At 45.9% G+C, this 72,089-nt stretch overlaps 2 protein-coding genes across 2 annotated transcripts; both read left to right on the plus strand.

Moving 5' to 3' along the window:
• Positions 1 to 24,451: 24,451 nt before the first annotated feature.
• Positions 24,452 to 35,331, plus strand: LOC130493455 (zinc finger protein 420-like; the record flags this gene model as incomplete). Its single annotated transcript, XM_056867207.1, has 5 exons — positions 24,452 to 24,466; positions 24,958 to 25,066; positions 25,843 to 25,935; positions 33,911 to 34,282; positions 34,691 to 35,331. Coding segments are annotated over exons 1-5 (1,230 nt in total), but the record flags the coding sequence as incomplete, so codon positions are not given.
• A 17,882-nt stretch (positions 35,332 to 53,213) lies between these two features.
• LOC130493456 (zinc finger protein 501-like) lies at positions 53,214 to 55,271 on the plus strand. Its single transcript, XM_056867208.1, has 2 exons — positions 53,214 to 53,748; positions 54,592 to 55,271. The coding sequence occupies exons 1-2, from the start codon at positions 53,214 to 53,216 to the stop codon at positions 55,269 to 55,271; spliced, it is 1,215 nt and encodes a 404-aa protein (XP_056723186.1).
• Positions 55,272 to 72,089: the final 16,818 nt, after the last annotated feature.

The following is a 72,089-nucleotide window of genomic DNA, read 5'->3' on the forward strand; positions in this document are numbered from 1 at the left end:
GTAAGTTATTTTGCAAATAGAGCTGTTTGAACTGTGTGCTTATGTGATATGAAACATTTGAAGTTATGTTGCTTACAATGAATTGTACTTTACACTGCTCTATACCTCAAGAAGATCTGCTTATCTGCTAAAAACGTACAATGTAACTGTAACTGACTTGTAACTAACTTGATATTATGTTTGTAACTGAAGTACTTTGTGTCCTGATCCTACATTCTGTTTATGTTCTGAAGCATTTACAATAAAAAAGGATTTTTTCTTAGAAAAGTTCAAAGCTTACGTATTTCTTAGTGAGATACAAGACCTAGAAACCTATTTGCCTACACAGCACTGACCGCTACACAGGCATCCCCTGCTCATCTTCCCTACCTGGACCAGAGGTGAAGCAACCACTTCCTCACCTCCGCAAAGACAACGGCTTAGTAGCATCACTCCATTCCCTGCAAGAGACACAACGGAGGAAGGAAGAATGTTAGCCTAGACTTCCTATTTCATTTACTTGTTTGAATCCTTCTTCCCACATACCCATTTCCAGGGTGTTTGTGTTATTTTTTCCTTTTTGTGATGTCGAGTCACAGCTGACTTATGGCAACCCCATAAAGCAGGGGTGGGGAACCATTTTCCTGCCAAGGGCCATTTGCACATTTATAACATCATTCGGGGGCCATACCAGGTGTAGATCTCCCGGTGGGGGAGGAGAGGCTAGGGTTGCCAGGTCTCTGGCCACCACCTGGAGGTTTGGTAAACACAAGTTAGCGTGCTGTACAATGATTAAGCAAACATAAAACAGCAACCACTGCAAGAACTGCAAACAATACTTATTTATACTTTATAAAGCACCAAGAGATACCACAGTATCTATAACGGACATGGACAATGTCCAAAAGTCAAAATAAGACCACAAATAAAGAACAATAAAGTCCTATTATAATAGTGGCTGAGAGGATTCCTTCTTTCCAAGAGTTAAGGTGGTGAAGTGATTCACATTGCCAACAGAATTCCGGTTCTTTTTCTGTTTCGGCTCAAGGTAACAGCCTTCCTCAGGGGGCCACTATATAAATGAATAAAAATTATGCAGTGCCACGGCATAAATAACAAGAATCTTACAATAAATTTAAAGAAAACAACTTGTAAAAGTACTTACACGCTAGCTGTAAATTACAATGCTTTCGCGTTGGCAAAGTAGCCATGATACCGCCCACATTATATAGAGACCACTCACGTGAGTCTGAGGTGCGGCTCAACTCTAACAATTTAAAGAGACAGTGTGCTAAACAGCGTTATTCACACAATCATCACAATAATCAATAACAATGAAATCTTATAAACAGCATGTTAAGTCTAGCGCAGTATTTAAACCTTTTGGATGTAAAGTATCAAAAAAGTGTATATATTTAGATTCTTGGCGTTTCAAGACAAGATCTAAATCAACTCTGTCATGGTTTTGTGCGTTCACAAAGCGCCATAACACAAAAAAAGACAGGTCCTCGTCAGAGTGATTTTTCTCCTGAAAATGCGCTGTGAGTGGCACCTCAGCTACTCGGTTCCTCAATCTGGACCTATGCTCGCTGATGCGATATTTTATAGGTCTCAGTTTTCCCGATGTACCAATATTGACATGAACAGATTACACAATAAATCAAATTGCGTGAATCACAGTTATTAAAGCTGCATATAGTAAAAGCTTTCCCTGTAGTGGGATGAGTAATCTCCTTTACAGTCAGCATAAATCTACAACTCAAACAAGATCCACATTTATAATTACCGTTGGGTAAATTAGATTGGTTGCTTTTGTGCTTTTCAGTAGTAACCAGCATATCCCTTAAAGATCTCGTACGTTTATATGCCACCCGAGGTGGCAGAGTGCATCCTGGTAAATGCTGTACCAGGTGCTATCTGTGTATTATTTGTCGAATCAGCGGTGACATTGAAGTGTATTGTAATACACAAGTTACACGTTTCTCCTTTTGAGTTGCAGATTCTACGAGTAGCTCTGCTCTAGGCTTCTGTTGAGCCTTATACTTTGCGCGTTCAATTACCCTGAGTGGATAACCTCGCTGTTTTAGATCTTGTGTGAACTGCCTGCTGGACTGGATGTAGTCTGAAACCTCAGAAGAGTTTCTTTTCAGTCTTTTTTTTTATTTTTTATTTTCCATAATAACAAAAAAGAAATAAAAAAAACAAAGAAACAAAAAAAATACAAAATACATAAAAAAGAAGAAAAAATAATAATAATACATACAGTTATAGGGCATAATTACTAGTACATTATTATTCATATAAGTATATATATTGCGCCCAAATTCAAACAACCCCCGCCACCGTGCCCATCACCATGAACTTCCGATGGAGTGTCGTGTCAATAGAAAAAATCACTTTATTTTATCTTAATTGAAATCATAATATACTATAATTCGTTAACTATATTTTTAAATTCTGTTTTTGCCAATTTATCCCAATATGCAGCGGCCTTTAACCATGTATTCTTAAATTCGTCCATGTCTTTAGCTTGTAAAGACAGTGTAAGTTTGGCCATCCGCATATACATCCATAGTTTTTCTCTCCACTCTTTAATTGAAGGTTTATTTGTTTGCTTCCATTTTTTAGCAATAACAATCCTTGCTGCTGCGAAACTATATTGGCATACGACTCTGTCAGCTTTATTCAAGTCTTTTTGTGGTATACCCAACAAGCAAAAAGCGGGATCTCTCTTAATTTTTACTTTAATCAGATTGTTAGTCTCATTAACAACTAGTTGCCAAAATCTCCTAATTTTTCCACAAAACCACCATATGTGCATAAATGTACCTATCTCTGTGCTACATTTCCAACAGAGGGCTTGATCATGTTTCCTCATTTTACTTAGTAAAACCGGAGTTATGTGCCATCTATAAAACATTTTATATAGGTTTTCCCTTATTTCATTCGAAATAGTAAACCTAAACTCATTTTTCCACAAGTTTTCCCAAATTTCCAAGTCAATATTATAACCCAAATCTCTCATCCACTTCAACATAACCGGTTTTATCCTTTCCTGTTCTAAATTCAGTTCTATGAGTATTTTATAAATCCTTCCAATCAACCCTTTATTACCCTTTAAAAGTATTACCTCAAAATTAGATTTAGTACAATTAAATCCCAATCTGTTATCTTTAAGAAAAACATCTTTTAATTTATAATACATAAACCAATCTTTTATTTGAAGTTGTTCACGTGTCTTCAGTGTCCATAGCCCATCTCTGAAATCTAACATTTCTCTATAATTTCCACAATCCAAATTTAAATGTGCACCTCTTCGCATAAATGCCTCTATGGGATTTAGCCATCCGGGAGTTTTAGCTTCTAGAACAACTTTATATTTATTCCATATTTGTAATAAGTTTTTCCGGATAATGTGTAAGTTAAATTCTTTATTCACTTTTTGTTTCTCATACCATAGATAAGCATGCCACCCAAAGCGAAGGTTATATCCTTCTAATTCTAATAGCTTTGGATTCTCTAATAGGATCCAATCTTTAATCCAGGTGAAACATGCAGTTTGATAATACAGTTTTAGATCAGGTAATCCCAATCCTCCCGTTTCCTTTGATTCGATTAAATTATTATATGCAATCCTATGTCTTTCTTTACCCCAAAGAAATGCCATAATATCTTTTTTCCAATTTTCAAATGTCTGTGTACCTGTCACTATTGGTAAGTTTTGAAACAAAAAAAGCATTTTAGGTAATACCATCATTTTAATTACAGCTATTCTTCCCCAAAGTGATAAGGGTACTTTTCCCCAACATAGCAAATCTTTTTTTATTTGTTTCCAATGAGTTACATAATTGTCCTGAAATAAATTAAGATTATTATTCGATATCACTATACCCAAATATTTAATTTTATTATCAATACTGAGTCCCGTCTTTTTGCTTAATATTTGTTGCTGCGAAAGAGTCATATTTTTAACCAATATTTTGGTTTTAGCTTTATTAATTTTGAAACCTGAAAGCTTTCCATAAACCTCCAAAATTTTATTCCATCTATCAAACTGTTCAATCGGATCTGTCAAAAAACATACTAAATCATCAGCATAAGCCTTAAGTTTGTATTGATTTCTCCCAATTCGTAAACCTACTACATCATTAGATTTTCTAAAATTATTCAATAAAATCTCTAACACTAAAATAAAAAGTAAAGGGGAAAGAGGACAACCCTGCCTCGTTCCCCTTTGAATTTCAATCTTTGGTGATAATTGACCATTTACAATCAAACTAGCTGTTTGATATGTATATATACCTTTTATAGCAGTTTTAAAACTTTCACCAAAATCCATAAACTCCAAAACCTTAATCATAAACTGCCAATTAACATTATCAAAAGCTTTTTCAGCGTCCAAAAATATTAGAGCTATTGGTGTTGTATCTTGTTCAGCATATTCTAAGAGATCTATTACCACCCTGACATTCTGACTAATCAGCCTACCTGGTAAAAATCCAGCTTGGTCTTCGTGTATTAATTGATTCAATACTCTTTTTAATCTATTAGCTAAAATTGCTACATATAATTTATAATCAATATTTAATAGTGAAATTGGTCTATAATTTTTGACTTCTAATGGATCAGAGTTAGGCTTTGGTATCAGTGCTATATTTGCTTGAGTCCATGTCTGGGGAATAATACCTTTTTTCAAACCTAGATTCATCACTTCCAAAAGATAGGGACTCAACTGTTCTTTAAAAGTTTTATAATAATATGCTGTAAAACCATCTGGTCCCGGAGATTTGTTCAGTTTACTTTTATTAATTGCTTGTTCCAATTCATCCTTAGATATTGGGGAATCTAACCATTCTTTGTGATCCTGTGTTATTTTTCCCAAGTCACATTTAGTAAGATAAACTTCCATCTCCACCTCTGAAACTAAATTCTTTTTGTATAAATCTATATAATATTTGACAAATGTATCAACTATATCTCCTTTAACTCTTGTTATCTTACCATTCCTTCTAATTTGGGTTATTGGTACTTTTTTTTTTCTTTTTGTTTGAGTTGCCAAGCTAACATTTTACCCGGTTTGTTGGCATGTTCAAAAAATCTTTGCTTATTATACATCACTCTTCTTTCTATCTCTTCAGCAATTAAAAATTCATACTGGTGTTGCCAATTTCTAATCTTATTCAATTGCTCTTGTTTAGCTTCTTTATCTTGCAATCTACCCAAATCTCGTTCCGCTTGTTTTATTTCCTCTAGTATACCTTTTTTCTTTTTTTCCCTTTCCCTATGATATCTGGTATTCTGTTGAATCAAAATTCCCCTAATTACTGCTTTACCAGCATCCCAAACTATTTCTTTACTGGTACCTTTATCTATGTTTTCCTTAAAGTAATTACATATGTCCACCTTCAGTTTATCAACTATTTTGTTATTTTTTAAAAGAAAATCGTTAATTCTCCAGGGCTTATAACCTCCATTTCCCATTTCGATTTTAACTAGAACCGCATTATGGTCTGATAACACCCTTGGCAGAATCTCTGAATTTTCTGATTTCTCTACCAGGCCCTTTGACATCCATATCATATCTATCCTGGAATATGTAAGATGTCTCTGTGAAAAAAAAGTATATCCCTTTTTATTACCATGCATCAACCTCCAGACATCAAACATATCCCACTGATCTACAAGAGTGTCAAAAATTTCTGGCAGTTTTCCTTCATTGTTTGCTTTTTTCTTTTTCCCAGATCTATCAATCTTAGGTACCTTAACACCATTATAATCTCCCATCCATATCATTTTTTCAGTAGCAGATTCAGCTAATAATGTAGTTAGTTTTTCATAAAATAACTTCTGGTTTATGTTAGGTGCATATATTCCCACAAGTAGCACCTTTTGAAAATTAAATAATAATTCCAACATCAAAACCCTTCCCTCCGTGTCTTGGTAGATAAGTTTTGGTTGCAATGAAGCAGGGATATACATAGCAATACCATTAGTTTTCTTACTATCATTACATGCTGTAAATAGAGTACCCAATCTTGTTTGTTCTAGTCTAAATACATCACTTGGGAGTATATGCGTTTCCTGTAAACAAATAATACTTGCATTAATTTTCCGTAAATGATGAAATACTTTCCTCCTCTTATTGGGAGAATTCAATCCATTCACATTCCAAGATAAAACCTGTAACATATCAAATTTCAGTTAGAGTCCATATTCCCACAGTCAATTTTTGCATACATACCACCAACCACTACCACCCCCTACCCCCCATTCTTATTCATTCTTCTGTATCATCGTTTGGAGAGTCCTCTGTTGGAATTGTTGGTGTGTCTCCACCTCCAGAAGCTTCAGATGCCTTTTCTTCTTCTGTAGATTCTCTGGTTGGATGTTGTTTAGCTGCTTTGGAAGGTTTGGCTAGTTCAGTGTCATATCTTCTTAAGAACTGGTCTGCCTTATCCACATCAGTGAACTTAAACCTCTTCGCCTTGAAAGTAAAGGATAGACCCTGTGGGAACTCCCATCGAAATTGTATTCCACTGAGCCTTAAGCGTTGAGCAATCTCCATAAAATCCTTCCTTTTTCTCAGCAACCTTGCAGGTACTTCTTTCATCAATCTCAGAGACTCATCTCCAACCTTCAGTGGTGTCTTGTAATGAGTGTTAAGTATTAAGTCTCTGTGACTTCTGGAGAACAGTTGGAGCAGGCAATCTCTGGGTACTTTGTTCCTTGTCACATATGCCGAATTTATTCTGTAAGTTGTCACTATCATCCCTGCAATGACTTCTTCAGGTTCTTGTAGAAAATCCGCCAAGAGGACTGTTAAGTAGCCACGTAGGTCCCGATCCTCAATTTTCTCTCTCAAACCGCGTATACGTAGGGAGGATTCCTTTATCTTAAGTTCCATCATTGCCATCTGGTCATTTTGTATCTCTTGTCTGTCATCTGCAGATGTTATCGACATTTCCAAGGTATCCACCTTCTTCTTGATTTCTTTAATCTCCTGTGAATTTTTTTTGAGCTTGGTTTCAACCTTATCTTGTCTGACAGATAGGGCAGAGATTGAGTCCTGAAGAGCAGCTATTGCAGCAGAGTTCTGGGCTGTGACAACTGTATTTTGGGATAATTCCTGCTTCATTTCTGTAACATCCTGGTGAGTCTTAGTTAGCAGTTCAAACACAGAGTTCAGAGTCACTTCAGGTTTTGATTCAGGTTTAGTTTTTAAAGGCATCTTGGCTGTTATAGATGTAGATGCTATTGGAGAAGTTGTCAGTTTGGTTGTCTGAGTTATTTGGGTTACAGAAGAACGTCTGATAGGGGGCTGTACCACCAACTTTGTGTCCTTAAGAATGTCCTTAGTATGCTTCTCAGCCATTAATGCACTAGAAGAAAATCTGGTATTTGTAATCCAAGGAGGGGGGGGGCAAAAAGTCTCTTTTTAGATCATTTTAAACTTTATTCAGATGGAGAAAAAAAAAACAGTTTGGAGAAAAAATCACTATGACATCTATACTGCTCTAAGCCATGTCACTTGATTATTCTCCACTTCTTGCTTTTAATTTCTCAGATCTTGTTTGGGAAAGTGTTTTTCTTTCCAAAGTGCGTCAGCCAACTGGCAAAAAACCAAAAGAAGAAATCACAGAGCGTAACTGAATTATAGATAGTTCAGAAATGTCTCTTGTAAAAAGGAATAATGCCACACACCCCAAATTAATACTTGTGAAGAGTATAAAATTTATTTAAAGTCCAAAGTTGGAGAAAGGAAAAAAAAATCGGGTCCCACCTCGCTCTCTCCTGCCGTCTCTTTAAGATGGCGCCGGCTCTTCGCTGAAGACCGCCAGAGCAACCGCCGCCGATTTCTCGGCGGCTATCGCTCAGATGGCGGCTCCAGCACCGGCACCCGACTCTGCACCCCCTCTTTCACCGAGGGGTGCCGCTTGCCGGATGTTTCGGGGGCTGATTTAAAGCCCCGCGGCAGCGAGCAGCAGGAGCGCGGCTTCGCGCTTGCGGCAGGGGGGTCGCCCGACCCGGAAGTCTCTTTTCAGTCTTAAAAACTGACTGAAAGGCAGGTTCTCTTTCAAAAGAGTCCACAAAAGGCCCCCTGAAACCCCATTGGCTCCTGAGCACATGCTCTGCCACCGGGAGCCACGGGCCTCTTCCCCCTCCCCTCTTGCTGCTCAACAGCCAACAGACAGCAAGAGGGGCTTTCAGTGTGCCCCGGCGTTCCTGCATGCTGCGGTTATAGGGGGAAGAGGAGGAGGCTAGAGGAGGTCCAAAGGGCGCCGCAGCAACCCTGCAAGCCGTGGCCCCAGGAACACCCTCAGGGAGGGCCACCCTATGCCACGCCTCCACGGCGGGGCCCCGGAGCTCCCGAGGGCCACAAATGTCCTCGGGGGCCGCATACGGCCCCCGGGCCTGAGGTTCCCCATCCCTGCCATAAAGTTTTCATGGCACGAGACGTTCAGAGATGGTTTGCCATTGCCTGCCTCTGCGTCATGCCCCTGGTGTTCCCTGGAGGTTCCCCATCCAAATACCAATCAGGGCCGACCCTGCTTAGTTTCTGAGATCTGACAAGACCAGGCTAAGCCAGGGCTATCCAGGAGGCTTATCACACCTAGTCCAGGAAACGTGTGGAAAACACCTTAAAAAAATTGTCCTGGATGTGAGTTCCAATTTCCCCCCGCACTCCTGCCCGTTCTAATGTCTCTGAAACATCTGCTTTCAGAGCGCACCTCCAATAAAATAGCGTGCACACAAGAGAGAGGGGGGCGTGGAGGGACCAACATGTAATCGTGATGTTGCTTGGGTTCCCCTCTACCTCCCCCCCTCGGCATTTTGGATCATCGTTGTAATGGGACAATAGGACAATGGCCTCATGTTTCCCCCCCGACGCCTCTAGTTCTCGCACGCACACAAACCACACACAGAACTCTCTAATCAGATTGCATTGTAACCGACTAGTGAAACTAATGGGGAGGGGGGGGAAGGTGCCCTAGAAGTTGGGTGGTTGGGAAAACAGAGGGGTCTTGCAATCAATCGGGACCCAGAAGCAGAATAGGGAAAGTCCTTCTGCCTAGAGATTGGGGTGGCGGCCTAGAAGTTATCATAGTTTAAATAAAGGGGGGGGGCTTGCAAGCGTTTATTTCTCCAATTACTTTTATTTCTCCAATTACCAGAGGCTGCCAGGAATGCTTGCTGTGGTGGTGTGGAGGTTAAGAAAGGGTTGTTTTCCTCCAAAAATATGAAATTCCCGTTGAGGCTAGGTAGAGAGCAGACAATTTCCCAATGTGATGGGGGGAGCGAGTGCTGCACAAATACAAATGGTTGATCTAATGTTCCAGAGGTCCCATGTTCCTTTGTAAGACCACAAGCACTTCGGAGGGGGGGTGGAATTAAGTAACAATAATGATTGGTGGATGCAAATGGGAGGGGAGGGGGAAGGTGGGATGGGAGGAGAAAGGCTTTTCATTGGGTGTTGCAAAAAGAGGGGAGGAGAAACGAATAGCGTATGTAACTGAACGCACCCCTTGGATTGCCGGTTTTGAAACGACATAATGAAATACATCATGGTATAGGCGTTTTGGGAAAAAACAGATGTCTGGCGCTTCCAAAGCATTTCCAAGCTGAAATGGGAGTTCTGAGGTGTGATCTAACCTGGATAACACGTTTTTTTAAACGTAGTAGATACTGAGTGCGTTAGGCCCCCAGGTCAGGGCATGTATTATGTACACCCAAGAAAATGATGTTTCAGTAAATTTTGGGAGAGGCAGAAGAGAAGCTCCAGAGACCCATGAGCCTAGGGCTGCTCTTAAATGCTGCTGACACTTTTCAGACTTTTGTGAGGCTTGAAGTTTGCCCTGTGAATGCTGCAGCTCAAAGACATGGCAGCAATCCTGCTGGATCAGACCAAAGGCCCAGAACCACCATTCTCCTGATGAGTCTGGGCTGGTGGGAGAAAAAGAGGGGACAGAAATGATGTTGCACGACACGTCTCGGTCATCTCTGTCCAACAACCCAAATGTGACTTTAGCACATATGAAAACTCTAGGGTAAAATCAATGGGTCCCATGAGCCTAGGGCTGCTCTTAAATGCTGTTGACAATTTCTTAGACTTTTGTGAGACTTGAAGTTTGCTGTGTGAATGCTGCAGCTCAAAGACATGGCAGCAATCCTTCTGGATCAGACCAAAGGCCCAGAAACACCATTCTCCTGATGAGTCTGGGCTGGTGGGAGAAAAAGAGGGGAGGGAAATTACATTTCTGTCCAACAACCCAACAACCCAGACATAGCACATATGAAAACTCTAGGGTAAAATCAATGGGTCCCAGAGCATCTGTGTCCAGGGTTTCAGCTGAATGCAACATCAATGTGACATAAATCTGTCTTGGCCCTCCATGAACCTGTCTACTCCTCCAAGTGAGTGACCATCATTATATCCTGTGGCACCGAGTCCCAAAAGCTCACATTGTGTTGTGTGCAGACCTATGTGTTGTGTGCAGACCCATCCCCTTTTTCTACCCAGCAACTTCACCATGTGCCCCAATCCCATCCAGCTGCAAAGCACCCTTACCATGTGAGAGGGCATCTTGGAAACCCTCCTGAGACTCAGCCCGCTGCCCTTCCTCCGACAGAGCTCCTTCTGCCTCAGAAAACTTCACTTCCATCTTCAGGGATGGTCCCCACATCTGAAAGAACATCAAGGGAGACAGGTAAAGTAAGATTCTTCACCCCTGCATCAACTAACAGAGCTGCTTCAAGCACAGGGGCCAGAAACAGCATTGGTTGGTTTCCCAGCCGAGTGAATTCTCTAGAGGTATCACAATATCTGGCAGAGAAGCCCTATGATATAAAGTCAGTGCTAGAAGGGAGAGAAGGAAGTCCCCTCACCTGCTCTGCCTGCCTCTTCTCCTCTGCCTGACTCAGGAGGAAACCTTCGGCCAGGGCCACCGCCTGGGAACTGGTCTCTGGCCCGCATCCTCTGACCCAGCACTGCATTTCCTGGGGCAGGATGGTCAGGAACTGCTCCAGGATCACCAGGTCCAGGATCTCCTTCTTGGAGTGCCTCTCCGGCTTCAGCCAGTGGCTGCAAAGTCCATGAAGCTGGCTGCAAACCGCTCGGGGCCCATCGGCCTCACAGTAAAGGAACTGCCGAAAACGTTGGCTCTGGACATCTGCTGACGTCATTTCCTGAGCCAGGTTCTCTGGCACAGCTCTTTCCCAGAATTCAACACCACTCTCCACTTGGACGGGATGGGGACCTTCCCGTGATCTCTTGCCAATTCCAGGTCCTTCTGTGTCCTGCAGTTCCATCTCCTTCTCTTTCTCTTGCGTCGCCTCTGACTGTGGAAAGAGGCCCTTACTCTTGTGGCTATGAAGAGGGAGAGAAAAAGATATCAAAAAGGCAGGAAGAGGACTTCCGGTGGTGCTGCTGGGGCGAGTGCCACGTTTCCCCAGGCTGTCCTGGGGGAAATCCAAGTTTGCGTTAATTTTGGGATGCTATAAGCACCCCAACCCGACCCTTGCAAGTGGGTCAGATAGCAGGGACTCCCTGCAGCCCGCAAATGCAGTTTGACCTCCCAAATACTCCGAGGGAGCTTCTATAAGTCCCCCGGAGTTTTGGACGCCGGTCCTGCGAGGGCACCAAGGGAAAGAAATCGCCAAAACGCAACTTCGGCACAAGGCTCTCCCCTCCGCCACCTTATAACCAACATAAGGACGATTTTAAGATAAGAACCTCACCTCTAGACGCTCAAGTGAGTACAAAAGAATCCTTCGTTTTTTACTGACGTTACCGAATAACTGGGGGGTAGATGAGAAGATTTCCAGTACCCTTGCTCCTCCCTTAATTGAATCGGATAAGTTTGACTCAGAAAATCCATCAGGATTAGAGGCAGGAGCCCTATCAAGTCGATCAGCTTAAATCAAAACAAACAGTTAGAAGGACGTGTATAAGATGGACTAAAATCTCTACCAATGAGAAGTACCCTTGAGGAAAGGGGAGGGTGAAACTCCTTTCCGGTGGGAAAAAAAAGAAAAAAAGGGGGTCCTCCTGCCACGTTTGCAGCAAGGGATTTCCTAAACCGGAAGACCCTCTATATCACCCTCTCTATCATCGGGCATACAACAACAGGAAGCAAGCCGCAGGACCGGATACACGTCGCACTCGAGCAACACAGAAATAGATCCTGAAGGAAACAACCATCGAGAAGAGACGGTAGAAGGTCCACGGCGAAGTTAACTTCCGGAATACTTCCTGATTGACCCGACCTAGAGCGGCCGACAAAACTTGTTGGTATTTTAAAACTTTAATACGCTGTTTTAAAGTGAAATAGGGGTCTTTTCAATGCGGAAAAATTATTAAGCTGATCATTGAAACACTCTCTATCAACATCCAATTAGAGGGCCCTGCCAGAGGCTATGTATTTTACCAGCCTTATTCCAATGTAAATGTCTACATCTCGACCCCGTTCTGGCTCATTACATAGCCCTGCTTACACAAAATTGAAAGAAGCAGTACAAACCTCAACCATGGAAAAGAAATTGCAAGACATGTTAGCCAAGCAAACAGAGGCAACAACTAAACAGTTTGAACAGATGTCTACACAGATGACACAGATGACTGCAATGATGACAAATCTTGGCCAAGCATCTCAAGCTATTAACCAAAAATTAGATGTGGTTACAGAAGACCTTAAAGATGTTAAGACTCAAATGAACACTATGAAGACAGACATGCAAGCAATGGACTCATCAGTTAAGAAAGTGATGGAAGAACATAAGGATAAAAGAAAAAATTAGCAAGCCAAGAAAAGCAAATTGAAACAATACAAACTAACCAGACAGCTGTTAAAGATCAGATAGCAATGATGGAGATGAGAGTAAGAGAAACCAACCTTCGTCTGCGCAACTTTCCAGATATGATGGGAGATAACAAAGAAGCTGTAGTCCCTAATCTGTCGTACTTATTTCAAATAGAGGAACAAGAACTGAACCAAGCCATCAACAGAGTTTATAGAATACCATTACCTGCTAGAATGAAAAGATCTAAACCAAGAGATCTCATGATTGTTTTTTATGACACTAGGATTAAGGACAGGATCATGAAGATCCACTATGACAACCCAGTTTCAGCAGGTGATATTCCTCTAATATTATTAAAGGACATTCCAAGACACCTACTTTCACAGAGGAATAATTACAAAGAATTTGTGTCTGTTCTGAAAGCTAATGGTATCAAATATCGTTGGATTATGCCACAAGGCTTGGCTTTTACCTACAAAGAAATGAAAATGACAATCTTATCTCCATCAGATGTGGGAAAATTTTTGAGGAAATACAGGACAGATCTCAAAGGACTAACCTTGGAACAAAAGGAACAGGAAGAAGAAGAGGAAGAAGAACCACAGGGAGCAGAAGGAGGCACTGCGTTATAGACTGAATATTTTGCTTCAATAATTACTACACCATGGCAAAAGTAATTTCTTGGAATGTAAATGGTCTAAATGAAAAAACTAAACGGGCTAGAATTTTCAAATATTTACAGAAATACAAATACTCCCTAATTTGTTTACAAGAGACCCATATAGCAACAAAACACAAAAAATACCTAGATAGACAAATGCTTGGACAAGCATTTGTTGCATTGGCTAAAACAAAAACAAAGGGAGTAGTGATATATGCTCATTCTAACCTAAGCCCTGAATTATTGTATAAAGACAATGAAGGGAGACTTGTAATTATCAAAACTAAAATATTGGGGCAAAAGACGACCGTAGTAGGAATATATGCACCTAATGAAGGAAAAGCTAAATTCTATGGACAATTACATGAACTGATTTCTCAATATGCAAATGACCAGATTCTTTTGATGGGAGACTTCAATGGTGTTATCCGCCCAACTTTAGATAAAAAATCAAACGCAAAAGACGAAAATGAAGGATGTTTGCCTAAAACTTTCTTCACCATGGCTTCAGAATTGGAATTACAAGACATCTGGAGAACAATGAATATAATGGCTAAAGAATATACTTTTTATTCAGCGAGACATAACTCACACTCCAGAATAGATATGATATGGGCTAGTAAATCTATTTTTACGCAACTACGTAAAATCCAAATTATACCAAGAACTTTTACTGACCACAACCCGGTCACATTTGAATGGAACAATAAACAAGCATTTAGATGGCGATTAAATGATAAACTTTTAAAGGATAACAAGATTCAAAAAGAACTGCAGGATTTAATTAAAGATTTCTTTGAAATTAATCTTAATGGGGAAACTTCGTTGAATACAGTTTGGGATGCATTTAAAGCTGTTCTAAGAGGATTTATGATACAGAAACATACGGCCTGGAAGAAAACTCAACTACAATTTACCAATAATATACTTTGGGATCTACAAAACTTGGAACAAAAACTTGTTATGGCACTACAGGAAGTAGAGAAAAATGAAATACAAATGAAGATTTCTGTATCTAAACATCAATTGAATTTGGTAATAATGGAGGAAATGAACAAAAATTTAAAATTTGCCAAACAAAAATATTTTGAACATGCTAACAAACCTGGAAAATTCTTAGCAACACAACTGAAAGATTCATTTCAAAAGAAGATTATAACAAAAATCCAATCTGCTAAAGGACCAGTCTATTCGACTTTGGAAATACAAAAGGAATTTGTTTCATTCTACACTAAACTATATCAGAAAGAAAATATTTCAAAACAGAAAATGGACAACTTTTTAAATTCAATACAGATGAATATCCTTTCAACAACCCAACGAGAATGGATAGATGCTCCAATTACAAGGGAAGAACTACAAGAAGCAATAATGAAACAGAAACCGGACAAGACACCTGGACCAGATGGAATTACTGCATTATTTTATTGAACATTTAGTGATAATTTAGTAGACTTTTTTGTATTACTTTGTAATACAATTTTGGATAAGGGAGTATCCCCAGAGACTTGGTCACATGCATTTATATCGTTGATACCTAAGGAAGGAAGAGATTTAGAGAAAACATCAAACTATAGACCTATTTCGTTGCTAAATATGGATTATAAGATTTATGCCTCGGTCTTATCGAATAGGATGAAACAATACATTAAGAACCTTGTACATGAAGACCAAGCAGGCTTTGTTCCAGGAAGACAAATTAAAGATAATATAAGAATTCTACTAGATTCAATGGAATATTATGACCAGAATATCCATCACACAGCGGCCTTTGTATTTTTGGATGCAGAGAAAGCTTTTGATATGGTCTCCTGGGATTTTATGAAAAAGATACTGGAAAAATTAAACTTTGGAGACCGTTTTTTGAGAGGTATATCGGCCATATATACATCCCAACAGGCAAAAATTTTGGTGAATGAATCAATGTCTGATAATTGTTCAATCAAGAAAGGAACTAGACAAGGCTGTCCTCTATCTCCGCTATTATTTCTGTTGGTGTTGGAATCACTATGTTGTAAGTTAAGGAATATGGAGGACATTCGCGGATTAAAAATAAAAAAACATGAATTTAAATTGAGAGCATTCGCGGATGACCTCTTGTTAATTTTAGAAAATCCAACACAATCAATGAAGATATTATTGGAGACTCTGGACGACTTTGGAAGAATATCGGGATTTAAAGTCAATCAAGAAAAGACAAAGACAATATTCAAGAATTTACCAGAAACACAACAGCAGGAATTTACTTCATATTCAGGTTGGGAGAAAGTTAATAAAGTCAAATATTTGGGAATCTGGATCTCTGCGAAGAATAAAGAATTGATAAATAACAATTATCTTAAACTATGGAGTAAAATAAAAACTGATATGATCATTTGGTCAAATAAAAAGTTGTCATTATTGGGACGTATATCAACAGTCCAAATGAACATTTTACCAAGGATACTCTTCTTATTCCAAAATTTACCTATAATATCACATGTCAAATACTTTGATACCTGGAGAAAAGACATATTAAATTTCATCTGGCAAGGGAAAAAACCGAGGATTGCTTATAAATATCTGGTGGATCTTAAAGTTAGAGGAGGTTTAGCGTTACCTAATCTTCAACTCTACGCTGAAGCGGCAGCTTTAACATGGCTAAAAGACTGGATGAACTTATCTAATGTGCGTTTGTTAGATCTTGAAGGTTTCAACAATATAAGTGGATGGCATGGCTATTTATGGTACGATAAAATTAAGATACATGCATCATTTCGTAACCATATAATCAGGTCCGCTTTACTTCGTACCTGGATGAGATATAAACATATTTTTGAACCAGCAACACCAATGTGGATATCACCCCAAGAAATGTTGACATTACGCCCACTTAGACCGGATAAATTTATTACCTACCAGGAATTAATTAACTGGGAAGGGAAAAAATGCTCACTAAAAGACTTTCAGATACTTAAAGAAGATTTACAATGGCTTCAATATTGTCAGATTAAATCAGTTTTTACACAAGATTTGAAAAATGGATTCTCTAAAGAAAAATCGCCTTTTCACAAGATGTTACTAGACAATGATACTCAACTGATATCTAAAATGTATAACCTTCTTTTAACAATATATTGTGAGCAGGAGACAATTAAACCAACAATGATTGATTGGGCTCAAAATGTGGGACATGATATTGTTTTAAATAAATGGGAAAGATTATCGTCAAAAGACCTGAAAGGAATAAATGCCCAGTCAGTTCGAGAAAATATCTATAAAATGATGTATAGATGGCATTTAACACCCAAGAAAATTGCAAGGATTTACAAAATGACGTCCCCTAAATGTTGGAAATGTAATAAGGAAGTTGGTTCTTTTTATCATATGTGGTGGACCTGTGACAAAGCTAAAGATTTTTGGGATATGATTTATAATGAAGTAAGACTGATACTAAAAAAAAATATACCCCAAATACCAGAACTGATGCTATTAAGTATGATACCTGATGACTTGTCAACACAAAGAAATTTTTTGATTTATGCTACAACAGCTGCAAGACTGCTTTATGCAGCAAAATGGAAAGGGGCAGATATTCCCGGGGGAAAAGACTGGATTATGAAAATGTTTGAACTGGTGGAAATGGCAAAACTTACAGCTACTTTAAATCAAAAAGACAATGTTCGATTTATGGGGGAATGGGAGGCTTGGATGAAATATTGTGAATATGAATTAAAACTGGGAAAATGGAAGAATATCTTTTAATCTGATCTAGATGACACTTTTAATATTAAGAGTTATAACCATTTATAATCAATAGAGTATGTTATATGAAAGTTAAATGAATTTCAAATGGGTTTAAGAACAATTAAGATCAGAACATATCACGTTGGGATAAAAATACTTTATTAAGAGGCGGACAGAGGTGATGGGGAAGTCAAAGAAATTTCCCTTGTTTTTTCTTTCTTTTTGTAGTGTTTATATGTTCTTGACTGTTATGGAAAATTTCTATTATAAAAACCAATAAAAAAAATAAAAAAAAAAGGCAGGAAGAGACCAAAAGAAAGCACACCTACCTCACTTTCCCTTTTTCTCATGAGGTACCTTAGGATGGCCCCAGCGGATCAGAACGAGCATCATTGTCGTAGTTTGTTGATCAGGATTAATGTCATGGTGAAATATTGCATAGGCTTTTTCATGAGATGCTTGTTTGGAGGTGGAGGAGGAGATCTGGGGTTTTTTTTACCCCCCCTTTTTTACCTTTGAGGAGTCTCAAAATGGTTTACAGTCGCCTTCCCTTCCTCTCCCCACAACAGGCATCTTGTGAGGTAGGTGGGGCTGAGAGAGTTCAGAGAGAAGGGAGATTAGCCTAAGAACACCCAGCAGGATTCACGTGGAGGAGTGGGGAATCAAACCCAATTCACCAGAGTCATCCACTCCTAACCACTATACCATGCTGGCTCTCAGGAAAGTAAACATCTGTTGAGGAAGCTATGAGCTTGGCCTTCCACATCTTGGCCTTCCACGTCTGTCTAGAGCAGGGGTTACAAACATAAAGCCGGGGGGGGGGATTTGGCCCCTCGAGAGCTCTTATCCGGCCCATGAACCAGTCGAGGCAGACCCCCCCCCAGCTCCAAGGTGTCATTGATCAAAGACTGTTAAATAAAGGAAAATATTGGAAGAGTGTTATAGTGTTAAGCATGTTTGTATTTTAAGTTAAAAAATATCATTAATTGACTTTGCCTGTCTCTTATATAAAAGTTGTATCTCTGGTATCTTGCATTAAATTTTATGGTAGACATGGCCCGGCCAAGAGACATTTATGAGGGGACATGATAACCATCTTCAAGTACTTGAAGGGTTATCATATAGAGGAGGGTGCCAAGTTGTTTTCTGTTGCCCCAGAAGGTCGGACCAGAACCAACGGGTTGAAATTAAATCAAAAGAGTTTCCATCCAGACATTAGGAAGAAATTTCTAACAGAGCGGTTCCTCAGTGAATCAGGCTTCCTTGGGAGGTAGTAAGCTCTCCTTTTTGGAGGTTTTTAAGCAGAGACTGGATGGCCATCTGTCAGCAGTGCTGATTCTATGACCTTAGGCAGTTCATGAGAAGGAGGGCATCTTGGCCATCTTCTGGGCATGGAGTAGGGATCGCTGGGTGTGTGTGTGTGTGTGTTGGGAGGTAGCTGTGAATTTCCTGCATTGTGCAGGGGGTTGGACTAGATGACCCTGGTGATCCCTTCCACTATGATTCTATGTCATATCTGGCCCTCATAACAAACGAGCTTGATACCCCTGGTCTAGAGGCAACTGTAGCCCAGGACAAAAGGACTGGTGACGGCTTAACCATGGCTGATCTCTCCTCCATCGGCTTGAAGCAACAGTCAATAGCTCTGTCCAGCAGAGGGTCAGGGGCAGAGGTGTGCCTGACCTCTCCAGGGGTGAGCAAAAAGGCTGCTGGGATGAAGAGGAGCAGGAGGAAGCAGTGAACACCCAGGAAAACGGCACATGGCCAGGGGGGAGGAGAGCCAGCCAAAATGCACAGCATGTGGGACAGCCAGTCAGCATGTCTGATTTACACCCTGCGATCCCTTCTTTCTGGGCCTCCTGACGACCACCATGGCTGAGAATTTATTTTTCTTTAAAAATTCAGACTCTGGCTTTCAGCCCCCACAACGGCCACCCATTCAGCTAACAAATTAAACCATGCATTTTTCAGTTTCCCTTATCTCTAGTCTGCTTTGCTCCCTGGGAGTCAAAATGGATTGCAGCAAGTGAGTCTATACAATCAACAGAACAGGGACGTTCAAGAAACCAGTAAATAGGGGGGTTTTTTTGGTAGCGGAGGGGCTGCATTGTAAAACAATTTAAAACGAATCCCCCCTCCCATCCAAAACACTCGTGAGCGCCGCGTTTCTCTCTTCCAAGATGGGAAAAGCTTTTCCCCCCACTCCTCTGCAATGACTTACTCGTGAGTAGGCCGTCCCAGGATCCCGCTGCGGGGCTTTTGCCTGCTGATGCATCGCTGACTCCCCTTTGCAAGTCCTCCCTCCACGCCACCCCCCGTCACTCGGAAAGGAGCCTTTCCACTCCCCCCCCTCGGTTTAACCACTTCGGTGCTGCAGACGAAGGAAGACAAAAGGGGCTTCCTGCTCCTGCCGTGAGGATCGTAGAGGGCACGTTCTCCACCCCAGAATTTGGAGATGAGACCAAAGACTTTGGGGGCCTCCATAAAGAAATCCACACTTAAAAATTCAAATTGTAGTAAGTCCGTGGAAAATAAAACAGAGTTGAGGATTATAATCCTTGGGGATGTATTGTCAGGGGTGGGAGAAGCTGACAACCCCCCCCCCCAGCTCAGGTGGTCCTACAGCAGCCTGAAGAGCCAATAGGATTTTATTGCATTTCCAGGCAATGACACACCACCTCTGAACCTCTGTAGTTTCTCTTCACCTATATTTATTTATTTGTATGTTTGTTTGTTTATTTTTGCTGTGTGTGCTATGTAATACCATTTTCTGCATTGTTTGACACATCACGGGTAATTATTTTTGTTCTGTTTCAAATTGGTGCAATGCTGGTAATATTGCATTATTTTCAGATTTATTTATGTTATTTCTAATCTGTCTTTCTCACTTAGATTCAAGGTAGATTACGCAGAGTGGGTCAAAATAATTGACAATTTTTATAAAACAGTACAACGGGATTGGGGTCGTCGAACCCACCAGAAATCTAAAAACAAAACTGAAGCAAAGTATCAGTCTTGACATGACACATTAAATGATACATGACATAGTAGGATCCTACTTTCAGCAAGCAAGCACTGTAACCCCCCTTTTAGACACACATCTTAACATGGTGAGGGGGGTTTGTGTGTGTCAGCAAATCTGGGATCAATACCATAAGGGGTCTAGAGTAGTGGTTCCCAAAGTGGGCAGTACCACCCCCTGGGGGGCAGTGGGATTACCTAGGGGGGTACTAAGAGGCAAGGGGGCAGCAGGGGGGGCGCTCGAGGGCAGGCCCTTCAACTGTGTTCACTAATTTACAATAGATCAAGCTATGGCACCATGCTGGCAAATTTGGTGGAAACTATCAGAATCCCCCCCTGACTTTGAAGAGCTGGTACCGCTGGATCAAGTTCTTCAGTTTTGTTCAACTAAAAAGTTTTAATTTGATTTAATTTTTGAAATGTTATTGTTATTATCGTTTTTAGTGCGTCATGCAAAGTTCTATTTTGAACAATGATTTTGATAGGGTAGCGTTTGGGGTTGCGTTTGTGGAACCAAGGGGGCGGTGGCCTGAAAAGTTTGGGAACCACTGGTCTAGAGGCTAAACCCCTAAGGAGAGTCACTCAAGGTGGAAATTGGTCACAGCTGAGACACCAGACTAAGATGCGTCCATTCACTTCAGGGATCAATTGCCACATCAGCAGAAAAGAACAGACAGTTCCAGTGGTGATGGGGGCAGAGGAATCCTTGAAGGCTGGCTACAGGGCTGCCGCAATAGAATCATAGAGTTGGAAGGGACCACCAGGGTCATCTAGTCCAACCCGTGGCAGAATGCAATAAATTCACAATTACCTTCCTCCCACCCCCAGGGACCCCTACTCCATGTCCAGAAGATGGCAAAAAAAAAAAAAAAACAACCTCCTGCATCGTTGGCCAATCTGGCCTAGAAGTAGTGAAAAGGGTGACATTGGCAGAGGATCTTTCGTAGACAATGGCAGTACCACTGCAGCTAACCCCTGGTTAGCGCTACACAGGCCTTGTGCTGTGGGATATCACATTTATTTATTTCAGGTTGGGTGACCTTCACCTGTCTTTTCCTTAGGTGCTGCGTTTGCATTTTCTGTCCTGGGTCCCTTGAACAGCTGCAATGCTCCCTAAGGGTTAAAAAGAAAGAGAACCGCAGCCCTAGAGATGCACATGGGGGGGCAACATTTCCACCCCCCCTCCCTTGCAGGAGCCGCCTCGGAACCTCGCTGGCTTTTGTTTGCACGGCTGGGAGGGAATCTGGTGAGCTCAAAAGGGCTTTGAGGGGGGGGGAAATATGGGTTGGGGGCTGCAATGCAAGAGCCAAAGCAGAGAGAAAGCAAAGGAGGCGGAGCTGGGGGGCGTTGAAAGAGGGCCTCCCTCCCTCCCTCGGTCCCATTTTAGCCTCCCCCCCCCCCCCGGGCGACCAGGGAGAGCCCCTTGGCCCCTTTGTGCAGCGCAGGATAAGAACCCAGTACCTTTGCACGGGGCTCAAGTGGCTTGCAGAGGAACCTTAAAGAGGGAGGGGCAGCGTTATGTTTGTGTGGTGGGATGCCTGATGGGGAGGTTTGGGCTGGGGGGAAAGGGAGGGAGCAGATGCACGCGGGGAAAGGAGTGGGGGCCGTGTGTGTGATTTGCCGTCAAGTCTAACTTATTTCAATCCTAAGAATCAGCGTCCTCCAAAACATCCTATATTTAACAGCCTTGTTCATGTCTTGCAGACTGAGGCTTCCTTTATAGAGTCCATCTATCTCTTGTTGGGTCTTCCACTTTTCGTGATCCCTTCCACCTTTCCTGGCATTTTTGTCTTTTTCAGTGACTCTTCTCCTAAAATATGACCAAAGTACCATAGCCTTAGTTTAATCATTTTAGCTTCTAGGGTCAGTTTGGCCTTGATTTTGGGTTGGAGCGTGGGCAGAGGGAGGTTTGGGGAGGGGGGGGACTTTGTGGTCTGTATTGACAGAGTCCCCCCTCCAAAGTTGCAGGAACTGATCTCTGTAGTCTGGAGATCAGATGTAATTCTGGGAGATCTCCAGGCACCACTGGGAGGTCAGCAATCCTATAATGCACCTCAATTTTTAAATTTTTGTTGTTGTTGTCAAATCAGAGTAGACCCCATAGGGTTTACAGTCTCCAAAAATCAAGACTTAAAATCCATTTACTGCAAGGCAATCCTACATCCTGTGGTTTTTTTATATTTCTCATTTTATGACGTGCTATTAAAATAGACACACTATAGACTGTCCCTTTGCTGTGGGATATCGTATTTATTTATTTCCTCATAGATACTTTGTCTGCATTGTTTCTCCTGGGTCTCTTGAACTGGTGAAATGCTCTTGAAGGGTTAAAGAGAGGGGGTAGTCCTAGAGAGGTAAATTTATGTCATCTGTGCGGGGGAACACCATTTCATAGAATCATAGAGTTGGAAGGGGCCATACAGGCCATCTAGTCCAACCACTTGCTTAATGCAGGATCAGCCTAGCATCCCTGACAAGTGCTTGTCCAGCATCTACTTAAAGACTGCCGGTGAGGGGGAGCTCACCACTTCCCTAGGTAGCTGATTCCACTGTCGAGCTTACTGTAAAAAATTTTTCCCTAATATCCAGCCGGTACCTTTCTGCCCACAACTTAAACCCATTATTGCGAGTCATATCCTCTGCTGCCAAAACGGAATAACTCCCTGCCCTCCTCTTTAGGGTGGTTAAAACAAAATTGGATCGTGAAGAGCTCCAAAAGGATCTCTCTAAACTGGAGGAGTGGGCATTAAAATTGCAAATGAGATTCAACGTAAGTGTAAAGTGATGCATATTGGGGCAAAAAATCCCAACTTCACATATACATTGATGGGATCTGTGCTGGCAGCAACAGACCAAGAAAGGGATCTTGGGGTGGTAGTGGATAGCTCGATGAAGATGTCGACCCAGTGTGCAGCTGCTGTGAAAAAGACAAATTCCAGGCTGGCCATAATTAGACGAGGAATAGAGAATAAAACCATTGCTGCTATCATACTGCCCTTGTACAAATCTATGGTGAGACCACACTTGGAATACTGCACACAGTTCTGTTCAGCTCATCTAAAAAAGGATACTGGAGAGCTTGAGAAGGTACAGAAAAGAGCAACCAAAAATGATCTGGGAGCTAGAGCAATTGCCCTATGAGGTGCAGTTAATAAACACTTAGGGCTGTTTAGCTTAGAAAGAAGGTGGTTGAGGGGAGATATGATAGAGAGCTATAAAATTATGCATGGTATGGAGAGAGTGGACAGGGAGAAGCTTTCTTTCCTCTCATAATACCTGAACGTGGGGTCATCTGCTGAAGCTGGAGGGTGAGAGTTTCAAAATTGATAAAAGGAAGTATTTCTTCACACAATGCACAGTTGAACTGTGGAACTCCCTTTCCCAGGATGTGGTGATGGCTGCCAACTTGGAAGGATTTAAGAGGGAGTGGACAAAATGAATACTAGTCATGATGCATACCTATTCTCTCCAGGATCAGAGGAGCATGCCTCTGGTGGAGCATGCCTCTGGTGGAATAAACCCTTGTTTGTGGGTTTCCTGGAGGCACCTGGTTGGCCACTGTGTGAACAGACTGCTGGACTTGATGGGCCTGGGTCTGATCCAGCATGGCTTTTCTTATATTCTTAGTGGGTGGGAGAGCACATTTCCCCTCTGGTAAAATCTCCCTGCCATAGAAAAGCATTACGGCCAGCACAGGCAGAGAGGGCAAAAACCTTTCCCCCTGCAGGGCTAGTTTTCTCTGTGCGGGGAGAGTTTGATTCCTACCTGGCATATCACCTGACACCTCAAGTCAGGCAGTCCATCCCCTCACCTCAGGGCTCTGCCGCCTCATTCCCAGCGTCTTCTCTCAGTTGTGTAGGGCAGGCCAGAGGGTCTTGGGCTCCCTCGGAGGGGAGGTGGGAGTGGCGCGGCTGGAGACGGGGTCAGGGACTCAGGAATGGGTTTGCAGAGGTTGGGAGGAGGCATTTCAAGGAGGGGAGGGGGATGGATGAACATGCAAGGTTCCCCCCCTCCAGAAAGGATGTCTGGTTGGGCCTAGAGTGATGTTAGGCCAAACACTCTTGAACCTTCCTAGATCAAACACACTATCTTAAATTTTGCTCTGAAACCAATCCAGAGAAATGTTAGGGGCTGGAACCGAAATGCGTGTCTACCAAAAAGGGTTTCCTGCCTTCTTTCTTTCTCACAATCCCAGGCGGAAGCAGAAAAACACCCCTGATGCCTTCTCTGCCATCAGCTCCGTGTGGTGAAGGGGAAAGAGCTGCCATGCAGCCAGCTCAGGTAAGTGGTTGTCATTGTGGAGATGCGCAGCAGAGGGCAGGAAGGCTACTTTCTCTGTTGAGAGGCTCAGAGAATTGGGATCCTGGCCCTTGGTTTTTCCCTGCTTCCCCCCCCCCCCCAGGAGGCAGGAAAATGATCAACCCCCAGCCTAGCATTGTATGCATAGAGAAGCCCAAGCAGAGACTATGAAAAATACTAGACCATTAATATCCCATGGAAAGCAACTCAGTCCCTTACAGAATGGACACCTCTGGTTGTAGCCCCCAGGCAATGAAGACAATCCCTTTGGCCCTAAGATGCCCCAAAGGAAGTCAGGGAGTGGGGGAGGGGGAGATTTTCACACACAGTTCTTCTCCCCTCTTCTTTGTGCTGGTCTTCTAGTATTTATTTACTGCCTCTATTTTTAGCTTTTCCTCCCATAGACGAGCACTTCAGAGATGTAAAGAAATGCTTCCCTCTTATTTTTCTTGCAGGGCGTGGTGTCCTTTGAGGAGGTGGCTGTGTACTTCACCCAGGGGGAGTGGGCCCTGCTGCGCCCCGCGCAGAGAGCTCTCTACAAGGAAGTCATGCTGGAGAATTTTGGCAACGTAGCCTCTTTGGGTGAGGATCCTTCTCACCTTGGCTGCCGCCTCCTTGATGTAGGAAGTGACTGTAAGGAAGTCTTTAATGGGGAAGGACATAGAATCATAGAGTTGGAAGGGACCACCAGGGTCATCAAGTCCAACCCCCTGCACAATGCAGGAAATCCATAACTTCCTCCCCTCCACACCCCTAGTGACCAGAAGATGGCCAAGATGCCCTCCCTCTCATCATCTGCCTAAGGTCACAGAATCAGCATTGCTGACAGATAGCCATCTAGCCCCTTCTTAAAAACCTCCAGGGAAGGAGAGCTTACCACCTCCCGAGAAAGCCTGTTCCACTGAGGAGCATGGTCAAGGGTATCTTCACTGGGCCCAGTGGCTGATCTCTGCCACCCTCCAAGGTCTTTCCTCTGATGTGGGAGGGATTCTGATATGACCCCAGAAGAGATGCCAAGGGATGCTTGGTGAGGAGAAGGAGGGGTGGTCTATACCAGGGGCTTCAGTCTGGGCCTTGACTTACCCGTGAAGAGATGTGGCTGAGAAGGGGGAACTCTGCTGGCTTCTCAGCCACTTTACTGAGTTCTCAGCTGGTGTTTTCATCTCAGCTTGGCAGGGAGCAGACACAGAACTGCCAGTGCGAGACTGGTGGTTCTCACCCCATACTGTCCGCCACCCCACTCCTATTACTTGCCTGTTGTGTGTTTCTGGAGGGATAGTCAACCTGGCTTGAAACTGCTGAATTGACTTACACACAAGCAAGTTATAATTGTGTGTGTGTTTTTTTCCTGTTAAAAGGACCTCAGATTGCCAAACCTGACCTCATCTCCTGGCTAGAGGAACAGGAAGAACTGTTTCTCATGATCGCTGATGAAGAGGAGGGATTGGCAGGTAGCTGCTTCGATGTCTGTTCTGGGACTGTGTGTTCCCTGTGTGTCATTCCCAAGTTGGTGGATTTCCATAGCCTTGTTTATCCTGAGTTTCTCCTCAAAAGTGCTTGGCTGGGTTGTGAATTGTGAAGGGGGGGGGGCCTGTAGATCTTGAACCTATGAAAATATGTGACTTCCTTCTACCAGCTCAGATCACTCCCTCTGTCTAACCAAGTATTGTCCTCTGAGAGGTGGAGTCTTTCAGGCCTGGGTGTTTCCTAGCCCTTGTCCACCTGCGATCTCTTTAACTGGAGATGCCAGGCCTTCATCTGGGGATGCTGCAAAGCACGTGCTTCCCGCACACCTGACTCAAAGCAGCTCTTGTGTGGCCGCCTTCCCACCTCCCATGCATACACAGTGTTTTAAGTGATTCTGAATGTCCTGGCCACTACAGAGTGCCAGTATAAAACACAGCCTTTTCTAGTGGAAATCCCGGTTTTCTCTGCGTATTTTAAACTCTTGTCAGGATTTGTCTCTTCTGAATAACAGCCTATTCCATTCCGTCTGGAGTTGCCAGCCATGAAGCCGTTGAAGTAGCTCGATCAATGTGCAGGAGGGGTCTTAGAGGGGGGTCTTCATAGCAGATTCCCCCCCCCAGGTTGGGGGAAGGGACCAGGGACGTATTGGAGGAGCAGGTGGACTGACCCTGCAGCCTGTAAAAAGACATATCTCCCCACACTTTACTTCCTTCTGCAGTGGTTTAAACAGAGAGGCAAATGTGACTTTTTGGATCCAGATTATTCAGATTAATATCATCCCAGGTACTTTCTTCATGTGGCCAGTAATGTCCCCTCTGGTCAAATGCTGGTTTAACTTTGATCTTCTAGAGATGATTGCTTCTGATTGCCTTCTCAAAACATAGCACCCCGGGAAGCCTCTCAGCCCCCCCCCCATAAGCTTAACCCCTGAACATTAAACAGAGTGCATAGAATCACAGAGTTGGAAGGGGCCATATAGACCATCTAGTCCAACCCCCTGCTTAATGTAGGATCAGCCTAGAGCATCCCTGACAAGTGTTTGTCTATCCTCTGCTTAAAGACTGCCAGTGGGGGGGAGCTCACCACCTCCCTAGGTAGCTGATTCCACCGTCGAACAACTCTTACTGTAAAAAAAACTTCCCCTAATATCCAGCTGGTACCTTTCCGCCTGCAATTTAAACCCATTATTGCGAGTCCTATCCTTTGCTGCCAACAGGAACACCTCCCTGCCCTCCTCTAAGTGGCAGCCTTTCAAATACTTAAAGAGAGTTTGTGTTCCCCCTCAACCTCCTCTTCTCCAGATTAAACATTCCCAAGTCCCTCAGTCTTTCCTCATAGGGCTTGGTCTCCAAGCCCCTGATCATCCTCATCGCTCTCCTCTGAACCCTGTCGAGTCTCATAGAATCATAGAGTTGGAAGGGACCACCAGGGTCATCTAGTCCAACCTCCTCCATAATGCAGGAAATTCACAACTGCCTCCCCCCCACACACACACCACCAGTGACCCCTGTTCCATGCCCAGAAGATGGCCATAGAGAAGAGTCTGTCTACACCCTTTCTGAAGTGAGGCCTCCAGAACTGCACACAATACTCCAGGTGCGGCCTGACCAATGCAGTGTACAGCAGAACTATGACATCTTGCGATTTGGACACTGTGCAAAGTAGAAAGCTCTGACACAAGTATTTGTGGAAAGTATCAGAGAGTAGCTATGTTGGTCTGCAGTAGAACAGTTGGATTTGAGTCCAGTAGCATCTTAGAGACCAGTGAGATTGTCAGGGTATAAGCTTTCCAGAGTTTAGGCTCCCTTTGTCAGATATGGGTCTGTTTCAGTCCCTCCAACAGAGATTCTGACCAGCCGGATCTACGTCATTTTATAATTACTATACTCACCTGATGCCAGAATCATTCCAAGAGGAAACCTCATACAAAATAGGCCCAAGCAACAACAGAACAGATTCTATGATTTTATGACTACTGGTAGTTACATACAGCTCTAAGCTTAAACCAGTTCAACACCTCTCTTATAGGCATTGGGAAGCAAATCTTTACATGACCACAGACACCCTCTTCACCTTAAGCAACTTCTTATCCAGAACAAAGCCTTTCTGTGAGAGATCCCCCTCTCTGAGTTTGCTTCTCCAAATCAGTTGCTCAGACGTTGATACAGAAACAATAGATTTATTGAAGCCTTCAGGAGATGAGACAGGCACAGGTAGAAAGTTGCAAGTGAGGGGCTATACGGGTTTACAGAATATATTGACTCCAGGGCACTGGGGCACTGGGGTTCACACTTATTGTTATGGGAAGTTACAAGCTTGGCATAATACAAAACATCAGACGGATCCCAGGAAGTCTGGTGCGGCTATCACACTTCCAAGGCCGCACCGGCCTGAGGGAGTACTGGCAGGAAGAACAGCGGGGGGGAAGATACATGGGCCATCAGGCCTGGCGCCTGAGACCAGAAGGTGTGAACTGCTTTTACGAGTTCACTGATAACACCGCAGGTGATGGAAAGCAGAGACACAAAGACAGAGACCCTCACATTCTGCCCCCCTTAAGGCCCCCCTCCGAGAGGACGAGGCTTATCGGGATAAGCGAGGTGGAATTCTCGGACCAAGCGAGGAGCTGCCATGTGGGGTGCGGCCACCCATTCGTCATGAGCGGAGCCAAGGTTTTTCCAGCGAACAAAGTAAAACAGTTTCCCTTTCTTCCATTTGGAATCTAAAACCTTGGATATTTCCAAATGGGTATCCCCTCCTACTACGGTAGGAATCTCATGAGCGGGAGGGGGGTGGAACTGGGGAGCTGCTACATAAGGTTTGAGGAGGCTTATATGGAAGACTGGATGAACTCCCTTGAGAGTCTTAGGGAGACTCAGTTCCACGGTAACCTCGTTGATTACTCTGGTAATGGGGAAAGGTCCTACATAACGGTCGCTCAGTTTTTTGCAGGGGCGAAGAGAGCGGAGGTTTTTGGTGGACAGATAGACTTGCTCCCCCACCTTGAGTTCCCATCCCGGAGACCGGTGTTTGTCTGCTTGTTCCTTGTACTTGCTTTTTGCCCTTTCCAGATTTTTGAGCAACCATGGCCAGGTGGATTTAACCACCTGAATCCACTCCTGAAGATCAGGGGTAGACTGGAGCTCTGGCGAGACGGGGGCAGAACCGAAAGGGCCAAAATCCGTCCCGTATATAACTTGGAAGGGACTAAAGCCGGTAGAGGAATGAGGCGCATTGTTGTACGCATATTCGGCAAATGGCAGCAGGTCGATTCTTGTGATCTGTGCACACTTCGAACGGCAGCTCGGCCCCCTCTAAGAAGTGTCTCCATATGGTAAGGGCATGTTTGACCGCTGCTGCCTCCTTCTCCCAAATGGCCCAGTTGATTTCGGACTGGGAAAACTTCTTGGAGAAGTAGGCGCATGGCCTCAACCGTCCCCCCTCATCCCTCTGCAATAGGGCCCCGCCCATGGCTACATCCGAGGCATCCACCTGCACCACGAAGGGCTTGGTGCAATCCGGGTGAGCCAAAACGGGTTCGGATGAAAAAAGTAGCTTTAAACGTTCAAAAGCTTGCTGGCACTGGGGAGACCATTGCAGACGGGCTGAGGGGAGTGCGGCGCTAGCCCCCCTGTCCTTGGTACGCAACAGGGCAGTGAGGGGAAGCGCAACTTGGGCAAAGTTGGGAATGAAATTCCGGTAAAAGTTGGCAAACCCCAAAAACTGTTGAAGTTGGCGGCGGGTAGTGGGGGTTTCCCAGTCCCGCACCGCCTGGACCTTGGCGGGGTCCATTTCCAACCCATGGTGGGAAATCACATACCCCAGAAATGTAATAGAAGGTTGGTGGAATTCACACTTGGACACCTTAGCATACAGTTTGTGCTCCCGCAGCCGCTGGAGCACTTCTCGCACTAGGCGCACATGTTCTTCCATGGTCTCAGAGTAAATAAGAATGTCATCGAGAAATACCACCACCCCCCGAAACAGTAAATCATGCAAAACTTCATTAATTAATTGCATAAAGACACTCGGAGCCCCCGAAAGTCCGAACGGCATGACCAGGTACTCAAACATCCCAAAACAACTGGAAAAGGCCGTTTTGGGTTCGTCTCCTTCTTTGATGCGAATGCGGTGGTAGGCTTCTACCAAGTCCAGTTTGGTGAAGATTCGGCCCTCCTTTAATTGTGCTAGAAGGTCAGGAATAAGAGGGAGGGGGTAAGCATTAGACTGGGTGACTGCGTTCAGTCTGCGAAAGTCAATACACAGTCTTAAATCTCCCGTCTTTTTCTTTACAAAGAAAGCTGGGGCTGAATAAGGAGCCTTGGAGGGGCGTATGAAACCCCTCGCCAGATTGACATCCAGATAGTCTCGCAATACAGTCTTTTCACTAGGGCTCATGGGGTAAACCTTTCCCTTAGACAGTTTGCCTTCCCCTACAATCTCGATGGCACAGTCCGTTTCTCTGTGGGGAGGCAGTTCGTCGCACTCTCTAACATCGAAAACATCAGTGAACTGCGAGTACTCAGAGGGTAATTGAGGAGAGACTGGGGCGGGGGACCCTACCAGTGCGGCGGCTGGAGTTCTGAGTACCCGTTCCTTGTCATGCAACCCACAGGGGTTTTCGGGGAAGGAAAGCACCCGTTTAACCCAATCAATGGAGGGATTGTGTCCCCTTAACCAGTTCATCCCTAACACCACAGGGGTTACAATAGGGGCGATGGTGAAATACAACCGTTCCCAATGTTCCCCCACGGACATAATCACGGCTGCAGTTCTGTGGGTCACAGGGCCCCGTTTAAAGTCACTCCCATCCATTTGGGAAAAACGGAGGGGTCCCGGAAGCCGCTTGCGCCGGACACCCAACTTCTTGGCAGTTTCCTCATTTATCATGGTGCGGGCACACCCCGAGTCGACCAACGCGGGGACCTCTAACGGGGGACCCCCTTTGGGTAGGGACAGATGAACACGCACAAATACATTGTCCTCTTGGGCGCTTACCATCGGTGGAGCTCCTTGCACAACGATAGGGACGGTCTGCTGCGGAGCCCCCTCTACAGCAGACCGACGGCGTTTTTTGCCGGCTGTTCCCACTCTTCCTCCTCGCTGGAAGAGGGGGACGGGGTGGTGGCTTCCGGGGAGCCGTCCGAATCAAAGACGGTATTTGTAATCCGGGACCCCGATGGGACCGTAGAGTCGGATGCCCCATCCTGGGGGCGCGCGTGGAGAGCGGAGGGTGCGCCGGAGCGCCGGCTCAGCGGTCCACTTCTGCGACGAGGCTGGCTGTCGGCGGCCGGTTTCGTCGGCTCGGCCTGGGTTTGGCGGGGGGGGGTCGGACGGCCTGAGCGAGAGGGGCATTGCGATGCAAAGTGACCCCTTCCCCCGCAGATCAGGCAGACGCCGGCCTCGAACCGCTTGCGGCGTTCCGCGGCCGAGAGACCCCCGCCACCCCCTTGCCGGAGTTCCCGGCCACGGTCACCTCGGGGCCTGGGGTCTCGCCCAAGCCGTTGCTTGGACAAGTTCAGGAGTTGTTTGCGATTCTCGATGTCAGCAGCATGGCGAACCCAACCTTCCACATCCGGGGGGTTCCCTTGCATGAAGGCCCAATGTTGGAGGTCTGGGTTGAGACCCTCCCTGAAACATTGTACCAAGGTAGCTTCACTCCAGTCCAGAATTCGGCTAGCCAGTGACTGGAACTCACTTGCATACTGCGCCACCGACTTAGTCCCTTGGCGCAGTTGCATCAGGGAGGCTTTAGCCCGCTCACCCAGAGTCGGGTCCTCAAAACGGTTTCGGAGTGCTACCATGAACTCGTCCAGGGTTCGCAGCACCGGCGAGCGGAGTTCATACTGCAACACCATCCAGGCAGCCGCCTCCCCTTGCAGTAAGGAAGCCACGTACTGCACCCGGGACTCCTCAGAAACGAAGGTTCGGCCTTGTTCCCGCATAAAAATGTCTACTTGGACCATAAAAAAGGTCAACTGGTCTCCCGACCCGTCATACGTGACTTTCAGGTCCCGACGGGCCGGGGGGGCAGGGGTTGCGGGCGGAACTACCGGCGCCCCGTCTGGGGGAGCACCGGCTGGAGGTTGCAACTTCAGCGCATCTAGGGTCGTGGCCATCTCACCCATTACGCGTTGCATGATCTCCATCTGCTCCTGCATAGCCCGGCGGTCTTCCTGCCACTGCTTTCGTTCTTCCTCCATGAGGGCCTCTTTGCGGGCCGGGTCCCCTTCGAGTCCCGTGCTGGGGAAGGCCAACCGGCGATCCTTCGCCGCAGTCCGCGAGAGCGACCAGCCCTTGGGAGAGTCCAGCCAATAAGTAAGCCCCCGGGGACGTTCGTCCCGATCTTGGTCGGGGACGCGACCCTTCGGTTTCTTTGGCTTGGCTCCCTCCTCCTTCGGGTCCGGCTTCTCCGGCTCGTCCGGTTCCTTGGGGGCATCGGGGCTAGGGGTGGTGTCCTCGTCGGCTGACATTCTGTCCAAAGCGGTACAGCTGCAGTCCGAGAGGCAAAGACTTGCAACTTAATGTGAGAGATCCCCCTCTCTGAGTTTGCTTCTCCAAATCAGTTGCTCAGACGTTGATACAGAAACAATAGATTTATTGAAGCCTTCAGGAGATGAGACAGGCACAGGTAGAAAGTTGCAAGTGAGGGGCTATACGGGTTTACAGAATATATTGACTCCAGGGCACTGGGGCACTGGGGTTCACACTTATTGTTATGGGAAGTTACAAGCTTGGCATAATACAAAACATCAGACGGATCCCAGGAAGTCTGGTGCGGCTATCACACTTCCAAGGCCGCACCGGCCTGAGGGAGTACTGGCAGGAAGAACAGCGGGGGGGAAGATACATGGGCCATCAGGCCTGGCGCCTGAGACCAGAAGGTGTGAACTGCTTTTACGAGTTCACTGATAACACCGCAGGTGATGGAAAGCAGAGACACAAAGACAGAGACCCTCACACTTTCCTAACATGGTGAGAAAATCTGGGACCAGGGCCTGCAAGAAATTGAGATGCCAACTCTGTCCCCATATTCAGTCTGACAAAACAATCACCAGATCTAACAACACCAGCCATACCATCTCCAGTGCTCTCACTGATTATCTTCCAAGGTTATGTATGCCATCAAATGTCAGCAATGTCCTTCCACCCTGTCCTTCAAACATTTGCCCTTACACAAAAGAATAAATGGATCTAAGAGTGGCAGTCCTTAAACAGAAGCTTCATGGAGAAATTATAAGGGGAGGTTTCTGAAACTAATTCACGAATTCAGAACAACGGACGCCCCCCCCCCCCGGGCTGAATAGGGACATAGGATTCTTATTTCCCTACAGATACTGATTTTCTGCCACTAGGCATTTCTCTACTGCTTTAATCTATCTAAGTACAATGTGCACTGTACCTCTGCATCCTCAGTTCCTTCTTTGCAACTCCCTCCCATGCTCTGACTGGGGTATAAGGACTCAAAGATCTCCATTCTGACTCATATCTAATGACTCTCAAAAGCTTATACCTTGAAACTCTTGGTTTCTAAGGTGCTACTGGATTTGTGGAAAGTGCCCTATAATCACATCAGGTTTCCCTTTCTTTCAGCAGGAGACTCATGGGAGTCAGTGAATGAAGCAAAAGAACATCCATTCAGGGAGAAAGAGAATACGTCTTCAGATGTGAAAGAGAAGTTTGAATATTTGGATGCAGTGAGGAAGGAGGAGGGAAAACACCCACCTAAAAGGAGGAATAGTTCCAGTCTTTTACAGGGGGATGACACTCCAGGGCAAAATATATACCAAGGAGACAATAGGAATGAGCACACTGCAAACAGGGAAAGTTTTACTGGAAAATCAGTTATTAATATTCAACAAAAGATGTGTAAGAAAAAGAAAACATATAAATGCCTGGAGTGTGGGAAAAGCTTCCATAAGAGTGGGCGCCTTACTCGGCATCAAAGAATTCACACAGGTGAAAAGCCATATAAATGCCTGGAGTGTGGTAAAAGCTTCAGTCAGAGTAACCATCTAGCTTCCCATCAAAGAATTCACACGGGGGAGAAACCATATAAATGCCTGGAGTGTGGGGAAAGCTTCAGTCATAATGACAGTCTTACTTCCCATCAAAGAATTCATACACGGGAGAAACCATATAGATGCCTGGTGTGTGGGAAAAGATTCAGTCGGCATTCACAGCTTACAGTCCATCAAAGAATTCACACAGGGGAGAAACCATATAAATGCCTGGAGTGTGGGAAAAACGTCAGTCAAAGAGCACAGCTTACTTCCCATCAAAGAACTCACTCAGGGGAGAAACCATATAAATGCATGGAGTGTGGGAAAGGTTTCTGTATGATTGCATACCTTACTTCCCATGAAAGAATTCACACAGAGGAGAGACCATATGGATGCCTCGAGTGTGGAAAAAGATTCTTTCGGAGTTCACAGCTTACAGTCCATCAAAGAATGCACACAGGGCAGAAACCATATAAATGCCAGGAGTGTGGGAGAAGATTTCGTTGCAGTAGCAATCTTGCTTCCCATCGAAGAATTCACACAGGGGAGAAACCATATAAATGTCTGGAGTGTGGGAAAAGCTTCAGTCATAGTAACAATCTTGCTTCCCATCGAAGAATTCACACAGGGGAAAAACCATATAGATGCCTAGAGTGTGGAAAAAGATTTAATCAGAGTTCACAGCTTACAGCCCATAAAAGAATTCATTCAGAGCAGAAACCACATCAATGCCTAGAATGTGGAAAAAGCTTCAGACATCGTAACAATCTTGCCTCCCATGAAAGAATTCACACTGGGGAGAAACCATATAGATGCCTGGAGTGTGGAGAAAGGTTCCGTCTGAGTTCACAGTTTACAGTCCATCAGAGAATTCACACAGGGGAGAAACCATATAAATGCCTGGAGTGTGGGAAAAGCTTCATTCGAAGTGACATGCTTACCTCCCATCAAAGAATTCACACAGGGGAAAAATCATATGGATGCCTGGAGTGTGGGAAAAGATTCCTTCGGAGTTCGTACCTTAGAGTCCATCAAAGAATTCACACAGGTGACAAACCATATAAATGCCCTGTGTGTGGGAAAAGCTTCAGTCATAACATTCTTGCTTCCCATCAAAGAATTCACACTGGTGAGAAGCCACATAAATGCCTGGAGTGTGGTAAAAGATTCTGTCGGAGTGACACCCTTACTTCCCATCAAAGAATTCATATGGGCGAGAAGCCATATATATGCCAGGAGTGTGGGAAAAGATTTAGTCAGAGTTCACAGCTTACAGTCCATCAAAGAATTCACAGAGGGGAGAAACCATATAAATGCCAGGAGTGTGGGAAAAGATTTGGTCAGAGTTCACAGCTTATAGTCCATCAAAGAATTCACACAGGTGAGAAACCATAGAAATGCCTGGAGTGTGGGAAAAGCTTTAGTCGGACTACCAGCCTAACTTCCCATCAAATAATTCATATGGGCAAGTAACTGTATAAATATCTGAAGTAGGGGAAAAGCTTAAGTAAATGTGGACACCTTACTGTCCATCAAAGAATTCACAGGTGAGAAACCATATAAATTCCTGGAGTATGGAAGGAACTTCCATAAGAAAATAAAAAGACTTACTTCCCATCAACGAACTGGTGGAAAAACCTTCAGTTAGGGTTCACACCTTCCCACTGAAAATTTCATATGGGAGAAACCATATAAATGCCTAGATTGCAAAAGAATCCTCAGCCGGAGTAACAGGCTTCATACAGGGGAGAAAATGTATAGTTGCCTGAAATGTGAAGAAAAAATACCTAACCCATTAAAGGATTCACACTGGCAGAAACCATATAAATGCCTGGAGTGTGGACTGAGTTTCTGTTGGAGTCAGTCTTCCTATCAAAAAATTCATCCAAGGGAAACCATATAACTGTTGGGAGTGTGAAAAGACATTACATCAAATGAATTGGCTTACAGAATTAGAAAGCAACAAGTGGAAGCCTGCGAAACTCAGGTGGGGGGAGGTGCCTTCTCCCTCTTGCAGGTGAGTAGCAGAAAGGGGCACAGCCAGCTCTACAAGCTCTACACCCCTTGACCTCCCTCCCATTGGTAGGAAAGACACAATGACTGCACGACCACAAAAGAGGTCTGTAATGTCAGAGACACTCAACTGCACCCAACAGATGAGCCATGGTTGCCACTTCTTATATGGGGCCTGTAATTCATTGGGGATTACACCTGATCTGGAGCATATAGCACCTTGTGGGCAGAACCTATGGTATCACATCTCCACCAATCTCATTCCCCTCCCCAAACTCATCCCTCCCCAAGCACCACTCCCAGATCTCCCGGAATTTCCTAAGTCAGAGCTGGTGGGCCCAGATAAGTGTCCGAGTGACAGCCCATTGCCCATTTGCCTTCTGCCAGGCAGTAATATGGCAGACATTATGGGGAACGTAGGACAGTACCCCAAACAGAAATCTGAACACACCTCCCCCCATACTCCTCTAGGAAATGGAACTGTTATGTCAACCAGAACACATGGGTCTGAGAAACTGGGGGGGGGGGATGGTAGCCCAAAGACAAACTCACCTGTTCTCCTAGCAATGGTGCAACTCACAACAAAACACAAGGCAGAATCCTCAGCTACCCCATCCAAGACTAGCACCCCAGCCACCCATCCTACTGAGCACATGCAAATTAGAAGCACTCTCAGGTCTTAGGCATTCCAGTGCAATCCTAACATCACCTGCAGTCCAATGGGGCTAGGGAGAAAACTTGCAAAGACAGGTATGTAAAGGCACCCAGATAGCGCGGTTGGGGCCTCTCGTTCGATCCCCTCATGGGGAGAAGCAAGAGGCAGGCCAGCCGTGGGCAACTGATGGTTTGCCCCTGGGATCCTCATAAAGGGGAAACAGACTGTCCAGCTGGAGGTCTGTGACAGAAATCCATCCTTTGTGCTGACATGGCTCTTAGCAATCCCTGCGGACCACACTCAAAGGGCCAGTCACTGCCGGCAGCATCCTTCCACACCCAAACATCCCTCTCCTGCTCACTTGCCCCAACAAGCTGCATGGCTTATCAGACACCTGTTGTATAAGTGTCAAGCTGCCCCTCTGACGACCCATTTATAGATCAATTTCACAAAAATTCCAAAACACAACCCAAATCATTCCGTTTATATAAGGTGATGAAAGCCCACTCTTGAAATTCACAGAGACTCAAATGACAGGTCTGTGCTGTTTACTAAGATTTTAAAGTTCTTAAACCAAAATGTTTCCCACAGAAGATCATTACACTTTCCCCCCCTTAGTCCATTCATGGATCCAAGGTAAAAGCAAACGAGATCAGCTAAAATCCTTCTTTTCCTGTCAAAAAGACCAAATTATTGTAGAAAAATAGCAGCAAAATTAAAAGCCTTAAAAATTGGGAGGTGTTCATTGATGATATAAGGGTGCTTTGATATGGTGCATTACCAGGGGGGAATGATTCTTTTCCCGTGAGGAGTATGGAAACAATGAACACACGCAGTGGAGGAAAATACATTTATTTCAGGGGTGTAAAGTATTCTCCACCCTCACCTGGAGCAGGCAATCCTGATCTCATCAGATCACAGCTGCTAAGCAGGGTTGGCCCTAGTTAGTACTTGGATGGGAGAACACCCAAGAAAGTCCAGGGTTGCTATGCAGAGGCAGGCAATGGATTGTAATGCTTGTGTTTGAGAAATTAGACTTGATTTTTATTGCATGCATTTTCCTCTACTTGCAGGATTAATTTGCACCTGTTTATCAAATTCTTGCCTAATAAAAAGAGCATGCTTCATTTTAAATAAAATTATTTCTGATGGGTGATTCTTCAGCTAAGTTCAGCTATTGAGGCTTTAACTTCCGCAAGAACTGAGTTCAGTACAAATTCCTAGATGGGGTGCAAATTAAATAACTCATGATAGTGACTTTGGCATTGGATAGGGAAATGAACATTTCTTGGGAGGAATGAAACTCCCTAGCAGGGATCTCCTTCCAACCATTCCCATCTGCACCTGCTGTGTCTGCCTACAAAGCTGCTGTTTTTCTTTTGCCCACAGCTGCAGGAGGCAGGCAGCTGAGAGTTCATGTATTGAACTAGTTTTTGCAGTCCAAAAGTGAGGGCAGTTGTCTGACTGCAGTTTTCCCCATTCAATCAGAGCCTTGGAAAACTGTCAGAGAACTCTGACAAACCCAAATGTTAACCCAAAGCCAAATGCAAACAAACCAAAGATTGAAGACCTTGTCGACAGGCCTATTCCTTCAGCCGATCAATGAATGTATGGGAAAGGGTACACATGACAAAGCAGCTCAGGGTGGCACTCCTGGCCTGATGCTCAACAATGCCTACACCCTGGAGGCAAAAATGCTCATCCCTTCAAAATACTTCTGCTTCCCCAGACATCTTTCTGCTTTCTCCCTAAAAGATCTGTCAAACCACGTGAGCCATGTTTGGAGAGGTGTCACAGACTTCAGGGTTAATATCAATGGATATTGTGTGTTGCAGGCCAGGTGCAGAAGAGTCTGAGATTGGACAAAGTGAACAGCTTCACAGAAGCAAAGATATAGTTCAGAGATAGGGGTGTATAGGTTGAGGACCAACAAATAGTCATACATATGAGCATCCTGTAATCCCCCTTTTTTGTTGATATAAAATATAGCAAGAATGAACTAACAATTTTTACATACTTTAAGAAGATACTCAAGTATAGGTTGTTTGGTGTTTAGAGTTGTAGTTAGCCTAGCATTTGTGCTCTTATCAAGTGGGACAGCTAGCTATCGTGAGGAAGTGATTTAAAAAAACCCTGTAAATTTTGGGAGGTTAATTGATTGGGAGCTTCTTAGAAGGGGCTCCTTGTTTGTGACCTGCTTATCTTTGCATATTTGTATGGACTCATGTAATTGTATCCTTGAATTATCTGTGTAGCAGTAATGGATTGTATTGTTTTCTTTTGAGTTAGTCAATGTTTAAGATGCACAGAGCTATGTTACAATAAAGGATAAAATGGGAGCAAAAATTCTCTTAATAGAATCACTTGTGTACTGGGTCCATAATGAACCAAAAATGTTGTTGAGGAGTACTTCTTGCCCAGAATTAAACTATCTGATACAGGAAAGCTGATTAGATGGCTATGGTTTATGTTCACTCCTATGTATGAATCAGGCCTGACCAGTCATCCAGAACACTAGAGAGTTCTCCAGCCTCCACACTCTCCCTTGCCCATACCTGCCTCTAACCACTCCTTGGACGCCACAACTCTGGTCTTAGGGGTACAAACCTGGGTGAGCTCAGAGTAGCCCCCTCTCAAACACCGGCTTTTTTGGTGGGTAGTCCCTGGCTTAAATCTGAGTTTGATGTTTTTAGACATAGTCAATATAAAACAAATCACCTCAGTAGAGTGAACAATAAGCAAACAATTTTAAAAAACACTTGTAAACGTAAAAAGTGTTTTAATAGAGGATACATTCCCAACAACGGGGCCATGTGGACATCTAAAGGGGCTAGCTGCTTCACAGGTCCCTGTCCTACCTGAGTATTTGGCCTTTCCAAGGTCTATGACAGCTTCCGTGGGTGAGGGATCATGTGCCTCCCAGTTCCTCGGAGAAGAACAATCGCTCCTTGGAAGAGCCTTACATTAACTTTTTCAAGGCCCTCCCTCTTGAGTAGCCACTGGCTCACCCTTCTGCTCCAATTCCGCATAGCAGTGTGTATGAACAAGATCTTGGGGTATGGGTGGACTGTAAGCTAAATATGCATCAGTGTGATGCAGTGGCAGAAAAAGATGCAGTGGGGAAAAAAGGCTAACGTGGTCTTGGGGTGCATCAACAGAGGCATAACATCCAAATTGCAAGATGTCATAGTTTGGCTGTACATGGCAGAGAAGGTTAGGGAGCCGTCCCTGTTGACAGCAGAGGACAGGACTCACAATGATGTGTCTGGACATTAGTACAAAATTATTTTACAGCAAGTAGTTCAGGAGCTGCCCTTCCCTGGCAGTCTTCAAGCAGCAGCTGGACAAACACTTTTCAGGGATGCTTTAGGCTGACTCTACATTGATCAGGGGGTTGGATTATATAGCCTGTAGGGCCCCTTCCAAATCTATGATTCGATGATTCTAATTCCACCAGGCACAATCCCAGGTCTCAGAAGGGCATCTGGAAAATGTCACCCCACAGAGCAAATCTGTAGCAAGGTCCCAGGCATTGGAACATTAACGGGGAGCAATGCTCCGAGTCCATAAAAATATCCCATCTCTGGCCTGGATGGTCCAGTTTGCGTGATGTCATCTGATCTCAGAAGCTAAATGGGGTTGGCCCTGGTTAGTATTTGGATGGGAGACCACCAAGGAATCCGGGGGTCACCATGCAGCGGAAGCAATGGCAAATCACTTATGTTGAGCTCTTGCCTTGAAAACCCTATGGTGTCGTTATAAGTCAGCTGCAACTTAACGACACTTTACACATGACTGTGGTCTGACTTAGCCGTGTACAATGTAACTTTATAAACTTACCCCTCTCACACACCCATGCAGACATACCAACAGCATTACTTAGCGACTTGACGGCAATTCACACACACACACACACACACACACACACTCTTAGAGGAGGGCAGGGAGCTGTTCCTGATGGCAGCAGAGGATAGGACTCACCATAATGGGTTTAAATTATGTGTGGAATGGTACCATCTGGATTTTAGGGGAAAATGTTTAACAGTAAGAGTTGTTCGCACTGAGCATTCTGTGCAGTGAAAGTGAAAAACTCAGACAAACAAATTTTGATGGATGTCTGGATGATTTTGCTCTGAGAAAGGCTAGAAAAAATCTTTTTGTCTTAGTGTATTTGATTATTGTAGTTCCTTTCTTTGTATTTTAAAAGAATATATGTATTTTAAAGAATATAACAGTAAACTTACAATTTCATTTTCCTAAAAATTCCTGCTTATTCCACAAAATGTTTACAAAGTTCAGTTATTGCAAAAGTTTGTCACAGTGTTAATTTTAACATTTATGCTTCTCTCTCCCCCCCCCCCCACTCCCCCATCACTAGGTATTTAACAATAACGTCTTATGTCCTTTACAGGAGGGATTGTGAATTACGGAATTTTAAACATCCCTCATCATCCTCCACTTCACTGAATTTTGTTTAAAACACTCTTCCATCTTCCTGTAGCCTTGAGGGTGGGGGATTGGGAGGGTGCCTCACAAGTGGAATAGTCTAGGGCCTCTTTTCATATCAATCTGGAACTGCCCTCCAGGCCTGGATGAGGGATCCTGAAGGGTGTTTTATTGTTTCCAAACTCTGGTGTGATTAGCATACCTATTGCAAGGAGAGTGTGAACACAAATGCAGAGGAGGCAATATCTTTTCCTATTGTGTGAGATTTGCACCTGGCATTGACCTGGGGGTGGGGGAATCATGTAGGACTCCTGATCTTGCCCTGCTGGCCTGTTCAGAGCTATTCCCAATATGGGTGCCAAGTGACTTAGCATAAAATTCTAAATTCTGCCTAAATGGCCAATTTATAAAAGCCAAAGGCACAAGAAGAGTGTAAAAATAGCCACTGAGTTGCCGCAAAAATATCCCAAAAACATACCTCCGGTTTGAAGAAGATAATAAAACAGCTAAACTGAGGGGGTTATCTAAGTTAAAGTATGGTTGGAAAGAAATATTTTGGCCTGGCTCTGAAAACATCTGAAGGTAAGCATCAGGTGAGCTTCAAGAGGGGGGCATTCCCCAGACAAGGGACCACCACTGAAAATGCCCAGACTCCAGTCACCACCTGGCCCAGAACACAGAGCTTGGGAGATGGAACTTACCTGGGGGTGGAGAATACAGTGAGCTTCGTAAGTTTTATAAGTGCAGGATTTGTCTCCAATTCAAGTGATTTCTGTTATCAGCGGGTGCTCACAGGAACCACGTAGGGGGGCCCCTGTTCCTCCCAGCCAACCCGTTAAGAATGAGCTTTCCTCCTGGAGTTAGCAGAACCTCTGCTCTCCAGATTTCCCTCCGCTGTGCTGCCTCTGTCTTTTTTCCTTGGGCCATCTGCTGCCATGCCAGATGTCTCCTGCATCTTGGCTGAGAGAGCTGTGACTAGCCCAAGGTCACCCAGCTGGCTTCATGTGTAGGAGTGGGGAAACAAATCCAGTTCACCAGATTAGCCTCCACTACTCAAGTGGAGGAGTGGGGAATCAAATCTGGTTCTCCAGATCAGACTCCACCACTCCAAACCACGGCTCTTAACCACTACACCATGCTGGCTCTCTTTTTAATTTGTTTTTTAATGTGCTCTTAAGGAATGTTTCTTTTTAAAGTGACCTTTTCCTTTGGTGCCAGGAGTCTTGAGGAGGGCCCTTTGAATGGAAAGGCAAAGCTGATGGTGGGGTGGGGGGGAGAGTCGTCATTATTGGTTTGTTATTATTTGGGTGCCATTGTAGGTTGTCTGCTCGCTCTCTCTCTCTCTCTCTCTCTCTCTCTCTCTCTCTCTCTCTCTCTCTCTCTCTCTCTCTCTCTCTCTCTCTCTATATATATATATATATATATATCATAGTGTGTATATATATATATATGTATATATATGTGTGTGTGTATACACACACACATATACATACATACACATATATACACAGCTTTTAAGATGTATGCATGTATTATGTTTTTGTTGTATCAATAAACTGTTAATTTTATACTGTTGTGAGCAGCCCTGCTCAGAACAATATCAACAACAGCAATAATAAATATGATCAAACTGGAAAAAAGAAAAGAATAAAGAAAGCCGAGTCCTGCCTTTTCGCTAAAGCGATCAGCGAGGCAGCTGACAGGCTCCAAACCCAAGACTTAAATTGGTTCTTGTAGGTTATCCGGGCTGCGTGACCGTGGTCTTGGTATTTTCTTTCCTGACGTTTCGCCAGCAGCTGTGGCCGGCATCTTCAGAGGAGTAACACTGAAGGACAGTGTGTCAGTGGAGAGACCCTGTCCTTCAGTGTGACTCCTCTGCAGATGCCGGCCACAGCAGCTGGCGAAACGTCAAGAAAGAAAATACCAAGACCACGGTCACGCAGCCCGGATAACCTACAAGAACCAATGAACTCTGACCGTGAAAGCCTTCGACAATATTTTATACCAAGACTTAAAATCTGTCAAGGCAGCCCCACATGACCCATCCCATGACCATCAAGAGATTTTAAAAATATATTTCTCATTTCCCCATTAAAGCAGGCGCGATCTTTCCTGCCTCCTTTGGCTGTGGGAAATCGTGATGGGTTTGACGTTGGCTCGGGTTGCTCTGCCCTTTTCTCCGCTGCTCTCTTTGCATTTTTTCCCCCTCCTGGGTCCCCCTTGCACTGGGGAGAGGCTCTCGAAGGGTTAAAGGGAGATCCAGCCACAGTCTCGGAGAGGCAAATGTGGGGAGGGGGATGACGACGGGGAAAGCCTCTTCCTGCCCTTCCCCGGGCTTCGGCTTCAATGGCTGGGCAGGAATCAGCCGAGCCCTGCAGAGTTTCCCATGAGAGACTCTCCGGATTCCTACCCCGAAGGGCTTGCGGGTCTCTCTCTATGGTGCCCCCGGCCCCAAATCTAGCCGGTGAGCTCAAGGGGGCTTTGGGGGGCAGGGGTGGAAAGTGGCGGTGTTGCAGTGCAAGAGAGAAAGGAGGGGAAGGCATCACCAGGCGAGAGAGAGAGAGAGAGAGCCCCCCATCCTCTTTCCCCAATGGGTCCCCCCCCACACACACACAATGCACCGGTGAGAGACCCTCGGCCCCTTAGTGCATAGCCGGGAGGTCCCTGCAAGGGATGGAGAGCGAGACCCGAACCCGGCGCCTTTGGAGGTTGGGCGGGGCTCAAGTGGCTGCAGGTTCCAGAGGCACATTTAGGAAGGAGAGGCAGTGGAAAGAGGGAGAGGCGGGGGGAAGCTGTGGGTGAGATTCGGATTGGGAGGGAGCTGATGCAGAAGGGGGGGAAGAGAGGAGCTGTGGATGAGATTTTGGGGGGAGAGTGGATGGGGCAGGGGTGCCAGGGGTGCTGAAGAAAGGGGCCAAAGGAGCTTGGAAGGAGAGGGTAGTTTGTGGGGAGATCTGGGGTGGGGGAGAATGGGGCCAATGCAGGGGAGTGCTGAAGAAAGAACAGCCCAAGAGAGCTTAGAAGGCGGGTACTAAGTGGGAAGATGGACTGGGGCACTTGATGCTCTGAAAACCCACACAGAGGAAAACCTAAAGAGTGCAAAGGGGGGGAGAAAATCTTCCTGCTCAATATCAACTCTGTGCCCTTTTATTTTTGGAAATGGAATCAGGTGTGTGAGTCCTTTTCCACGCAGGCGATTTGCTCCAGGTTTGATGCTCTTGGGAAGTGACTTTTCCCCCTACTTCCCCACAGCATTGTTGAGCATTTGGGAACTTCCTCTGCCTTTTCTCCTGCCTTTCCCAGTTCTGTGCATTTCAAATTCCCCTGCCCCCCCTCTAGGGCAGCCCCCCCCCTTGCCCTGTGTGTTTGTGTGCTTTGGTTTCTTCATCAGCAGTTAAATATTGTTGCATTCTTGCATGCCCAGGATAATGCCAGTCACCATTTTGGGGCCAGGAAGGCATTTTCCTCCAGGCCAGATTGGCCAGGGGTCCTGGAGGTTTTTTACCTTCCTCTGGACATAGAGCAGGGGTCACAGGGCAGGTTGAGGAGTTGTGAATTTCCTGCATTGTGCAGGAGGTTGGTCTGGATAACCCCAAAGGTCCCTTCAAGCTGTATGTGTTTGTGATCCTGGTTGTACTGCTATGATACTACTCCACTGCTGATTTTCAAAACAGCCCCCATGGCGTCTGCGGTGTGGTGTCCAACGCAGGAAGCCTGGGCAGGGAGAATACAGGTCATTTATGCATGGGAGGTTTTGCCTTGGATTTGCCACTCTATAAATGCACATTTTCCCCATCAGAATTCTTAAAACTCTCCATGGGGGCTTATTGTTGAGTTCTGAGAATTTAGATGGGGAAAATGTGCATCTAGAGAGAGGCAATGCCAAGGCAAAACCCCTATTTGCCTCTGAACTGTATCTGCACAACAGCACCAGCAGCAAAGGCAGAATCGCACTATCCGATCCTCTCGTGAAAAACACCTTCGATTCTCCCCCCTCCCAAATTTCTCTCTCCTTCTGGTCAATCTCACGTCCTTTGGGGGCTACTTGCTGGACATTCGTGAAGAGGGGGTTTCCCTCCATGGACGTAGAGATTGAGCCCTGTTGCAGGTTCACTTTGGGATCTGCAGGCAAGGGACACAGTCCCTTTGCAGCACATATATAAATCTGAATCACAGGCCTCGTCCACATTTCCAGGAGGAAGAGCTAGCAAAGATGTGATGTGGTGGTGTGTAGACATCATGAATTCAGACTCTTTTCTCCTGCCTTTTCCATGCATCGATTCAAGGCAGCTTCACTTGAGACTGTTTTCCCTCTTTTAAAACATCCCTGCCACAGAAAAGCATCATGGCCAGCACAGGCAGAGAAGACAAAACCTTTTCCCCTGCAAGGCTAGTTTTCTCCATGCAGGGATAATTTAATGCTGAGGTAGCATCTCTCACCTGGCACCTCGAGTCAGGCAGTCCATCCCAACCGGGCTCTCCCACTTGATTCCAAGCACATTCTCCTAAATCAGGGAGGGGGGCAAGACAGGGCTTCCCTCAGAGGGGACGAGGGAGTGGTATCACTTCAGGCAGGGTTAGGGGACTCATCGCCCTGGAATGGATTGGCAGAGGATGAGAAGAAGCATTTCAAGGAGGGAGGAGGGATGAATGAGGCAGCTAGGACCTCACCCCATATAGAATGGCTAGGTGGGGACACTTTAGTTGAAGCTGCCTTATATTGAATTAGACCTTTGATCCATGGAGGTCAGTATTGTCTACTCAGACTGGCAGCTGCTCTCCAGGGTCTCCTGCACAGCTCTGTCACATCACCTACTGCCTGGGCCGTTAACTGTGGATGTTGCTGGGGCTTGAACCTGGGATGTTCTGCATACCAAGCAGATGCTCTACTACGAAGCCACACCCCCTCTCCAAACACACATGATTATACTGAATCAGACCTTTGGTCCATCAAGGTCAGTATTGTCTACTCAGACTGGCAGCTGCTCTGCAGGGTCTCAGGCAGAAATCACCTACAAACGGATCCTTTCCACTGGAGATTGTCAGGGATGCTCTAGGCCAGGGGTCGGCAAACTCATTAGTCAAAAGAGCCAAATATCAACAGTACAACGATTGAGATTTGTTTTGAGAGCCAAATTTCTTAAACTATATAGGTAGGTACACTGTTTATTAACTTAATAAACTTTAATTAAAGTTTTAACTTAATTAAACTATAGGTACATTGAATAAAACTTGATATCATACTTAATAGTGATCTTATTTATTGATAAAAATTAAATTGTAAGTCCCTGCCATTTCCCCCTCCCCGCCTGGAGTCCTCGTCTGGAGGCCTGGTCTACCGCCATAAAAGCCTTGGTAGACCTGGCCTCCGGCTGAGTCCCATTGGGAGGCCAGGTCTACCCATTGGCTTTCTTGGCAGTAGACCTGGCCTCCAGAGGACCATAGAAGCCAATTGGTAGACCTGGCCTCTGAAGGGAGACTTTTTCCCCCCCTCCTCGGAGTCCAGGTCTACTGCCAAGAAAGCCAGTGGGTAGACATGGCCTCCCAATGGGACTCAGCCGGAGGCCAGGTCTACCAAAGGAAGCCCGCCCCGCCCAACAGTTGATAGGCGGGGGGTGGGGGCAGGAACCGCCGACTGCCCGCCCAGCAATAGCGCGGCTAGAGGAGAGGGGAGGCTTTAGCCTCCCAACCATTGAGGGCAAGGGAAAGGGGACCTGGCCTTTCTCCATGGCGGGGGGGGGGGGGGAGAGACAGCGAGGCCGCTCGCCTGCTCTCTCTCGCTCTCAGGCGCGCCGGCTCCGCAGCCCGGCTGCCGGCGCGAGCGGGCACGAGAGCAGGGGCTCCGAACCAAGTTCGGAGAGCCGCACTCAACGGGCCAAAGAGCCGCATGCGGCTCGGGAGCCGCAGTTTGCAGACCCCTGCTCTAGGCTGATCCTGAGTTGTGCAGGAGATTGGAATAGATGGCCTGTATGGCCCCTTCCAATTCTATGATACTACGAGATGCCAGGGATTGAACCTGGAACCTTCTTGGTGCCAAGCAGACGCTCCACCTCTGTGCTATGGCCAAAGGCTCCTGAGCCTCCCCAAGAACAAATATGGTATCTTGAACTGTGCCCTGAAGGAAATCCTGAGAGAGGTTCCCTCCAGGGAGTGGCACAGAAAGTGAGTCTGCAGCAAAACAAGGGGTTTCCCACCTTCTTTCTCTCTCCCCTGTTCAGGCAGCAGAGAAAAGAAACCACACGCGAATTCTCCACTGGCTCCTCTGTGTAGTGAAGGGACTGGGGCCGCCATGCAGCCAGCTCAGGTAAGGGGGTGTCAGTGGGGAGACGAGCAGCGGGGGCCATGCAGGGATGGCTCCTTCTCTCTCTCAAGGCTCGGAGGATCGGGCTGCTGCCTCTTGCTTTTGACGGCGGTGTCAAGCCACAGCTGGCTTGTGGCAACCCCATGGGGTTTTCAAGGCAAGAGGCATTCAGAGGTGGTTTGCCATTGCCTGCCTCCATCTCACGACTCTGGTACTCCTTGGAGGTCTCCCATCCAGATCCCAGCCAGGGCCGACGCTGCATCTCTTCTGAGATCTGATGAGATCGGGCTTGCCTGGGCTATCCTCTTGCTTCTGGTGGTGCAAAATGTCAAGGCTGCCTGTCTCAAATAGGGTGTGCGGAGAAGCCCGAGCAGAGACTATAAAACGCTAGTGGCCCATGAATGTCCCAGCGGTAAACCATTTGGCCATTTAGCATCTGGACACCCTTGGCCTCATCCCCACAAGTCTGCTATCCCTCTGTGGCTGAGAATAGCTCCTCTGGCTCCAAGATGCTCCCAAGTTGGGCTGGGGGGCGGCGGCGGAAATGTCCTCATGGGGCTCTTCTCCCTTCGTCCTTGTGCTGCTCTTCCAGTATTAATTAACTCTCTCAGTTTTTGGCTTCCCCCTGTGGACCAGCTTTCCAGTGACATAAAGGAATGCTTTCTTCTTCTTGCAGGGTGGGGTGTCCTTTGAGGAGGTGGCGGTGCACTTCACCCAGGGGGAGTGGGCCCTGCTGCGCCCAGCCCAAAGAGCTCTGTACAAGGAAGTCATGCTGGAGAGTTATGGGAACGTGGCCTCTCTGGGTGAGGATCCTTTTCTCCTGGGCAGTTTCCCTCTGGCTGGGAAGACGTCTCTTAAGAGGAAGGATGTGGTCAGGGTGTCTGTCCTGGGCCCAGTGGCTGATCTCTGCCACCCCCCATGATCCTTTCTCTGTTGTGGGAGGGTCCTGGGCAACCCTTGCAGAGAGGAGGGCCCTTGCCTGGCAGTCCTGTGCCTGGACCACCTGAGAGGGCATCAGAAGAGGTGCCAAGGGATGCCAGGTCAGGAGGGGTGGGCTTTGGAGGGAGCTCAGGTGCCATCTCTGCGACCCTTTTTTGTTCTCAGCTGGCATTTCACGCTGACCTGAGTAAGGAGTAAGCAGAGAACTGCCAGTGCCATATGAATGAATGCCCCATTCAGTACTCCACCCCACTCCTATTTCTTACTTCTTCTTTATTTCTGGAGGGATAGAATTACTCAGACTTGGGACTGTTGAATTTATGTGCACAAAGAAGATTTAGAGCTGTTGTTGTTGTTGTTGTTTTCTGATACAAGGACCTCAGACGGCCAAACCTGAACTCATATCCTGGCTGGAAGAAGAGGAAGAGCTGTTTCTCCTGGGCTTTGAAGAAGAGGAGGGACTGGAAGGAAGCTGCTTAGGTCTGTTGTGGGACTGGGTGTTCCCTGCACTTCCTTCCCAAGGGCTGGTGGACTTCGGAGGCCTTCTTTGTCCTCTCAGTCTGAGCTTCTCCTCCAAAGAGCTTGGATGAGATGTGGGTGCTGAAATGGGGCCTGTGGAGCTTGAGCATATGAAAACAGGCAACTTCCTTCTACCAAGCCAGATCCCTTTTGCCAAGCTGAGCCAAGTATTTTCCACCCTGAGAGGTAGAGGCTTTTCAAGTCAGGGTGTTTCCCAGCCCTGTTTCTGCTGAGACCCCTTTAAGTAGAGACGGCAGGCCTGGGACGCTGTGCCTGCAAAGCAAAGCTAGTGTGCAGTGAAGATAGGTGCTGTCTTGCTCTCCTTTTTCCTTTCGCTGCCACCTCTCCAGGTAAAATCAGATCCTCTCACTCTCGTGGTGTCACCTGTATTACTTTAGCATGCTGAGTAGCCAAGGCAGGTGCATAGATAAATGTGCGGACTCTCCTAATTAATCATCTTTCTTTCTACAAGGCACAAACTCAGGGTACTAGGGACACTAAGCAAAATAAACAAAAGAACGACTACTAACTAGGTACTCACGATCCATGACGTAGCTGGTCTTTGTTGACTGCATGATGTCCCCTGCAAATGTCTTTATGGTCATTCCCCTCTGTCATTCTTCACTGCAACTGCACAATCAAATGTGCTGCTCTCAGTAATCAAAAAGCAGAGAGCATCACAAAAAAGCAGAATGCCCCAAACAAAAAGACAGCTCCCCTTTTCAGACCCCTTCCTACTTGGACTCTGGGGTCCTTAGACAGTCTGGGTGCCAACTCCTGGGGCTCTGTCCAGCCAGAACATGGACCTGCCTATCAATAGGTGCTAATGTATCCAAGAGCTAGCATGTTTTCCCTTTTGGTTGTCAATGGCACTCTCTGTGCCTCTCTGGACTCAATGGTGTTCTTCCGTCACTGTAACTGTCAAGGCATCTCTTGCCCCTCTGCCTCTCATCCACAACAAGGTGCCTTCCTGCAGAGACATGGCCCAAAGCAACTCCAGACAGCTCTCATTTTCACATATTTTATCACCTCCCCCAGCACACAGCAGTGTTGCAAGTGATTCTAAAAGGCCTGGCACAAATGTGTCGTAAGTACCATCAAGTTCATCAAAATGTCTTATCATTTACAGCCTTGCTCGGGTCCTGCAATGGAGGGCCATGGCCTCAATCCACCTCATGTTGGGTCTTTTTGTGCTGCTTCAACTTTTCCTACCATTATTTGATTTAGAACCCACTGATTTGTCTTTTTGGTGGTCCATGGTATCTGAGAACTTCTCCTCCAACACCACATTTCAAACAAATCGACTTTCGTCCTGTCAGCGTTCTTAACTGTCCAACTTTCCCACCAATACACAGTAATGGGGGATATTACGACATGATTTAACTTGTCCTTGGTTGCTAGCAACACATCCTTATATATCAGAATCTTTTCTAGCTCCTTCATGGCTGCCCTTTCCAGTCTCATCCTCCTTCTGATTTCTTGGTTGCAATCACCCTTTTGGTTGATGATGGACCCAAGGAACAGAAAGTCTTCAACCATTTCAATGTCTTCATCGTCAGCCTTAAAGTTCTGTAATTCCTCTGGCATTGTCTACAAAAAAATCCTCCGCAAGTGTCACCTCCCACTACTGCTGCTGCCCAGTAGCTACCCCTCAAGAATTCCTCCACCCCCATCACCTTTGGAAGCATCCATTCTCTTCTGCTGGTATGGACGTGGATCCCTGAAGGGGGTGGATGCATCTTAGTCTGGTTCCTCAGCTGTGACCATTCTGCCTTGAGTGACACTGCTAGGAGTGTAGCCTCTTCACAGAGACTTGGCCCTTTACAATATTGTTCTTGGCTTCGCTGACACACACAAACCCCCTCACCACATTAAAGTCTGTGTCCAAGTTAAAAAAAAAAAGGTTAAGGTCCCCTGTGCAAGCACCAGGTCATTCCTGACCCATGGGGTGACGTCACAACCCGACATTTTCTAGGCAGACTTTGTTTACGGGGTGGTTTGCCAGTGCCTTCCCCAGTCATCTTCCCTTTACCCCCAGCAAGCTGGGTCCTCATTTGACCGACCTTGGAAGGCTGAGTTGACCTCGAGCCGGCTACCTGAAACCAACTTCCGTTGGGATCGAACTCAGGTCGTGAGTAGAGCTTGGACTGCAGTACTGCAGCTTACCACTCTGCGCCACGGGGCTCCTCTGTGTCCAAGAGGAGGTCTAAAATGTACAGTTTGCAAATGTAAAGTCCAGCCTCTTTCAGAGGAAATCCTGGCTTTCCCCATATATTTGAAACCCTAGCCGGGATTCATCGCATCTGATTAATAGCCGATTGCATGATGTCTAGATCATTCATTCAGGAAGCTGACTTCGTTCCCCAAGAAATGTGCACAAGGGGTCTTAGCAGGCAGGGAATCCCAGGCAGATGCCCCGATAGTCAGGGAATGATGGGAACAGAGCAATCACAGTCCAGAAGGTTTTCCAGGCTGGCCTAGGGCTGAGGGAGATATGCCACAGGTTCCAGGTGTGTACCTGACCGTAGAGGGAGGCAAAAGTGCTTCTCCCTTCAGCAAGAATTGACAAGTGTCAGCTGCCACTCTTTGTGGGACTCAAGATTAATTGAGAGAAAAATCATTTCCCAGGTTGGGTTCTGTTTTTGAATGTAATTTTGATGCTGTACTTTTTTAGAGAGAATGTGTGTTATGTTCCCAAATTGTAGGCTGTCCTTCTTAGGACAGGAGGAAAGGTCATCCAAGTTCTGGTGGGAGAAACTATAGTAAAACCACCCTACAGGGCCTTGTTTTGCCACAGGGAAAAAGGGACTTATAATGCTGGCATTGGTATATAGTTTCTAGATCTCAGAAAGGAGATCACCTCTTTCCAGCCTTGTTGATCAGCTTAGCATCACCCCAATTACCTTCTACATCTGGCCAGTCATCTCTCATCTGGCTATGTGATGGTGTATCACTGTTCTTCGAACTGGTTGCTTCTCACTGCCTTCGCTAAGCAGAAGACCCGTGAAGGACTGGCTGCCCCTGCTGAAAGCCAGTGTGTATCCTTCCATAAATTTCCAAGGCAGGAAATGCCAGAGATTTCCCATCCCTTAAGGCTTCCATCAGGACAGAGTGCAGTCTCTCTGTCACTCACTGACCCAGTGAAATTCTGTTTTCCACCTATTTGTCACAAGCTACAGATTGGTCAACACCATCTATTATTTACTTATGTATTCATTCATTTGTTTATTTTTCAAACTTATAGCCTGCCCTCATTCCCGGCAAGCCAGACTCAGGGCAGGAAACAACCTTTAAAATACATAAAAACTTCAGTCAGCCATAAAACATTAACAACATCAATAAAACATTATAATACAAGTGTAAGCAGGTGGCCTTAAAAATTTCGCAAATGCCACTGTGCAACAGGATTTCACCAGATCACCCCCCATTGATGTCAGGAGCGGGTGGGGAAGAAGGATGGGGAGGCCAGTAACGATGGGTCAACTCGCGGCTGTCCTCAGTTATAGGCCTGATGGAATAGTTCCATTTTACAGGCCCTGCAGAACTCCTTAAGGTCCCGCAGGGCCCTGATGTCACCAGGAAGACTATTCCACCAGGCCGGGGCCAGGATCAAAAAAACCCTGTTCCTTGTTGAGGACAGCTGCACATTCTTTGTGCCAGAGACTACCAGCAAATTATTATTGGTAGAGCGTAAAGCTCTTTGGGGGGCATACCAAGAGAGGCAGTCCCGCAGGTTTGTCACATGACCACACTCCAACCAAGACATTGTGTCCACACACCAAACCTGTGAATTTTCACCTTCCGTACAACAGCTAATTTGGATCATGCCCTAGTTCCCAGCTCCGTTTTTGCTGTGTGCTCACGCCAGGGATGGTAAAATGACCCCACTGATCTTTCTTTTGACCACAGTGTTGGCCTGGTCTTAATTTCCTAGACCACAATGAGGACCTCTTTCCCCTCTCCTTTGCTTATCCCCCCCGCCCTTCATTATTCAAGAGAGGCAGCATGCTGTCGTGGTTAAGAGCGATGGACTCTAATCTGTAATTTCACCCAGGCAGGAAAAGAGAAACTTGGAACAACTGTGTTGCTTTGTGGTTGACGGTGTCCATTGTCTATTCTTTCTCTTTTGTTGTCTGTGGCAATGTTTGTTACTGTACAAATGGTGACTCTGCTGATGTACTCAGCTTGGAATTTTGAAAGAACTAAGAAAGTTAGGAGGAGAACACTCTAAAGACTGTTTGAGCTTAACCCCTGAGCATTTACAAAATGCAAACACAGCCATTACCAAGCAAAGCAGAAATCTCTTCCTATCTTCACACCAGGTTTTTCTTTCTTTCAGCAGGAGGTCTGTGGGAGTCAGCAAATGAAACAAAAGAAACCCCAGTGATGGAGAAAGAGGATACATCTTCAGATGAGAAAGATAAGTTTGAGTATTTGGATGCACTGAGGAAGGAGAAGGGAAAACACTCACCTAAAGGGAGGAATTATTTCAGTCTATTACATGGGGGTAACTCTGTACTGCAAAAAATATACCAAGGAGACAACAGGAATGAGCGCACTGCAAGCAGAGAAATTTCCCCTGAAAAATCAGTTATTGATTTGCAATGGAATACCTCTAACAGAAAGAAACAATATAAATGTGTGGAGTGTGAAAAAAGCTTTAGGGGAATGGATAGTCTAACTTTTCATCAAAGAATTCACGCTGGGGAGAAACCATATAAATGCCCGCAGTGTGGGAAAAGCTTCAGCCGGAAGGATAGCCTAACTTCCCATCAAAGAATTCACACTGGGGAGAAACCATATAAATGCCTGGAGTGTGGAAAAAGCTTCAGTCATAGTGGATACCTTACTTCTCATCAAAGAATTCACACAGGGGAGAAACCATATAAATGCCTGGAGTGTGGGAAAAGCTTCAGTCAGAGTGGAGGCCTCACTTGTCATCAAAGGATTCACACAGGGGAGAAACCATATAAATGTATAAAGTGTGGGAAAAGCTTCGGATGGCGTATTCAGCTTACTTCCCACCAAAGAATTCACACAGGGGAGCAACCCTATAAATGCCTGGAGTGTGGGAAAAACTTCCGTGACAGGAGAACACTAATTTGCCATCAAAGAATTCACACAGGGGAGAAACCATATAAATGCCTGGAGTGTGGAAAAAGCTACTGTGTTCGTGGAAGCCTTACTTCTCATCAAAGGATTCACAGTGGGGTGAAGCCATATAAATGCCTGGAGTGTGGGAAAAGCTTTAGTCACAGTGCATACCTTGCTTCCCATCAAAGAATTCACAGAGAGGAGAAACCATATAAATGTGTAGAGTGCAGGAAAAGCTTCAGATGGAGTAGTCAGCTTACTTCCCACCAAAGAATTCATACAGGGGAAGAAACCTATAAATGCCTGGAGTGTGGAAAAAGGTTGACTTCAAGTGAGAGTCTTAATTTGCACCAAAGAATTCACAATGGGGAAAAACCATATAAATGCCAGAAGTGCGGGAAAAGCTTCAGATGGAGTGACAAACTTACTTCCCATCAAAGAATTCACAGAGGGGGAAAACCATATAGATGCCTGGAGTGTGGGAAAAGCTTCAGTCGGAGTGGAGGCCTTACTTCTCATCAAAGGATTCACACAGAGGAGAAATTATATAAATGTATGGAGTGTGGGAAAAGTTTCAGATGGAGTAATCAGCTTACTTTCCACAAAAGAATTCACTCAGGGGAGGAACCCTATAAATGCCTGGAGTGTGGGAAAAGTTTCCGTGACAAAGGAACACTAATTTGCCATCAAAGAATTCACACAGGGGAGAAACCATATAAATGCCTGGAGTGTGGAAAAAGCTTCAGTGTTCGTGGAAGCCTTACTTCTCATTATAGGGTTCACAGAGGGGAGAAGCCATACAAATGCCTGGAGTGTGGGAAAAGTTTTAGTCACAGCAGAAACCTTGCTTTCCATCAAAGAATTCACAGAGGGGAAAAACCATATAGATGCCTTGAATGTGGGAAAAGCTTCAGATGGAGTAGTCAGCTTACTTCCCACCAAAGAATTCATACAGGAGAGGAACCATATAAATGCCTGGAGTGTGGGAAAAGCTTTCGTGAGAAAGAATCACTAATATACCATCAACAAACTCATACGGGGGAGAAAACATATAAATGCCTGGAGTGTGGGAAAAGCTACAGTTTCCGTGGAAGCTTTACTTCTCATAAAAGAACTCACACAGGGGAGGAACCACATAAATGCCTAGAGTGTGGGAAAAGCTTCAGTCGGAGAGGAGGCCTTACTTCTCATCAAAGGGTTCACACAGGGGAGAAACCATATAAATGCCCAGAATGTGGGGAAAGCTTCAGATGGAGAGGAAGCCTTACTTCTCACCAAATAATTCACACACGGAGGAACCTTATAAATTCCTGGAGTGTGGGAAAAGCTGCCATGACAAAGGAACACTAATTTACCATCAAAGGATTCACAAAACTTCAGTCAGAGTGAAAACCTTACTTTCCACCAAAGAATTCATGCAAGGGAGGAACCATATAGCCTAGAGTGTGGAAAAAGCTTCAGTGTTCATGGAAACTTTACTCCTCCTGAAAGGATTCACATGTGTGAAACTGTATAAATGCCTGGAGAGTGGGGAAAGCTTCACATGTAGTAATCAGCTTAATTCCCAGCGCAGAATTCACAAAAGGGAGAAACTACCGTATATAAATGTCTAGGCAGATCATGAGAGGGAGGGCAGGATGGGTTTCATCAGTGCTTGACTCTTGTGGCCCTATCTTACATGCCCAGTTACGGTAAATGCTGATCACCACTTTGAGGTCAGGAAACAATTTTCCTCCAGGCCAGATTGGCTTGGTATCCTGGAGGTTTTTTTTTTTTTGCCATCTTCTGGGCATAGAGTAGGGGTCGCTGTGTGTGTGTGTGTGTGTTGGGGAAAGTAGTTGTGAATTTCCTGCACTGTGTAAAGGGTTGGATTAGATGACCTTGGAGGTTCCTTCTAACTATGATTCTATGATTGTGGAAAAAGCTTCAATGTTCGTGGAAGCCTTACTTCTCATGAAAGGATTCACACAGGGAAGAAAGCATATACATGCCTGGAGTGTGGGGAAAAATTCAGTCACTGAGACAGTCTTACTTCCCATCAAAGAGTTCACATGGCAGAAGCTATAGAACTGTGAAAAGACATTTAATCAAATGAACTGGATCACATAATTAGAAAGTATCATAGAGTTGGAATTGACCACCAGGGTCATCTAGTCCATATTTACAATTACATCCCCCTCCACATCCCCAGTGACCCCTACTCCATGTCCAGAAGATGGTAATAAAAAACCCTCCAGCAGCACAAAATGGCCTCTGAAAGTGGCGGATCCAGCCACAAAATGATTACAACAACTTAACTTCAGTAACAGTGTCTATCTTTGTGCTGAGGTGGCAGCTGCTGCCAAAGCAACTCTTTAAAATCTGCATAGCCAGTCAAATCTCCAATAGTCAATGACTGAGATTCCAATCTCTAAGCTACTCCCTCAGCATTTTAACCACAGGGAGTCATCATACTGGCCGTTGCAAGCGGGCAACATTTCAGACTCCCCCAGGCTAACTAACTGGCAGTGGCAAGCATCCTGTATAGATAGGGATGCTGTCCACTCTTCTCCTCGCCTGCAGGGAGGAACACAGCTAACGCAGAGAAGCAATGCAACACAACAAGGACAAAGAGATCATGAAGAAAGACACAGTTCAGTCCTGACTTGCAAAATCCACCGGGGGTGGGGGGAGGAATGGAGAAAAAGGCCACACACCACCCTAGCCCCTTGGGGTTATGATAATCTTCTATGAAGGTCACCACATGTGGGTCTGATGTTCTTCAGGCACTGTGAATTTAAAATATGTGCTAGCAGTGAAACAAAACCATGTTCTCATAATATGAACCAGTGTGGTGTAGTGGTTAAAAGTGGTGGGTTGGAGCAGTGGACTTTAATCTGGAGAACCGGGTTTGATTCCCCACTCCTCCACATGAGCGGTGGATGCTAAACTGGTGAACCAGGTTGGTTTCCCCACTCCTACACACAAAGCCAGCTGGGTGACCTTGGGCCAGTCACAGCTCTCTTAGAGCTCTCTCAGCCCCACCTACCTCACAGGGTTTCTGTTGTGGGGAGGGGGAGGGAAGGTGATTGTAAGCCGGTTTGATTCTTCCTTAAGTGGCAAATAAAGACGGCATATAAAAACCAACTCTTCTTCTTCACAAAAATAGAAGAGATAAAAATATACTAATGCACACAGATCCTGGTTTCTTCTGGTTAAGGTTATGATACATCGATTCTATAGGAAAACAAAACTAAATTTAAAAACCCTTTTGCAATAGAGACACACACAAGGCTTTATTCTTATTGAATTATCAATTTAAATGATAATAGCCGTTTTCAAGATATATTCTAGTCTGCCTAGTGAAGTTACTCCTACTCTTTGATAATTGTGATGCTTATGTTATTTAGCTAAGATTGAGAAATTTTAGGAGACCTGACTTTTACTGTATTTTATTGGATGCATTTTTTCTCTGTACTTGTAGGATTAGTTGCACTTGCCTAATAAAAACAGCATGCTTCATTTTCAATAACATGGTTATCTCTATGATGTTTTTTTCCGATCTGCTGAGAAAAAAATCTGATGTTTGACCTCTAACATTTCATTGTGCTGCAAGAGATGAGTCTCTCTCAGAGTGCCCTGCGTAGTAGGAGTAGGAGTAGGGTTGCCAATTTCCGGTTGGGAAATTTGGGGATTTGGGGTGGGGGGCCTGAGGAGGGGGGGCTTTGGGGAGGGGAGGGACTTCGATGAAGTATAAAGCCATAGAGTCTACCAAGTTAGCCATTTTCTCCAGGCTGATCTCTGCCATCTGGAGATCAATTGTAATAGCAGATCTCCAGCCACCACTTGGAGTTTGGCCACCCTAAATAAGACCCTAATGGATGATTCTGCATCTGAATGAGGCATTCATTTATTTGTTTGTTGCATTTATATCCAGTCCTCGTTCCTGGCAAGCCAGGCTCAGAGTGGGTCACAACACAATCATAAAATTTTAAATTCCCAAGAGCTGAGTTCAGCGCAGATCCCTTGCTGGGTGGGTGGGGATTACATAATGCACCACAATGACGTCATCATTAGAGAGGTAAATGAACATTTCTGGGGGGAACCAACCCCCTCGCAGGGATCTCTTTTCAACCACTTCCACCTGCACCTGCCATTTCTACCTACGAAGCACCTTTTCCACCTGCAGTTGTCTGACTGCAGTTTTTCTTGTTCTATCAGAGCCCCGCCAGTCTGATGAAGAACTCTGTCTCTCCTGAAAACAAGCATTTTTCTTTCCCTGCTTTCCAAAAGAGTGTTAGGTTGCACAGTTTAAAGGCCTACCTATGGTTGCTTCCTGTTCTTTCAGGGAAGGCTTGAATTGGTGTGCTTATCAGGATGAACTGGAAGTTTTTGGCCATCACACTCAAAGCCCTTCACAGCCTGGGTCCCTCATATTTGCAGGACTGCCTCTCCCCCAAAGCTCCAACAAGACAGCTCCACTCCGCTGAGAAAGGGCTTCGGCAGGTGCTGCCCTGCAAATGGGCAAAATCCACAACAGCCCATGCGTGTGCGTTCTGGTGGAATGGCCTGCTGAGGTGGTCTGGAAGGCTTCTGCCCTGCTGGCTTTCTACAGTTTATGCAATAATTTATTTTCAGAAAGATGTTTTGGTAAAGGGATATGGACTGTGTCCGTATGGCGGTGTCTGGTATTTACTGATATAAGCATGACCCTTCTGTGGAACTCTTGTACCACTGAACATGTCATGCCAATGCTTATGCTTGGTTTCAGCCCTTTGTCAGATCATTTTCAGATTTTCTGTAATAGTATAGCCCAATCTTGTCAGGTCCTGAAAGTTAAGCAGGGTTGGGACTTGGAAGGGAGACCATTGAGGAAGATGCTGCAGAGAAAGGCACCTCTGCTTCTCACTTGCCCCTCGAAGGCCCCTTGCTGGGGTGGCCATAAGTTGGGTGCGACTTGATGGCACTTTACACAAACATTGCATTGTTTACTGGATGGCCCATTCAAGTTTTTCTAATTTTTCTCACACAGTCTAATCCCCCTTGAGTTTCAGTGAGAAAGGCAAACTATAAAAGACATTTAGAAAGAAAGAATACACAAATCTGACCCCGGAGACCCCAGAAGATGTTGCATCCTGCCACTTAGAGTCTGGTATTTTAAACATTATGACAAACCCCAATGTTAACCCAAAACAAATGCAAACAAGCCAGACATCAAAGGCCTAGTGAACAGGCCAATTCTTTGAGCTGACTGGTGAACGTACAGGAAAAGGAATGTATGACCAAGCAACTCATGGCTGCACTCCAACCCTAATGCTCAACAATGCCCACATCCTGGAGGCAAAAATGCTTGCCCCTTCAAAATACTTCTTGCCCAGACATCTTCCTGCCCTCTCCCTAAAAGAGGTGCAGCAGTGCCACGCCTCTTTCCTCCACCTATTCTCCTGAGTATCCCACTTCTGACACCAAATGTCAGTTACAAAATCACACCTGTGGCCCCTGCCGTCTACTCCAGTGCTGGTCAGACTATGGAGCAGAGTTAGGGCCTTGAGTTCTCATAACCAGCAGTGAACCAGACCAAGCGTCCCAGGCAAGGATCATTTATAGGAAATAAAGCTCGACTGAAAACAGTTCTGTATCCTACACTAACTTCATTCTCACTCCCACTCACCTGACTTCTTTCAGGTGGGCAGTCCTACGGACAGGGTCTTTGGGCTGCTGTGTAGGCTGCTTTATCTGGAGAGCTCTACTGATGATGGAAAGTAGAATTCTGCCCCCAGCGTGTCCTGGCCAAATCCTCTTTATGGCAGATGACGTCCTTCCCCCTTACTCTCCAAATGTGGCATGCCCAGTTCTTGCATCTTGACATCTCTGTTGCCCCTTTGCCAGGCTCAATGCTCTGTCCATCTCTGGCTGTTTCAAGTTGTTCCTCTTTATCTCGCAAGAACTGGAGGGGTTAAGGTGTGTGTGGGGGGAGAGGCTCAGCTTACAGGGAGAGGTTCCCAGCCCTTCACATGTGCCATGTCAGAATGGAACAATCTGTTCCATGCCCAGGAGGTGCATTCCTTGTTTTCCGGCCTGGATGATACTTCTGTGTACACACACGTGCACACCAGCAAGCACTCTCTGTTTCTAAAAATGGCTCAAGAGATTACCAGAGAGCCAGCGTGGTGTAGTGGTTAAGAGCGGTGGTTTGAAGCAGTGGACTCTGATCTGGAGAACTGGGTTTAATTCCCCACGGCTACACATGAAGCCAGCTGGGTGACCTTGGGCTAATCACAGCTCTTAGAGCTCTCTCAGCCCCACCTACCTCACAGGGTGTCTGTTGTGGGGAGGGGAAGGGAAGGTGATTGTCAACCAGTTTGAGTCTTCCATAAGTGGTGGAGAAAGTTGATATATAAAATCCACCTCTTCTTCTTTTACCAATGCTGAAAGCACAGAAAGTTTCAGGGACAGCTGTAACTGCAAGTTAGCTGTTTTTCTTCACCCTGCAGGCTTAGAGAAATATAAGTCTTTAATGAAGCATAATCTATTGCTAGTCAGTGTTAGACATGTAATATAGATTCCATACTTCACATTCCTCCACCACGTATTTATTGTATTCATGTCATTTATACTCAGCCTTTCTCACTGGGACTCAAGGCGGATTAGGCAGTTAAGTCAATACAGTCAACAAGATGGGACATCCAGTAGACAATGAGATCAGCTTTGGCATGTCCAAAAAGATCCGGATCCAACCAGAGATCAAAACAGTGGTGAAATATAGCGCAAGTATGAACATGACACATTAAACGATGCCCCTGTGCTTTTGGAAACTGCTCCAGGAAGCCATGGGGAGTTTGGGGGATCTGTTTTGGTCACTGCATGCCTGGGGTTGGGGGAGGTGCTTGCTAGACAGATGGCTGCCTGAGCCAGAAGGGGCCAGGAGCCAGGCTGGAAGTTGGCTGTGTGGCACAGGGGCAAGATGCACATTGGTCACGGCACCCAGCCCGTCCTGTACCAGGATTGTCAGCCTCCCAGGCTCCCTCCCTGTTGAATCACCACCTGCATGAGATGTGGGCAGTGATAACAAACACCACTGTGCTTATTAAGATGCCATCTTAAACCATTCTGTTTTAAACATTCTGAGGAATGATAAAACGGTGGGAGACTTCCTGGGCTCATCGGGTAGGTGTTCCACCAACTGGGAGCCAGGAGAGAGGATACGTCTGGACGGGCATCTGTTGGTCTTTGACCAGATAAGTGAAGCTGCTGCAGCAGAAGATATTGACAGAATTGGTCCTGGCGAGATGTGGATTCTGGGCCCTGAAATTCTTGGTAGGTTAGAAGAAGCACCCGGAATTGAACCAGAAAACTAATCGCCAGCCGTTGGAGCAACCGCAGAATGTGTTTAATAAGCATAACTGTTCCTCAAGCCTAATAGTAATTCAGTTGTGGCATTGTGCACCAGCTGGAGTTTTAGATTTTAAGGGCAGACCCATGTGGACTGTTTTGCAGTAGTCCAGCTGCAAGGTTATTATGGCATGGATCCATGTGGCAACATCAGCAGGTCGAGGTAAGGAGCCATCCTCCATGCATAAAAGCAGGCTAAAATGTAGATGAGATTAGTCCAGCATCATCCAGGGCTTAAGTGCCAGTGTCCATTGACAGGCCAGCGATGTTCCTTGCTGCCTGGTGCAAGGGGTGTGTCTCGCTCTCACTCCTCCACCATCAGATCTTGTTCCCAGTTGCAGCAGGCAGCCCTGGCCCCTGGGCTCTTGAGTTTTAGCTTACGCCTGTGACCAGTGCCAGCTTCAACGCAGGGCCCTCAGCACCAGACACTCAGTCTCCAGACAAATACACACTTTACTGAGAAAGGGAAGGGGTCCAGGGGAGGCTGTGGCAGAAATAGAGGGAAGGCAGAAGGAATAAGAAGAGGAGTTGGTTTATATACCCTGCTTTTTATTTACCTTTCAGAAGTCTCAAAGTGGCTTAAAATCTCCTCCCCTCCCCCTCCCCCTCCCCACAGCAGACACCCTGTGAGGTAGGTGGGGCTGAGATAGTTCTGAAAGAATTGTGACTGGCCCAAGGCCACCCATCTGGCTTCATGTGGAGGAGTGGGGAATCGAACTCAGTTCTCCAGATGAGAGTCCACCACTCTTAACCACTACACCATGCTGGAGAGATGCTGCCGTTTTCTGGGATCTCAGAAAAGGTGTCACGGATTGTCCTGGTGGCACAAGGCAAAGGGGTGTTGTCAGTGTCCCTGGCATAGAAATTGGGCACCACAGAACTTTTACGACAGCCATGGCAGCAGCATAAATGCCAGGAGCCAGGCAATGGGGAAGAGAACCTGACAGAACAGCTGCCCACAGAACCTCAGTTGGCAGAAAGTCCAGAAGTGAGTCTAGAGCAGGGGTGGGGAACCTTTTTTCTGCCAAGGGCCATCTGAATGTTTATAACATCATTCGCAGGCCATACAAAATTATCAACTTAAAAATTAGCCCCCCCTGGGGGGAAAGGGTTAACACAGTTTCTTGGGCGGTCCTAGCAGCTCCATAGCTAATGACTCTTTTGCAAAAGGGTTCCTTTTCTCAGCAAAACAAACTCACATCTGCCTTGAATAGAGGTTATACCTGTCCGCGGGAGGGGGCGGATCACCAGTCTTAGATCCTTCTGAGCTAGAGATCTGCCAGGACCCACGAAGGGCCAGACCAAACGATTTCGCGGGCCTTAAACGGCCCCCGGGCCTGACGTTCCCCACCCATGGTCTAGAGCAAGGCGGGCTCTGGAAGATGCCAGGATGGGTACCTGACGTGGGGGAACAGCCAGCAGGGGGCAACCTGAAGAAGGTGTTGGGGCACAATGTGAGCTCTTGACCCATCGAACCAGAAATCACCACAGAGACAATCAGATTCCAAGCAGATGGCTTTACTGGCCAAATAGGCAATACAGTGCATGGAAGGCAAGATGACAGCTATGGCTTGTCTTGCCCGTTATTTGGAAATATAAGGCAGAGAAACGGCGGGAGATTACAAAGCATAAACAGAGCATTATTTCCCAGGAGTGGCGTTCCCAGGCTTTGGTATGTGTAGCCGTCCTTGAAGTCTGGACGGTTCAGCAGAGAAACGAAAGGAAACATCTAAACCGAGATAACAGCCTGACACACAAGGACAGATGGGGCCAGAATGGACCCTGAGATCTGTGGAGCCAAGGCTGTGAAGGGCCCCATTAACAGTCCTGCTCTATATTCCAGACCCCCCACATTCTCCCAGCCCACCCACTGGGGATGAGTCTTTTGCCTGGAGTCAGCAGAACTTCTCCTAACCAAATTTCGCTCTGCTGCTTCTGTCTTTTCCCCTTGGGTCACCTATAGCCACAGCCTTCAATTTGCAAGATCTGAGCAAGGCTGTCAAAGATAGGACATTTTGGAGGACTTTCATTCATAGGGTCGCCATGAGTTGGAAGCGACTTGACGCCACTTAACACACACACACACACACACACCTATAGCCATGCCAGATGCCACCCACATGTTTTGTATTAACTAGCGGAATACCGAAAGATCGTATTGAAGTTTCTAGTCCTCATCAAGGTTGTAAACCTGCACTTCATAACACTGCCTTCTGAAATCCTAGACACCGGAAGGGATGTGAAAGAGGACTCCGTACTGCAGTCCTTACGCGAGAGGCTTTTGAATTCAACGCCTTGTGGTTTTTCAACACTTGCTTTTCAATTTGAGGGTTTCTTTTTCAAAGTGACCTTTTCCTTTGGTGTCAGAAGTCTTGAGGGGGGTCCTGTGAATGGAAAGGCAAAGCCGAAGATCCCACTGGGGGAAAATTAAAGGAGAAGGAAAGCCGAGCCTCGCCTTCCTGCCAAAGCCATCAGGACAGGCTCCAAACCCAAGACTTAAAACCTCTTTGCAGTCAGGCAACCCCACAACCCATGACTTCTCATTTTCCCCCTTTTCCCCTGCACCCCCCACCTCTCGGCTGGGGGAAATCGTTATTGACTTGATGTCGGGCGGCTTTTGTCTGTCCTTTTCTGAGATGCTCCGTCTGCATTTTCTCTCCTGGGTCCCCCTTGGACTGGGGAGAGGCTCTCCGAGGGTGAACGAGAGAGGCAGCCAAATTCCAAATTGGGTGGGGGGAGGAGACGACCACCGGAAGGCCATGTCCGGTGTCCTCCCCCCTTGCCCCCAGCCGCATGTCCCGGGCTTCGGCTCCAATGGCTGGGCGGGTATCGGCCGGGCTCCAAGACGGTTCGCGAGCGGAGACTCTCCAAGCTCCTGCCCTGAAGATCTTGTGGGACTCTACGGTGCCCCCAGCCCCAAACTTAGCCGGTGAGCTCAAGGGGGCTTTGGGAGTGGGGTGTGGTTTGTTGCAATGCAAGAGGGAAAGGAGGGGGAGGCACCACCTGGCGAGAGAGAGCGAGCCCCCCATCCTCCTTCCCCAATAGGTCCCCCCCTTCATCAGCGAGATACCTTCAGTTCCTTTGTGCAGAGCCAGGAGGTCCCTGCAAGGGATGGAGAGGGAAACTCGAACCCGGCGCCTTTGGATGTTGGTCGGGGCTCAAGTGGCTGCAGGTTCCTGAGGCACATTTAGGAAGGAGAGGCCTCGGAAGGACAGAGAGAAGAGGTGTGTGTGTGTGTGTGGGGAGCTGGGGCTGAGATTCGGGCTGTGGGGTGGGGAGAGAAGGAGGGAGCAGATGCAGGAGGGGCTGGTGGAGAAATTTGGGGGGGGAGAAGGATGGGGCACATGCAGAAAGGGGGGAAGAGGTGGGGTCCGAGGGTGAGATTTCGAGGAAAGGTTGGATGGGGCAGGTGCAGGAGGAGTTTGGCAGCGGGTTTAAATGGGGGGAGGAGAGGGAAAATGTTGGGGTGCTGAGGAAAGATCTGGGGGAGATGGGAATGGGGGTGTTAAGTGGGAAGGCGGACTGTGACCCTGCAGGCTCCAGAGACCCACACAAAAAGAGAACCTAAAGAGTGGAAAGGGGGGTATTTTGAGGATGCCTTCCTGCTCAATGGATGTCCTTTTGTCTTTGGCTAATGGATGCAGGTGTGTTAGTCCTTTTCCATGCAGGCGATTTGCTCCAGGTTTGATGCTTTTGAGAAATTAGGGGTATTTTTTTGTGCTTCCCCACAACATTCGTGGAGCATTCTGGTGCCTCCTGGAGTTTCCTCTGGCTTTTCTCCCATCTTTTCCAAACCTGCCTTGCTGTGAAGTTGAGGATCCCAAGCACACAAACCTACTCCTTAGGTTGCCCCTCCCCCTCAGTTCTTCCTCTTTCTGTTTGCAATCCTAGTTCTGCAAGGCGTGGGCCATTTTTCTACTCTACTGGGAATGCAGAAAGGGGCATTTTTCTTCCAAGCCCCTGTACATTAATAACCGTGATTTCCTCTTTGAGGTCTGTAGGAAAGAGACACAGTCCCTGTCCGACACGTGTGTAAATTTGGGCCTCAGGCTCATATTGTAATGTTTTGCCTTATTGTATTAATATTCAATCACAATAAAACAGTTGGAAGCTGAAGAATCAAAACAGGTTATTTTATTGGCCAATATAACAAAATGCTGGTGAAAATTGCCTAAAGCGCAGAGCAATTTCCACACACATCAAAGGATTGCAAGCATGGATATAGACTTTGATGATGGGTGGTTACAGAAACGTAATACACACGTAACACTGAACTGTTCAATAAACCTTTTGGACGTATAAGCAATTATTTGCATATCCAATAGAAAATGCTCTTCAAGGCGTTGCCTAATGGTTAATGAGGAGGCACAGCTTCACATTCCAAGATGACATGTCTTGTCTTAAATCAAAGCTCCAGGCTTAATTAAGGAACCTCCCTGTACCAAGAGGGAATGACCTCACCTAGTCAGCTGCCTGCAAACAGCTGCAGGTCACTCTGACCCAGGCTCCTCAGCAATGAATGTAGCTTGACCAAAGAATACATGTTACCCATAATGCAAAGTGATTCTAGATCTGTACATAAGAATCTATATATGTGTGTGTGTTATGCTATGTGAATATGCATATATGTGACAGCATATATGTTTTCTCTATAAACTAAGTTAATTAGGGCACTACAATATCCAGGAAGAAGGGCTGGCAGAGGCCTGAGGTTGGGGAGAGAATGGCATGAATTCCGGCACTTTTCTCCTGCTTTCTCCATGCATGGATTGAAGGCAGCTTCACTTGAGACTGCGGGTGAAGGAACACGTTTTCCTTTCTATTGAAATATCCCTGCCACAGGAAAACATCATGGCCAGCGTAGGCAGAGAGGCCAGGAACTATTTCCTAGGAGGGCTAGTTTTCTCAGCGCGGGGACATTTTCATTCCTAGCTGGTATCTCACACCCGTCACCTGAAATCAGGTAGTCCTTCCCCTCCCCTGAGAGCTCTGCCACCCACTGCATTCCCAGCATGTTCTCCTAGTTGTGTGGGGCAGGCGAGGGGGTCTTGGCTTTCCTCGGAGGGGAGAGTGTTGTGGCTTCAGGCAGGGTCAGGGAAGACTCACTGCCCTGGAGTGGATTTGCAGAGGTTGAGAGGAGGCTCTTTCTGGAGGGGAAGGGGACAGATGAATGAGGAAGGTGGGAGAGTTCCCCCTTATAGAGTGGCTGGGAGAGACTTCCAAGCCCTCCTAGATCAAACGGAGTCTCTTGAATTGCACCCTAAAGCTAATCCGGAAATATGTTCCCTGAAGGGGCTGGCAAAGAAGATGTGCATGCCAAAAAGGTTTTTTCCCCCTCCCCTCTTTCTTTCTCTCCTTCTCCCAGGCAGCAGAGAAAAGACAGCCTTGATGCCTTCTCTACCATCTCCTCCGCGAGGTGAAGGGAAAAGAGCCACCATGAAGCCAACTGAGGTACGTTGGTGGGTGGGTGGGGGGTCTATTGGGGAGGTGTGGGGAGGATGGCAGTGATGCCTCCTTCTCTGTTGCCAGGCTCAGAGGATCGGGATCCTTCCCCTTGGTTCCGGCGCTGCAAGATGTGGAGGTTGCCCACTGGGGAGGCAGGGAAATGGTGCCACCCCTGTCTGGCATGGCACATGTAGAGAAGCCCAAGCAGGAATCATGAAAGAATCCTGGGCTGTGAATTTCCCACGGAAAATGGTTTAGACAACTCTGGCCTCTTTCCCACAAGGCTGCTAGACCCCTGCGACTGAGGACAGCCCCTCTGGCCCCAAAATGCCCCCAAGGTGGGCTGGAGGGGGACCCAAAGGTCCCTGGGACAGATTACCTGATTCGTCCTCACTCTAGGGATCTGCATCGGAACCCAGTTCTTGGAGAAGCACAACCACCCATTTGGGCTGTTTAAGACAAACTCCCTGAGGGAGACTTTTTTCATTGTCCTACAAGAGATATTAGAAGTTGGGTGTCAGATCTTTCGCCAGCACAACAAACAGAGAAGTTGGGGCTAATGATTTTATTTAAAATAGAGCGTATCTATACTAAGCAAAGATAAACAGGTGCAAACTAATCATACGTGCCCATAAAAAATGCATGTATAAAAGTCAGATCTCTGTAACATTTCTCAGATGTAACAAAATCCATAAGAGGTTTGTGACCAAGCCCTTCAATCCCTCTTCATTTTACTTGGCCTCACTGTAGTTTGGCAATGGGCAGCTCTTAGCTTTGGCTCAGAAAAGAGCCTGTGCCTTTAAGAAAAATGGGGGGCAAGCCCCCTAGCTTGAGTGTAGGGAGGAACTTGGCTGAGGTCCAGGAAGAGAAGTAGCCAAGAAGACGAAGATTGGCATATGATTAAAATCATGAACATGCGACATCCCTGTGGGGATCTTTTGCTTGCTCTCTCTGCTGGTCTTTACTGACTCTGTCCTTGGTTTTCCTCCCATGCACCAGCTTTCCAGGGATGTAAAGAAATGCTTCCCTCTTCTTCTTCTTGCAGGGCGGGGTGTCCTTTGAGGAGGTGGCTGTGCACTTCACCCAGAGGGAGTGGGCCCTGCTGCGCCCCGCCCAGAGAGCTCTGTACAAGGAAGTCATGCTGGAGAATTTCTGGAATGTGGCCTCTCTGGGTGAGGATCTTTTTGTCTTTTGCTGACGTCCTCTTGCTGTGTGGAGTGACTTTAAGGTGGTCCTTAATGGGGAAGGATGTGGTCAGGGAGTCTTCCCTGGGCCCAGTGGCTGATCTCTGCCACCCTCTGTGTTCTTCCCTGGCTTGGAACTGCTGAACTGATGTGCTCACAAGCAATTTATAAATTTTTGTGTGTCTTTTCATGATCAAAAGAACCTCAGATTGCCAAACCTGACCTCATTTTCTGGCTGGAGGAAGAGGAGGAACCGTTTCTCTTTGCTGCTGATGAAAGGGCAGGCTTGGCAGGTACCTGCTTAGATATCTGTCATGGGACTGTGCATTCTCTACATTTCCTTTCCATGGGCTGGTAGATTTCCACAGCCTTTTTTATCCTCACCATTTGAGTTTCTCCTCCAAAGAGCTTGGCTGGGTTGTGAATGTGGAAATGGTGCCTCTAGATCTTAAACCTATGGTGTTAGGTCACTTCCTTCTACCAACTCAGATCACTCCCTCCGCCTAGCCGAGAATTGTCCATTCTGAGTGGTCTTTCAGGCTTGGGTGTTTCTCAGCCCCTTTCCACCTGAGATCCCCTTAACTGGAGATGCCAGGCCTTGATCCGGGGATGCTGTTCCTGCAGTGCCAGTCGTGTTTCTCTGCAGACCTGACCCAAAGCGGTTCTCATGTGAACACATTTCCCCCCAACACTACTACACAGAGCAGTGTTGTAAGTGATTCTGAAGTCTTTAGCAAATACAGTATGCCAATATAAAACCCAGTCTCTTCCAGAGGAAATCCTGGCTTTCCCCGCGTCTTTTAAACCCTAGCCAGGATTTCTCTCTTCGAAATAACAGCCTATTGCATGTGCAGAAGGGGTCTTAGCAAGAGGGGGGACCTTCTCAGCAGATCCTGGAGTGGGGAAGGGGATGGGGGGGCAGATGAATTGGTTGCTCTTGTGGGAGGCAGGAGTGCTTCTCCTTTCAGCATTGGTGCAAGATTGACAGCTGCCCCTCTTTTTGCAATTCAAGGTGAATTGAAAACAAATTCTCATCCTCTTTTTGAATGTAAACTTGATCCTTTAGTTTTTCCCATTCCAGCTTTCTTCCCTTTTTATTTGCTTAAAAAAAGGGGTGCTAAAGCTAACGCCTTTGGGGAGGGTGCCCTTCTGAGGATGGGTCATTCCAGCCCTGGTGGGGAAACTATGTGAAAACAACCTTGCAGGCCCTTTTTTGCCACTGGGAATGAGGGATGGATGCTGCCGGCATTGATTTCAAGTTGCTAGACCTCAGCAAGGAGTTCACCTGTTTCCAGCCTTTATCCCACTCAATAACTTTTGTCGTTTCGCAGAACTGCTTCCATAGGCCTCTAAGAGGTTTACAGTTTGCTTGCCTGAAACAGTCTCTCCTTAATAGTATCATAATGTCCCCCCTTTACTTCTGCCAATGCAGAGATAAGGGAAAATTCTTGGAACCCCTCTGGTTAGAGATATTCTCCAGAATGCAGGATCATGAGAGTGAGGCCTTTTTTAAGTGCAGAGACAAAATGACACCCGTTTCAGAAAGAGAACTGTTTATCATACAGAGTGTAGCATATGATGGGTGTGCAAAAAAGAAACAGTTGAACAGCATAAGAGTATACCATGTGAGCATAACAAAATCCAAGATATAAAAATGTGCCTGTCTGTGCACACTTTACGTACCTCTGTACTGTTTAAATACAGTGGCCAAATTTAAAAGGATATTGCAGAGCTTGAGAAGGAAAAGAAAGGAGCAACTAAAATGATTAGGGGACTAGAGCAACTGCCCCATGAGGAGTGGTTAAAACGCTTAGGGTTGTTTAGCTTGGAAAGAAGGCGGCTAAGGGGAGACATGATAGAGGTCTTTAAAATTATGCATGATATGGAGAGAGTGGACAGGGAGAAGTTTTTCTCCCTCTCAATACTAGAATGTGGGGTCATCTGCTGAAGCTGGAGGGTAAGAGATTCAAAACAGATAAAAGAAAGTATTTCTTTACACAATACATAGTTAAATTGTGGAACTCTCTGCCTCAGGATGTGGTGATGGCTGCCAGCTTGGAAGGCTTTAAGGAGGGAGTGGACATGTTCATGGAGGAGAGGGCTATTCATGGCTACTAGTAAAAATGGATATTAGTCATGATATATACCTATTCCCTCATGATCAGAGGAGCAAACTATTATATTAGGTGCTGTGGATGGAATACAGGCAGGAGAATGCTGCTGCAGTTGTCTTGTTTGTGAGATTCCTAGAGGCACATGGTTGGCCACTGTGTGAACAGACTGCTGGACTTGATGGGCCTTGGTCTGATACAGCATGGCCTTTCTTATGTTTTTATGTTCTTAGGTGTGTGGGAGTCATTCGCTGAACCATCTGAGCATCTCAGGATGCAGAAAGAGGATGTAGATTCAGATGACAAAGTCCAACTGGAACATTGTGATGCACTGAGGAATGAGGAGGGAAAGCGAAAACACTCATTAACTTCCCATCATAGGATTAATATGGATGAGAAACCATATAAATGCCTGGAGTGTGGAAAAAGCTTCAGTCAGAGTGGATACCTTACTTCTCATCAAAGAATTCACACAGGGGAGAAACCGTATAAATGCCTTGAGTGTGGGAAAAGCTTCCGTTGGAATGGAAGCCTTACTGTCCATCAAAGAATTCACACAGGGGAGAAACCATATAAATGCCTGGAGTGTGGAAAAAACCTCAAGCGAAAATATTTATTAACTTCCCATCATAGGATTCATACAGGTGAGAAACCATTTAAATGCCTAGAGTGTGGGAAAAGCTTCAGGCACAGTTCGAATTTTACTGTCCATCAAAAAATTCACACGGAGGAGAAGCCATATAAATGCTTGGAGTGTGGAAAAAACTTCAAGCGAAGAGATGTATTAACTTCCCATCATAGAATTCATACAGGTGAGAAACCATTTAAATGCCTACAGTGTGGAAAAAGCTTCAGTTGGAATAAAAGCTTTAGGCAGCATCGAAGAATTCACACAGGGGAGAAACCGTATAAATGCCTAGAGTGTGGGAAAACCTTCAGTTGGAATGAAAGCCTTAGTGAGCATCAAAGAATTCACATAGGGGGGAAGCCATATAAATGCCTGGAGTGTGAAAAGAGTTTCAGGCACCATTCAGCGCTTGCTTCCCATCAAAAACTTCACACTGGGATAAAACCATATAAATGCCTGGAGTGTGGAAAAAGTTTCAGGCAGAGTGGGCACCTTACTTCCCATCAAAGAATTCACACGGGAGAAACCATATAAATGCCTGGAGTGTGGGAAAAGCTTCACTCAAGTTGGAAACCTTTTTGTCCATCGAAGAAGAATTCATAGAACGAAGAAACCATGTAAATTTCTGAAGTGTGGAAAAGCTTTCAGTAAGAGTACACACCTTACTTCCAGTCAAATAATTCACACTAGTGAAGCTGTATAAATGGCTGGAGTGTAGAAAAGGCTTTACTCATAGTGGAAGCCTTTCTTATATTTCATAGTTAAGTATAATTAGATAAAAGGCTTCAGAGATAAATAGCCAAATTTTGAGAACTTGCAAACCACAGCCTAGCTCCACCACCAGCCTCAATTGTTCACTCCCCTTGGGCATTCTGTGTAGGAAGCGAACCCAAGGGCCAGATCACTGATTGTGCCAGAATCCCCAGCATCCACTGCAACGCCCACCAACTAGGGAGGGTTACTGCTGATGTCCCCCAGAGTGGCAGAGAGGGTGTAGCCAACTCCTCAAAGGTCACCAGACCCTGAAAAGAGAAACAAACAAATATTTCTCTGTTGTCACAGATAACGTAAGAATTCTTCCCCTTCTAAGTGCAATCCAAAAGGACGATATTAAGATGTTGATGTTCAAGACTCAGACCTCCATCAGACGTTTTCATTTTCTATCCAGCAAGCAGGAGAAATAGCAGCTGAGGAAAAGTGACAGAGATTCTCCTGGGCCTACAGAGGATGGGGGAAGCACCCAGGGGCATGAGTCGTATTTCCAAACTTACCCGATCAGGCTGCATGGAAGCTGCTTTCCCTCTGCCAGAAAGAGTCGGCAAAGAATCCATCGTTGGTTTTATGGCACCACCTGGAAGGATAAAAAGTTAGATCTATGGCACTTTATGCTCTCCTAGTACTTTGCCTTTCAGTTCCTTGAGGGGGAATG

Source organism: Euleptes europaea, chromosome 1 (genome assembly GCF_029931775.1).
Source record: "Euleptes europaea isolate rEulEur1 chromosome 1, rEulEur1.hap1, whole genome shotgun sequence".
Classification (NCBI taxonomy): Eukaryota; Metazoa; Chordata; class Lepidosauria; order Squamata; family Sphaerodactylidae; genus Euleptes; species Euleptes europaea.

Bases quoted from the DNA above. Each gene is read 5' to 3' on its own strand.
- LOC130493456 (XM_056867208.1), top strand. From the start codon at position 53,214: ATGGAGAAAGAGGATACATCTTCAGATGAGAAAGATAAGTTTGAGTAT. The intron at 53,749-54,591 runs GTGGAGGCCTCA...TCCGTGACAAAG, and splicing joins TGGGAAAAGCTTCAGTCAGA to GAACACTAATTTGCCATCAA.